Below are 61,545 nucleotides of genomic sequence, written 5' to 3'. Positions count from 1 at the left end.
TATGACAAATCAAACCAAGTGAAATTTTGACATCGAGACCAAAAAGGGTGGTTGAATCTTTGCATGCCAGTCCAACCCCAAGAGTTCATTAATTGACCTAAATATTCTTGACCTGCAGACCTGTAGGTCCATCAAAAGTGGGTTAGTTATTGCGAAGGGTATAAACCATATACATACAACGTACTGGTTGCTGAAAACATCTACCATTTTTTTTTAAAGCGTAAATTGTATGGTATGTATTTTTTTTTTTCTCTAAAGATAATGAATTTGACCCTTTCAACTTTGTGAATGGGGTGTGGGAGATGTTATTGTTTTCGTGTACTCCCAGGAAGGGTGCATAGGTACAGACCATTACTTTAAAGAAAATAACACACGTGATATTTAGAAGATGGTGCAAGACCTTCTTTTGTTTTCCCTCCAAGTCACCTTTCAGTCCATATAATGTCCTCTTTTGATGGGTATCCAGATGTCTCTCTTTTTGGGTCTTCCCTCCCTCTTTTTAATTTTTTTATTATACTTTAAATTCTGGGATAAATGTGCAGAACATGCAGGTTTGTTACATAGGTATACACGTGCCATTGTGGTTTGCTGTACCCATCAAACCGTCATCTACATTAAGTATTTCTCCTAATGCTATCCCTCCCCTAAGCCCCCACCCCCCCCAAAAGGCCCCAGTGTGTGACGTTCCCCTCCCTGTGTCCATGTGTTCTCACTGTTCAACTCCTACTTACCAGTGAGAAAATGTGGTGTTTGGTTTTCTGTTCCTGTGTTAGTTTGCTGAGAATGATGGTTTCCAGCTTCATCTGTGTCTCTGCAAAGGACATGAGCTCATTCTTTTTCATGTATTCCATAGTGTATATGTGCCACATTTTCTTTATTCAGTTGTCATTTATGGAATTAGGGTTGGTTCCAAGTCTTTGCTATTGTGAATAGCACTACAATAAACATACACATTCATATGTCTTTATAGTAGAATGATTTATAATCCTTTGGGTATATACCCAGTAATGGAATTGCTGGGTCAAATGGTATTTCTGGTTCTGGATCCTTGAGGAATTGCCACACTGTCTTTCACAATGGTTGAACTAATTTACACCCCCACCAACAGTGTAAAAACTTTCCTATTTCTCCACATTCTTTCCAGCATCTGTTGTTTCCTGACTTTTTAATGATCACCATTCTAACTGGCATGAGATGGTATCTCATTGTGGTTTTGATTCGCGTTTCTCTAACGACCAGTGATGATTAGCTTTTTTCCATTTGTTTGTTGGCTGCATAAATGTCTTCTTTTGAGAAGTGTCTGTTCATATCCTTTGCCCAATTTCTGATGGGGTTGTCTGTTTTTTTCTTGTAAATTTGTTTATGTTCTTTGTAGATTCTGGATATTAGCCTTTGTCAGATGGATAGATCGCAAGTTTTTTCTCCCATTCTGTAGGTTGCCTGTTCACTCTGATGATAGTTTCTTTTACTGTGCAGAAGCCCTTTACTTTAATTGGATTCCATTTGTCAATTTCGGCTTATGTTACCATTGCTTTTTGTGTTTTAGTCATGAAGTCTTTGCCCATGCCTATGCCCTGAATGGAATTGCCTAGGTTTTCTTCCAGGGTTTTTATGGTTTTAGATCTAACATTTAAGTCTTTAATCCATCTTGAGTTACTTTTTGTATAAGGTGTAAGGAAGGGGTCCAGTTTCTGATTTCTGCATTTGGCTAGCCAGTTTTCCCAACACCATTTATTAAATAGGGAATCCTTTCCTCATTTCTTATTTATGTCAGTTTTCTCAAAGATCAGATAGTTCTAGATGTGTGGCATTATTTCTGAGGCCTCTGTTTTGTTCCATTGGTCTATATGTCTGTTTTGGCACCAGTATTGTGCTGTTTTGGTTACTGTAGCCTTGTAGTGTAGTTTGAAGTCAGGTAACGTAATGCCTCCAGCTTTGTTCTTTTTGCTTAGAATTGTCTTGGCAATATGGACTCTTTTCTGGTTCCATATGAAATTTAAAGTAGTTTTTTTCTAATTCTGTGAAGAAAGTCAGTGGTAGCTTGATGGGGATAGCACTGAATCTGTGAATTACTATGGGCAGTATGGCAGTTTTCATCATATTGATTATTCCTGTAAATGAGCATGGAATATTTTTGCATTTGTTTGTGTCCTCTCTTATTTCCTTGAGCAGTGGTTTATAGTTCTCCTTGAAGAGTTTCTTCACATCCCTTGTAAGTTGTATTCCTACGTATTTGATTCTCTTTGTAGCAATTGTGAATGAGAGTTCACTCATGATTTGGATCTCTGTTTGTCTGTTCTTGGTGTATAGGAATGCTTGTGATTTTTGCACATTGATGTTGTATCCTGAGAATTTGTTGAAGCTGCTTATCAGCTCAAGGAGATTTTGGGCTGAGATGATGGGGTTTTCTAAATGCACAATCATGTCATCTGCAAACAGAGACAATTTGACTTCCTCTCTTCCTGTTTGAATACCCTTTATTTCTTTCTCATGTCTGATTGCCCTGGCCAAGAACTTCCAATACTATGTTGAACAGGAGTAGAGAGAGAGGGCATCCTTGTCTTCTGCCAGTTTTCAAATGGAATGCTTCATTCCATTTGCATTTTCAGTATAACTGAAATGCATTTTTGCCCATTCAGTATAACATTGACTGTGGGTTTGTCATAAATAGTTCTTATTATTTTGAGATATGTTCCATCATTACCTAGTTTATTGAGAATTTTTAGCATGAAGGGGTGGAGAATTTTATCAAAGGCCTTCTCTGCATTTATTGAGATAATCTTGTGGTTTTTGTCATTGGTTCTGTTTATGTGATGGATTACATTTATTGATCTGTGTATGTTGAACCAGCCTTGCATCTCAGGGATAAAGCCTACTTTATCATGGTGGATAAGCTTTTGGATGTGCTGCTGGATTTGGTTTGCCAGTATTTTATTGAGGATTTTCACATCTATATTCGTCAGAGATATTGGCATGAAATATTCTTTTTTTGTCACGTCTCTGCCAGGTTTTGGTATCAAAACAATACTGGCCTCATTGAGTTAGGGAGGAGTCCCTCTTTACCTATTGTTTGGAATAGTTTCAGAAGGAATGGTACCAGCTCCTCTTTGTTCATCTGGTAGAATTTGGCTGTGAATCTGTCTGGTCCTGGGCTTCTTTTTGTTGGTAGGCTATTAATTATTGCTTCAATTTCAAAATTTGTTATTGGTCTGCTCAGGGATTCGACTTCTTCCTGGTTTAGTCTTGGGAGGTTGTATGTGTCCAGGAATTTATCCATTTCTTCTAGATTTTCTAGTTTATTTGTGTAGAGGTGTTTACAGTATTCTCTGATGGTAGTTTGTATTTCTGTGGTATCAGTGGTGATACCCCTTTAACATTTTTTATTGCATCTATTTGATTCTTCTCCTTTTCTTCTTTATTAGTCTGGCTAGCGGTCTATCTATTTTGTTAATTTTTTCAAAAAACCAGTTTCCGGATTCATTGATTTTTTGAGGGGTTTTTCTTGTCTCTATCACCTTCAGTTCTGCTCTGGTGTTTGTTATTTCTTGTCTTCTGCTAGCTTTTGAATTTGTTTGCTCTTGCTTCTCTAGTTCTTTTAATTGTGATGTTAGGGTGTCGATTTTAGATGTTTCTTGCTTTCTCCCGTGGGCATTTAGTGCTATAAATTTTCTAGTAAACACTGCTTTAGCTGTGTCCCTGAGATTCTGCTATGTTGTGTCTTTGTTCTCATTGGTTTAGAATAACTTCTTTATTTCTGCCTTAATTTTGTTATTTATCCAGTAGTCATTCAGAAGCAGGTTGTTCAGTTTCCATGTAGTCATGCAGTTTTGAGTGAGTTTCTTAATCCTGAGTTCTAATTTGTTTGCACTGTGGTCTGAGAGACTGTTTGTTATGATTTCCATTCTTCTGCGTTTGCTGAGGAATGTTTTACTTCCAATTGTGTGATTTATTTTAGAATAAGTGTGATGTGGTGCTGAGAATAATGTATATTCTGTTGATTTCCGTTGGAGAGTTCTGTAGATGAATATTAGGTTCACTAGGTCTGGAGCTGAGTTCAAGTCCTGAATATCCTTGTTAATTTTCTGTCTTGTTGATCTGTCTAATATTGACAGTGGGGTGTTAAAGTCTCCCACTATTATTGTGTGGCAGTCTAAGTGTCTTTGTAGGTCTCTAAGAACTTGCTTTATGAATATAGGTACTTCTGTATTGGGTGAATAGATATTTAGAATAGATAGGTCTTCTTGTTGCATTGATCCCTTTACCATTATGTAATACCCTTCTTTTTCTTCTTTGATTTTTGTTGGTTTTTAAAGTCTGTTTTATCAGAGATTAGGATTGTAACTCCTGCTTCTCTTTGCTTGCCATTTGCTTGGTAAATATTCCTCCACCCCTTTATTTTGAGCCTATGTGTGTGTTTGAATGTGAGATGGGTCTCCTGAATACAGCCCGCTGCCAGGTCTTGACTCTTTATTCAATTTGCTAGTCTGTGTCTTTTAGTTGGGGCATTTAGCCTATTTACATTTAAGGTTAATATTGTTATGTATGAATTTTATACTGTCATCATGATGCTGGCTGGTTATTTTGGCCATTAGTTGATACAGTTTCTTCATAGTGTTGATGGCCTTTGCAATCTGGTATGTTTTTGCAGTGGCTGGTACTGGTTTTTTCTTTCCATGTTTAGTACTTCCTTCAGGAGCTCTTGTAAGGCAGGCCTGATGGTGACAAAATCTCTCAGCATTTGCTTGTCTGTAAAGGATTTTATTTCTCCTTCTCCTATAAAGCTTAGTTTGGCTGGATATGAAATTCTGGGTTGAATATTCTTTTCTTTAAGAATGTTAAATATTGGCCCCCACTCTCTTCTGGCTTGTAGGATTTCTGCATTGAGATCCACTGTTAGTCTGATGGGCTTCCCTTTGTGGGTAACCTGACCTTTCTCTCTGGCTGCTCTTAATTTTTTTCCTTCATTTCAACCTTGGTGAATCTGAATATTATATGTCTTGGGGTTGCTCTTCTTGAGGAGTGTCTTTGTGGTGTTCTCTGTATTTCCTGAATTTGAATGTCAGCCTGTCTTACTACGTTGGGGTAGTTCTCCTGGATAATATCCTGAAGGTTATTTTCCAATTTGGTTCCATTCTTCCTGTCACTTTCAGGTACACCAATCAAATATAGTTTGGTCTTTTCACATACTCTTGTATTTCTTGGAGGCTGTGTTCATTCACTTTTATTCTTTTTCTCTAACCTTGTCTTCATGCTTTATTAAATTAAGTTGATCTTCAATCTCTGATTGATTCTTCCACTTGATCGATTCTGCTGTTCATACTTGTGTATGCTTCACGAAGTTCTTGTGCTGTGTTTTTCAGCTCCCTCAGGTCATTTTTGTTCTTCTCTAAACTGGTTACTTTAGATAGCAATTCCGCTGACCTTTTTTCAAGGTTCTTAGCTTCCTTGCATTGGGTTAGAACATGCTCCTTTAGCTCAGAGCAGTTTGTTATCACCTACGTTCTGAAGCCTACTTCTGTCAATTTTTCAAAGTCATTATCTGTCCAGTTTTATTCCCTTGCTGGCGGGGAGTTGTGGTCCTTTCGAGGAGAAGAGGCTTTCTTGATTTTGGAATTTTCAGCCTTTTTGTGCTGGTTTTCCCTCATCTTCATGGATTTATCTACCTTTGTCTTTGATGTTAGTAACCTATGGTTAGAGTTTTTGTGTGGATGTCCTTTTTTGTTGATGTTGATGTTATTCCTTTCTCAGTTTTCCTTTTAACAGTCAGGCCCCTCTGCTGCAGGTCTGCTGGAGTTTGCCGGAGGTCCACTCCAGACCCTATTTACCTGGGTATCACCAGCAGAGACTGCAGAACAGCAAAGATTGCTTCCTGTTCCTTCCTCTGGAAGCTTCTTCCCAGAGGGGCACCCACCAGATGCCAGTGAGAGCTCTCCCGTATGAGGTGTCTGTCAACCCTTGCTGGGAGGTGTCTCCCAGTCAGGAGGTATGGGAGTCACAGACCCACTTGAGGAGGCAGTCTGTCCTTCAGCAGAGCTTGAGCACTGTGCTGGGAGATCCACTGCTCTCTTCTGAGCCAGCAGGCAGGAACATTTAAGTCTGTTGAAGCTGGACCCACAGTTGCCCCTTCTCCCAGGTGCTCTGTCTCAGGGAGATGAAAGTTTTATCTATAAGCCCCTGACTGGGGCTGACTGCCTTTCTTTCAGAGATGCCCTGCCCAGAGAGGAGGAATATAGAGAGGCTGTCTGGCTACAGCTTCTTTGCCAGGCTGTGGTGGGCTCTTCCCAGTTCGAACTTCTTGGTGGCTCTGTTTACACTGTGAGGGGAAAACCCCTACTCAAGCCTCAGTAATGATGATGCATGCCCATCCCCCCACCAAGCTCTAGCATCCCAGGTCGACTTCAGACTGCTGTTCTGGCAGCGAGAATTTCAAGCCAGTGGATCTTAGATTGCTGGGTTCCAAGGTGTTGTTATCTGCTGAGCTAGGCTCGCTGGGTTCAGCCCCCTTTCTAGGGGAGTGAATTGTTCTGTCTCGCTGGGGTTCCAGGTGCCACTGAGATATGAAAAAAAAACCTCCTCCTGCTAGCTCAGTGTCTGCCCAAACGGCCACCGAGTTTTGTGCTTGAAACCGAGGGTCCTGGTGGTGTAGGCACCCAAGGGAATCTCCTGGTCTGTGGGTTGCGAAGACCGTGGGAAAAGCATAGTATCTGGACCAGAATGCACCATTCCTCATGGCACAGTCCCTCATGGCTTCTCTTGGCTAAGGGAGGGAGTTCCCTGAACCCTTGTGCTTCTCCGATGAGGCGACACCCTACTCTGCTTTGGTTTACGACTTCTGTGGGCTGGACCCACTGTCTAACCAGTCCCAATGAGATGAACTGGGTACCTCATTTGGAAATCCAGAAATTACCTGCCTTTGGTTTGATCTTCCTCAGAGTCACAGACCCGAGCTGTTCCTATTCAACCATCTTGCCAACTACCCACATCTACCATATTTAATGCATATATGCTCTGCTGGGTGGAGAAATGGGCATCCTTGAGGAGCTTAGAATCAAGTACCTCTTCAAGCCTACATTTTTGAATTGGTAAGTATCTGTTTAGTGCACGTGGGGCCTAGGGCTGTTGTAAAGGGTTATAAAATTTCCACTTGAGGGCACTATTTACTGCAAGCAGAAGTCAAATTTACAATTTGATGAGAATTTAGCAAGTCAGGCCTAATACTTGATTGACAAACTATTTTTGCTTGTTTCAGTGGATATTGATGTCCTTTTTAGATTGTCATTCCATTCTGACCAGCTGTTTGGATGTCTACGTTTTAACCTGCTTTTTTGTGTATGTACGATTCTCTTTTGTTTCCTTATATTGCTGTGATAATATTTTGTTTTGTTAATATTTTAAAGTGTCAGTTAATTTACAATAGCTTGTAGTCATTTTATTAAACACTGACAGTACATTATCTACAGTGTGGAGCTCTGAAAAATTCTTTGGCATTCAAAAGGAGTTCTCAACTATGAAAATATAAGAACTACTGTGCTGAACTGTAAAGCTACCAGGTGCAAAAAGAAGATCTGTTTTTATTTTACCATGGCTTGTATTTTTCTTATGTAGAAGCTCAATCTCATTTATAAATGCAACCAAGTATCTTTTTCATTAGAGATTGCTTTCTATTTAATTTGATTCATTTACCCAAATACCCACTTTCTCTATTACAGAAATCATTTCTTATTTGATGTTGCTTTTCCCCTGACCCCCATCTGTCTCCCACTGAATCAACTAAGGCAATGTCTTCTGTGGAAATTTTAGAATTTACATGAACATCTGTCTGTATTTCTCTCTCAAAATAATTTTGAATCTGTGACATTGTAAGAGTCTTTTAACTAAACAATTCTAAAATTTTCATAGAGTTTTCCAGATGTTTTTTTTCTGAATGGAAACTTTGTTAAACCACAATCTGTAGAGGACTCAAAAAAGATTTGGTTGCTTGTTTTTCCTCTTCCTCTCTTTGCTCCAAATTGAAATTGAGTTCTATGTCATCTCTAGTTGGAAAGATTTTTCTCCCTTTTTTCCCTTTCTCGGTGGACCACAGTTCACTTTTAGAGTCGTAATAAAACATCATTTAAATGAAATGTACAAGGCAATAACCACTGAGCTCAATATCATTAAATATTTATCAATACAATAGTACAAGTTTGACTGTGAAATAAACATTAGACCCTGTAAATTTAATAGTTTCCTGTAAAAGGAAAAAAAAAAATTCTCCTTAAGCTTTTGCAGCCCAGAGTACTGAACTTAACAAATAAATAGTTCATAGTGTGCCAAAACTGAATTGCCAAATGATTGACCACATCCTATACTACACAAGGAAAAGGCCACTATTGTTTGTACAAGTGTGTTTCATTCGGTGTTTGACTTTGGTAGATAAATAATATGAAGTTGACATTTCTAAATTAACCTTTGTTTTCAACTAACTACAGATGAGGGAGTATGGTACACAGAAAGTAAGCTGAAGGATTTAGGGAAAGAGGAACACTAGGAAGTCCGGACCTGTTGATTGGAATTTGTGAGGATTAGACCCAATTTAGAGAATCTTTATATTAGCATTGCTATATCTGTATACAAAAAGTCTACTCTTTTTTATCATTGTTGTGGGTTTTTTTTTTTAAGGAAACAGTAACAAAATAACTACTATAAGGAAGTAGATAGTGGTTTTACAGTAATACAAGGCAGATAAAACATTATTTTTTAATGATTGCACACTGGTACCAATGACAAAAATTATGTTTTATTAAATGATGTCTCTTGGAAAACTGTAATGTGTAACTAACAAAATATACCTTAAATTGAATAATTTTTTTTTCTTATTTTTGTTTGAATCGGGAATACTAGAATCAGTATCTTCTATTGTGGGTGTATTAATCAATATAATCACAAAATACCAAAATCAGAATGTATTTTTAAATTTCAAAATACTCTAGAATACATATGTTTACACACTCTCTCACACACACAATCTCAATTGGTTTATTGGCCTTCTAAAGCAATATATGTGTATAGCAGATAATGTATATTAGTGTAATTGTGATTAAAAGACCATTAAATATTGACCTTAGAAGCAGTTATGTTTTTAAGAAAAAAAAATCTTGTAACAAGAATGACTATGATAAAAAGAATAATGTTTATACTACAAATTATAGTTCACAGAAACTTAGTATGTTTCACCTCCATTGAAACATAGTCTTGTGAAGAAGGGAGGAGCGGTATTAACATTCTACTTTTGTAAATGAAAAACTTATGACTCATACAACTTAAGGTACTTGTTGAAGGTCACTACAATTTACATTTGGTTTTCTGGTTCTGCATGGATAATGACCTCCAGCTCCATCCATGTTGCTGCAAAAGACATGATCACATTATTTTTTATGACTGCATAGTATTCCATTATATATATGTACCACATTAAACTAAAGAGCCTCTGCACAGCAAGAAAGCTATCAACAGAGTAAACAGACAACCAATAGAATGGGAGAAAATATTTACAAATCATGTATTCAACAAAGGTCTACTATCCATAATTTTAAGGAACTTAAATAAATTAAGCAAAAAACAAACAACCCATTAAAAAGTGGGCAAAGGAATAGACACTTTTCAAATGAAGACATACATATGACTAGCAAGCTTATGAAAAAATTCTTAACGTCACTAATCGTTAGAGAAATATAAATCAAAACCATAATGAAATACTATCTCACACTAGTCAAAACCACAATGAAATACCATCTAACACTATCTCACCAACCTCAACAGTGTCTGTTAAAAATAACAGATGCTGGCAAGGTTGCAGAGAAAGGGGAATGCTTACACACTGCTGAGGGAAAGGTAAATTAGTAAAGCCATTGTGGAAAGTAGTTTGGCGATTTCTCAAAGAACTTAAAACAGAATTATCATTCAACCCAGAAATCCCATTATTGGGTATTATTGGATATTCACAAAGGAATAAATCATTCTGTAAATACACATGCACATGTGTGTTCATCATAGCACTATTTCACAATAGCAAAAACATGGAATCAACCTAAATGTCCTGTTTCTTCTTATAAGGAAACTATTCCAATAATAAGAGCTCCATTTTCATAACCTAATAACCTCCCTAAGACGCTATCTAAAAATGCTATCACATTGGAGATTAGGATTTCAACATACGGATTTTGAGGAGAATCCAAACATTTAGTCAATAGTAATAGTATCAGAAGACATCCATCCCTGATTTTAAGTTTGGGAACATACCAATTGAAAGCATTTTAACTCTGGAAGCCCATACCCTAATGCAGAATCCACATTTTAGTACAGCACACCTGACATCAGAAAGATGATACTATTGCCACAGGACTATACAGTCTTCTTTTATCTATATGCATGCTGTATGTCAGCAAAGAGTTTTCATTTGTGGATTTAATTGCTTGTGAATCAACCTGATGAATGTTAGAAATAGGCTTTTGTTGTAAAAAGTATTCAAGATATGGAGACTGAATAAATATGTATTCAAGAGTTTTCTCACACTTCTGTGAAAACCTCATTATAAACATCTATGAAGTCTCGATCTTTTATCCACAAGGATAAGGCTTAAGGATAAATCCCTGGAGCTTCTAGCTGTGAACTGCAGGATTCTGGTTGCTGACGCCAGTCATATGGAGTAGTCTTACATTTGGAATCCTGGCTTGAATAAACTCTCTATGAAAGACTTGGAAGGCCTTGAGTCTGCAAGGTAGGCCATGTGATCTATTTTTTTGTGTGTGTGCTTCTTTGTTTAATGCATGTTTAATAAACAAATAGCTGCATGTATGCCAAAATTTGGTCTGGAACATTATTGCTTTGAAATGAGGCCATGGAGTGAGTAGACTATCTCATTTATTGAAAAACTTCTTTGTCAGCTAACACTAACCACTGAAAAACACCCAAAAGTTGTGCTTGAGGAATTCAGCAGGCCACCTTGCCTCATGCATGCCAGTGAAATAACTGGGTATTTATAGTGAGTGTTTATATTACAATTTTTTTCCAGATACTCTAGTGAGATTCAGAATTTTTTTTTTTTTAAGACGGAGTCTCACTCTGTCGCCTAGTGCAGTGGTGAGATCTTGGCTCATTGCAAGCTCCGCCTCCTGGGTTCACGCCATTCTCCTGCCTCAGTCTCCCAAGTAGCTGGGACTACAGGTGCCTGCCACCACACTTGGCTGATTTTTTGTATTTTTAGTAGAGACGGGGTTTCATCGTGTTAGCCAGGATGATCTCGATCTCCTGACCTCGTGATCCGCCCACCTCGGCCTCCCAAAGTGCTGGGATTACAGGTGTAAGCCACCACGCCGGGCCAGATTCAGAATTATTATGGTCACTGGTCACTTTTTTTTCTTGAAAATATAAAAAGAAAACATACACTTTGGTTAAAATCACCATTAATTTGGTTTCTTTACTATTAATGACTCTTTTCTTGAGAAAAATACTTTATATTTTCATTGACAATACTTTGTTGGCCTACATTTCCTTTTGAATATATTTTTAAGATAGGGCCTTTATTCTTACATTTGATTATAACATTTCCATGGTAACACTACATCTTTTCATAGCCTCTCCCTCCCTTTTTAGGGTAACAGCAGCTCAAATGAGGATTTTTAAAAGAAAACTTTTTAAGTAAGAGTCCCAAATGAATTTTTCTATTGTAATTCTATTTTGTGAGTATATTTTATAATGTCCAGTAGGTTTTTCGTTTAAAATTATTTTATTTCACAGGATGATTTTGTATAAAATAGAAAATGTTCTCTGTTTTTATTGTACCAAAAAATATATAAAAACATGAGCTGTATCATAAATAAGGATGGATGAATGTATTTGTTTAAATACATATGTTAATATATAGAGAGAGACAGAAATGTATTCATGCACAAATATACACACAAATCTGTCTATGTGCATAAATTTTGTGTATGTATTTGTGTACCTATATGTGTCTTTATATGTATGTGTACACATACAAATACACATACCTATACACACACATATACACATATATGTACACAAATACATACATATATTTAAGGTATTTTAAAATTAAACTACTTAGTGACTAGATATCACATTTAATAAGAAGCATATGAAAACACAGGGAGGTTGATAAATAAAGGATTTCCAGTGGCTATGGCATATTCAGCAAAGAACAATATAATTTTATTCTATATGGATTTTCCTTTCAATGAAAGAGAATAATGGGAGACTGATAGCACCAGGACATTTTTAGAAATGCCTAGAGAGTCAAGAGGAAAATAGTTTGCTCACCTTGACAGAAGACATGACCAAATTCAATTTCATTTCATCTTGAACATCTGAATGATCTGTGTTCAGGTAGAAATAAATTTGAATTGTGATCAACCAGTTATAGATGATCTATAGACCATGTGCACAAAGAATAATGTCTTTAGAGGGTTGGTGTTGGAAACTTAATTTGTAAACTTGCCTTTTAATTGTTTTTGAGGATCCTGAGAACAGATAGCAGATATAATGGTATCTATTTTCAGGCTATCACTTGGGTAATTTCCGTGTAGTTTAGCATCATATTAACACACAATGCAGGAACAATTCACTCAAGGATTGCCTAGGTACTGGTTGCACCATCAGCTGATTTCTTTATCTTATTCACACAGTTTTGACCTCTAGGCTGCTATGACCAAAACTTTCAAACGTTTCTGAATCCCTGAGCTCAGTATTCAGACATAAAATATGATCTGTCTCAGATCTTGTTGTCTTCACTGCCCCAAAACTCTCAGAAGATACTTTTTAGGGTAGTGTGTTTTGTTTTTTTGTTTGTTTGTTTGTTTTGTTTTGTTTTGTTTTTTTACTTTCTGTTTTTAAAGACTGTGTTTCCTTAGAGCACTTTTAGGTTGAGAGCAAAATTAAGAAGGTACAGAGATTTCCCATAAAACCCCTGCACTCACACACGCATAGCCTCAACAATTATCAACGTCCCCCATCAGAGTGGTACACTTGCATATTTGTACAACTGACACATGATTTTTACCCAGACTCCAAAGTTTACATTAGGGTTGACTCTTGGTAGCATACATTCTATGGGTTTGAACAAATGCACAGTGACTATCTGCCATCATTGTATCATACAGAGTATTTTCACTTCTCTAAAGGTCCTCTGTGTTCCACCTATTCATCCTTCTTTCCTTCCTAAGCCCTGGCAACCATTCATTTTTCCCATCTCCATAGTTTTTTCTTTTCCAGAATGTGATACAGTTAGAATCACACAGTGTGTAACCTTTTCAGATTGGCTTTCTTCATTAGTAATATGCCTCTAACTTTCCTCCATGTCTTTTCATGGCTTGATAGCTCATTTCTTTTTAGTGCTGAATAATATTCCATTGTCTGGATATACTACAGTTTGTTCATTCACCTGCTGAAGAATCTTTTGGTTAATTCCAACTTTCAGCACTTGTGAATAAAGCTTCTATAAATATACTTGTACAGGTTTTTATTTGTACATATGTTTTCAACTCCTTTGTGGATATACCAAGAAGCACAAATGCTGGATAGATAACACTGTAAGAGTAGGTTTAGCTTTGTAAGAAACTACCAAACTATCTTCCAAAGTGGCTGTGCCATTTTATATTTCTACCAGCAATAAATGAGAGTTCCTATTGCTCCACATCCTTGCCAGCATTTGTTGTTGTGAGTGTCCTGGATTTTTGTTATTCTTATAGGTGTGTAGTGGTATCTCAATGTTGTTTTCATTTGTAATTCCCTGTTGACCTGTGATGTGGAGTATCCTTTTGTACACTTCTTTGCCATCGAAATATCTGTTTTGGTGAGGCTTCTGTTAAGTTCTTTGGCCTATTTTGGGTGGGTGGGGGTTGTTCGTTTTCTTATTTTGTTGAATTTAGGCTAGCGTTTCTTAAAGTCTCATCCTCTGACAATCTGTATATAAATCATCTGAGGAGTTTATTGAGCATACAAATTCTTGGGCCTCATTCCAGATCACTGGAATCAGAACAGTGGGGGTCATGAATTTGAGTTTTAAATAAGTTTTTCTGTGATTCTTAATACATGCTAAAATATTAGAAGGACTCTGAGACAATTGTCTTTAAAGAAATCCAGATGATTTTTTTTTTTTTTTTGTATTTTGTATTTTAAAGACTCCAAAGATTCTCACTACAGACCATGAGTTTCCAGAAGATCATGGCCAGGGCACACTTTCATACAGTAAGGACTGAAAAAGTTTGCATCTTTTTGGCATGAGCCATTCACTTCTCTTTTCTCCCTCATAGATTTCAGCCACTCTAGTTCTCCTTTCCTTACCTCTCTTCTCTGTTTTCACATTCTCCATTTCTGATTTCTGATCTATTACCAGAGCCATGCTTTTTTTTTTTTTTTTTTTTTTTTTTTTAAAACAGAGTCTCACTCTATCACCCAGGCTGGAGTGCAGTGTGCAATCTCGGCTTACTGCAACCTTCGACTCCCTGGTTCAAGTGATTCTCCTGCCTCAGCCTCCTGAGTAGCTGGGACTACAGGCACGCACCACCACGCCTGACTAATTTTTGTATTTTTAGTATAGATGGGGTTTCACCATGTTGGCCAGGATGATCTCAATCTCCTGACTTCGTGATCCACCCACCTAGGCCTCCCAAAGTGCTGGGATTACAAGTGCAAGCCAGCACGCCCAGCTCCATGCTTCTTTTATGTCTCCTAAGAGAATTTGTAATACCTGCTGAATGTATTACATACATTTTGATGTGGTAGGCTTCTGAGAGATTAGTGATGAAATCTGGTGCATGAAGAAGAAAGTTCAATGTCTGGTGTAATATGATTCAGTAAAATAAGTAAAGACAGACTTATCCTCTAGAAGTTCCAGAGCTGGAGGGGTAGCTCTGGGTCTTGAAGAAGTCTGCTGGTGAATTTCGTGGCCCAGGATCTGGACACAGGGGACAAAAGTGGTGTCAAAATTCTATTAAGTTGGTGCAAAAGTAATTGCAGTTTTTGCCATTACTTTTAATGCCTAAGCAATTGGTAAGTACAAATAATACATTCTGGAATTTTAGGACCTAGGACATTAGTTTGGGAGTTGAATGTCTTTCTCTAACCTCATTGTTAAGTTCTCCAGTTTAACAAAGTTGACTTTACGAAGTTAGAATGTTGGAATGTGTCTAGCACATCTCGTTTCTGTATTCTCACATGGGCAGTCATACATTTATCCTGTGCTAACCTTCTGAAGTTTTAACAGAATCTGGTACTTCAGTTAGCCATTAAAACAAAATGCTGCAACAAGCTCTCACTGAGAAGTGTGTATTTTACTGGAGATTTCTTTAAAAAGAACAAGAGAGTTAATATTAAATGTTACACAGCAAAAATCAACACAAATCCACATTTTCCATTTCTGGATTGTTTAAAGGCATTCTCTGCCTTTCAGCCACCAGATATGTGTACTTCTTTGTGTACACTTTTGCTATGGACTCTGTTTTCCTTCTCCTATATTCTGAGTCTCAGAACCAAGGGCCTTCCTCCTGAGTCTTTCTATGTTTTTCTTTTATATTATTCATTGTATGAATAACTACATTGTATATATAATAGATAATATAAGTTATTATACTATATTATATGTATATGTCACTTTTTAGCTATTTGATGCTGTTCAATATCTTTAACCTCTCTGAACCTCAGGAATAATAACTGTACTTATCTCAATAGAGAATCAAAGGAGTTAATGTATATGCAAGGTTCAAAAGAGTGCTTAGCCCATTTAGGACTATAGAAGCGTAAGCGGGATCACAAATATGATATCAATGGAACTTATTAAAGAAGATTTTTAGCCAAGAGTTCTCAAAGTTCTTAATAATAGTGAATAATAAGGAAAAATAAAATGTGACAGCTTGAAATGCAACCTCAAACCATAATTCCAACACAAATCTTTAAGGAGTACTATAGTATTTTTCCTCTTTAGTAGATTTGGCAAGAGTTAAATATAGCTCTCTGACCTTGTCTTGCACCCTAACAAAAAGTCTTATCTCCATCAGAATCTCTGCTTTCTCTACAGTTGCTCTTGGAGGAAATGATCAGATGATCTACTCTTTCAGTTAGTAAGTGTCAAAATTTACATAGAAACGTGAATAGCGAGCTGTCACTGCCTTGCTCCAGGCATCTTGCCAGGTTGTGAAGTTGAATATTCAGTTGGGTTTGTATCTCATCATTACAGCTATGGCCTTCCAGCGGGGACCAAAAGGGCCAGACAGCCATGAATTAATGAAGCTCAGTGGGAAGTCTAAATAGAGACAAAAGTTTTCATCTATATTTGTTTAAGAATGTTGAAGTAGAACTTGCTTTCCAAATGCCGTGTCTAATTTAAGAGCAGGCCTGCAGTGGTAATAGCCCAATATCACCATGTCTCCACTGCCTGCTAAAGCTGATACCGGGAGACATCATGCTGTGGAAACAATTATATCAACATAATTGGAAAATATTTTTTCGGTGCCATTCTGCCTTAATTAAAGCTCATTTTACATGTTGGGGAAGGAAATGTTTTCTCAGAACTTTGGGATATATTCTGATTTCTTTCGAAAAAACAAAGCCTGGATGAAATACATAAAGGAAGGTCCATTTATATTAGGGATAAAGAGAATCATATGGAGATTTTTGCATCAGGTGACACAGGTTTGAATTCCAGCCCTGCCACTTACTGACTCCACGACCTTAGGCAGGGACTTTGAATCTGTGGGTCTGGATTTTTTTTTTCCTCTGAAAATTTCCACGAAGAATGTATGCTTCTGAGTATTGATGTGAGCAATGAGCTTGGTTATTGAAATATCTTGAGAAGAACAGTTGTCAAAGGTCACATCCTAGGTTAGGAGAATAGTTCCTAAGGTCCTCTGAATGAAAAAAAATGAGAAGAAATTGCTTTATGCTCCTGAGAGTAGCTTAAAGAATAGGATGGACTTGAGAAGAGAAAAGGGAAGGAGGGAGGAGTTAACATGGCAGAAGGCAAGAGCTGTGTGAGTTCATAGATCTTCAGTGGTGGGACTGGACTTGTAAGACTTTCAATACATTAAAGGAGAAGTACATTTAATGGAAATTTTTTAGATAGTTGCTGTCTGGTATAAATGTGACCTCTCTCATTACCCTGGATCCTCAGTTGTATCTACCAATGACATAGGTGGTTATGTGAGTGTTTTATTGTTGTTGGTATTAGTGGTAGAACCTGAGGAGAAGGGAGAGTTAGCTGAGTTTTATGTCCATTTCAATACGGTATAGAAAAAGATCACTGCTGGAAATAGAAGCTGGTCACAGAAGTGACAGTGAGAATATAAGCCTATCAGAAAAATCACAAATATCTTGGACAGATTGGGCTTTCCATTGGGTATGGAAGAAGGATTTGAGATGAAGATCATTTTGGTTGGGAGCTTGGTCTGACATCCTGGTTACAGACATACAGCAATCAATACCCAGACAGAACATATATGTACACAATAGATTTTTATTATAGTTGTTAAACCAATGAGGATAGCTCAAAACAATAGTATTACATATAGATTAAATAATATTTTATACTTTACAATGTTATTTAATTTTTGTAATCTCTGTCCTGTGGATTAGGTTGCTCCCTTCATCCCCCAATGGGTTTCTCCAAGATATTTTTCATCACAATGTATTCAAGTTTGGTTACATATTTATTCTAGGCGAGATCTCTAAGAATGAGATTATGTCCAATTCTATAACTCTGTGATCCCAAAGCCTAGCAAAACGTCTGATACATAGTTGGAAATTAACAAACATTTATTCAACAAATTAGTGGATTTCATTCTTACAATGGTAGAGGGGAATATTGTTTCCTTTTACCAATGGGCAAACTGAAGATCAAAGAGTTATACCCAAAGTAACATAATTAAGTGATACGATCTTGACTTAGATTTTTGTCTTCTTCAAGTTTAGAATCCTCATTATGCTTTATCTCACCACAAGCTTTTCCAATCAGAAAAGGCAAATAGTAACATTATTTTAAAAATTCTGAGATAATTACGTTAATTCTGAGGAAAATTTGCCAATTACCTCTTCCTAAACTTTATTACTCTAAAAGAAGATAAAAATTTTAATGACAGAGCTCATAATTTTCTCTTGGTGCTGGATTCATCCTTTATTCCTCAAAATGGAGTAACAGAACTTTAATTTTCATGCCTTTTCCAATCTAAAGACATGAGTGCTTTTTGTGTTCGATGTAATGAATTCATGACCTTGAGATGGAATATAAGATCTTGAAATTCTGTCTCTAGATCCTTAGTCTACTTTGTTAGAAGATGGTTACCCTGACTTTGCCTTTAAGTCTTAAAGAAGCATTTTGGCCATAGAAAACGGAGAGGTGTGGCTTGAGGCTCCCCAAAAGCAGAACACTAACCACGTTCTTGGGGACCTATCAGTTACTTTCCTTGTTTCTCTTGTCGCTTCTCAGTTCTTGGCCAGGCGCGGTGGCTCACGCCTGTAATCCCAGCACTTTGAGAGGTCGAGGCGGGTGGATCACGAGGTCAGGAGATCGAAATCATCCTGGCTAACACGGTGAACCCCGTCTCTTCTAAAAAAGAATATACAAAAAATTAGCCTGGCGTGGTGGCAAGTGCCTGTAGTCCCAGCTACTAAGGAGGTTGAGGCAGGAGAATGGTGTGAATCTGGGAGGCGCAGCTTGCATTGAGCCGAGATCCTGCCACTGTACTCCAGCTTGGGCAACAGAGCAAGACTCCTTCTCAAAAAAAAAAAAAAAAAAGGTAGTTCTTAATTTCACCTTTTGCAGATTTGCCATCTCCTTGCTGTTCCTGAAGCGCGTTATTTTGACTAGGGACTTTTATCCACATATTGTACCTTAATGAATGTATTAGTTTCAGAGCTTTTGGGTAAAAATGGTAGAAAACACAATGATAGTGGTTTAAAATCACACAGGCTTGTTTATTTCATAGACCAAGATATCCAGAGGGAGCCACTCAATAGGCAGAATGGCTGCTTCAAGATGTTCTCATGGACTCTGCTTCTTTCTATTTTTCTGTCTCAATCTGGTAGCTTTTCCCCACATGGTTTCAAGATGGTGGTTGTGGTTCAGGTAGGAAAAAAGGGAAATAATTCTCTCACAGGGAAGCATTACCTTTTTACTAAGAGAGATATATGGTCCCCAAAGGCAACATCAATTTGGTTGGATATGTGTGAAATGTCCAACACTAATTGGCTAGTGAAAAAAAGTTGGTGGTATCAGTCAAATTAGAAAACCAAAAGTGTCTGCCTTAATGACTTTCTTTCACTTCACCTCAAAACTCTGGATTGACTCTTCTCTTCTCATTGCTACTATCACAAATTCCTAATGAGTAGGAGACACAATATGAAACTATACTCATTTTCTATAGTAAAATTTTAAGTGGGTCCCAGAACCCCAGAATTTCAGGCTTAACAAGCACTTCGAAGGTCACCTGGATCAATCCTGTATTCAAGGCCGATTTTCATGAAAATGAATTTGCTCAGCCTGCTTTGGAAAATCTTCAGCAATTTTCATGAGCCGGAGGCTGGTTGAAGCTACCATCAGTAGAGGGTAATTTTGATTTGCTTTAGATGTCCCTAACGAAGCCACCCACCAAGCAAAGTGGCTCTCGGGTCAGCGTTCCCCCGATGGACTCCGATGAGAAGAGAAAGCGCACAGCAGAATACACAATAGCTTGCTTATCTGGAGTTCTTTTTCCCATGCAGCTGCTGCTGGCCTGGAATACTAACAGATAACTAGCATATTCTGAGGGTGAAATTAATGAATTGAAAAAGAAATTCTGTCAGGGAGATTGTCAAGTCCCTTTCCTAGAACATTAGCCATTCTCTGAAGGTAATGGAGGTGGTTAGGCTAAATTGTCAGTTCATTTTGTTGGATTAAAAATGAAAAAGAAAACGTTGGAAATAAAAACTGGGGGTTCTGACTGTGGCTTCCCCATACTATGACTGGACAAAGGAAGCTGTGTATATATTGGCAGGCTCAAATTAGCTCAGCTAGGTGGAGACATTTTAACATTTCATTTGCAGCCTAATTTTCTATATATAGGTAAAAGCTGCTAATCCGGTCTTTAGTAGTTAGAGAAATTAGAAAAAAACAGGGTCTTTTATTTTTGAGTGTTCTATTCACAAATTTTTGAGAAAGTACATAAAGTGAATATTACCAAAAATTACAGGTTTTTGAAAACCAAAACAAAACAATACAACACCAAGTGATCTCTAAACTTATCCAGCATGTTGGTGAAGACAGATTACATCAAAATATGTGCAATGCCCTTTTCAAACTGCTGTGGAAATTGATATGGCTGAAAACAACTGTTTCTGTGCCCTTTTTGAGCCATCGTTCTGACATATTTTAGATAATGTGGAAAGCACAAACATTTTAAAAAATTCTTTTACACTAAGAAAGAATACATTTGTTCTATAGAAAGTCTACTTTAACGTGATTTATTTGATATGATTGCTGTTGTTTGGTTTCATTTTGTTTTTAAAAATATATTTTTCTATTTTCCCTGAGATATATCAAAAGACTTAGCAGGACTTTCTCAACAATTCACAAAAATTTGATTCATTACACAGAGATTTAATAAATCAACTAACTCATATATATATACACACATATATATATACACACACACACATATATACACACACATATTTTGCTTAATTCTGAATAAGAAATAATTTCATTTTGGGAGCTCATTATACTGTCAATGTAATATATATGTGTGCATATATATATATATATATATTCCACTGACAGCTTAACTTTTTATAAGAAGCTACTGATAAAGTCTGTAATAGTCATGGAAGTGAGAATAAAATGAGTTAATTTAATTCTATTAATATAATATAGCCTCCTTTATAGAGTTACATCACTGGGGAGCCACCTTCAAAATTTTCTACTCTTACTTCCAACTTTATTCCGTTTTTAATTGATCAAAATGCATTGACTCTTCAGCCTAACCATAAATAGATTTGGTAGGTAGTTAGACAGACAGATAGACAGCTTGACAGATAAAGGTGGATATAGTGGCTCTAAACATAGGCTCAAGGTATTCTGTATCTGAAGCATAGGTTTTAGAAAATATTTCTTGCTTTCCAAACAGAACTCCATTAGAGATCTTTCTAGAACTTTCCTCCCTAGAAACATCACTGGCTTTCTGAATTAAAATGACTACTTGAGCAAAAGACGTACTATTCCTTTTTTTGAGTTTTTAATCATTTAAGATTTTTGAGGAAGTATTATTTTAGTGATACCTACTTTAACCAGGCTTACAGTACCTTAGTTACATCTTTTGATTTGATTTCTTTTTTATTTAGTGAAGTGAAATATTTACCTGGAGTAAGATTGCAAGAACCTTTATCAAATACAGACTAAGGACTAATAAACGATGTCTCATCGTTTAGGCTGGATATACCCCAGCCTAAAATCTGCCCATAATCCTTTTTGTTTCTATTATAGGTCTGATCCGATGCACTATTTCTATAATATTCTACAAATACTCTGTTTTCAAAGCACCCCCTTTGACATTAGCCAATGATCTTTTCATCTTTAAATGAGAAAGCAGATTAATGAGAATTCAATTGATGGCCCAACTGGTGTTTTGTTGGGTGCCAGACCTGTTATCAAGGAAGACATCAACGCTATCCTATCTCAAGGTTTGCATAGATTTTCTTATTGCCTAAGGCTTCCAGGGTTTTGTTTATTTGTTTTGTTTTGCTTTTTTTTTTTTAACCTTTCCTTTCATTTTATCTGTCCTTCTGTCTTTCTTTTTGTTTGCAGAATAACTTCATAAAGCTTCTGGTTTATATTTTGATTTTTAGGCTACTGTTTATTATCATTACAATTACAAATAATCCATAAAATCTAAATGCAATGATAATGTTTATGATTTTGCCTATCACTACTTACCAGGATACAGCTGTGTATATGTAGAAGTACAAAGATAGAACCAAACTGAGTTATGTACTTGAGCCACCAAACTTAGTTGTCTGTTAACAGAGGTACTTTGTTTCATTATGGAAAAACAGGGCTGAAGAGAGGGAGAAAAATTTCATTCATTCATTGATTCATTCATTCGTTCAAACAAGTATGTATTAAAAATGTGCTATGTGATATACTACATTCTGCAATGTGGCTACAGAATTGAGTGCATACTGTCTTTCCTCAAAAAAGAATTAACAATATGTGAAAGAGGAGAGGGATAAGTGAGAGGGTGCTGAAGAGAAATTCTTCTACTTTACAATGTTAATTCATGGAATATTTTTACAAGTTCGGAATTGATATAATGGTGGTATCAGGAAGGAACATGGCCAGAAAAAGATGGTCTATTCAAATTGAGTATTGTGAGAAAAATGTAATGTGTGCATTACCTTTTGCGATGATACACATAAAGAGTAAGGAAACCACAAAGGATATCACAATACTTGGACCCTACTTAGCCAGAGGGCTAGCGAGAGAAACACTGGAACCTGAAGAAACTGCATAGAAAAGCCACCAGACAGGAGCTGGGACCTTTGGTTGATAGAGCAGGGATGCAGGTAGCTAAGATGACCCTGTAGGGAGAGATGACAGGAGGGAATAACTGCATTCCTCTCTTTACACACTCCCATCACCTGCTGGTGCTCCACATTCCTCAAATGAATCTTGAAACAGCGCAAGTCAGCCTTCAGAGACATAAAAAGGATTGAAGAGGGTGTGGAATGGATCAGCAAACCACTGCACAATGATCAAAAGCACAAACTAAAGCCAGACTGCCTGGGTTCAAATAACAGCTTGGCCACTTACTGGCTATGATCTTAAGTAAGTCATTTGAGCTTCCATTCCCTTATCTTTATGATGGAGAATATTACTGGGGCTTCTTAACTGATTTTCCTTTAATAAAATTTTTATTTTAGAACAGTTTTAGACTTAGAGAAAAATTGGGATGGTGAAAACCGCCATTACTTTTGCACTAACCTAAATAGTACAGAGAATCCCACCTACCTCATATTGTTTCCCCTATAACTAACATCTTACACGACTGTGGTACATTTGTGTATTGGTAATGAACTAATGTTGCTACATTATTATTAACTTAAGTACATAATCAGATTTCTTTAGTTTTTAATTGCAGGTTTGCTTTTTGTCCTGTTCCATTATCTCATTAGAACACACATTACATTTACGTACCATGTTTCCTTACCTATCACCTCTCCACTGTGAAGATTTCTCAGTCTCATTTCTCATTACCATCATAGCTTTACACAACATTGTCAGGTACTGCTGAGAAATATAGGCCAGAATAGTCCTCAATTTTTTTCTTTTTAAAATCAAGACATAGCTATCGCAAGGACAGAAAACCAAACACCGCATGTTCTCACTCATAGGTGGGAATTGAACAATGAGAACACTTGGACACAGGGTGGGGGACACCATATACTGGGGCCTGTTGGGGCCTGTCATGGGGTGGGGGGAGGGGGATGGATAGCATTAGGAGATATACCTAACGTAAATGATGAGTTAGTGGGTGCAGCACACCAACATGGCACATGTATACATATGTAACAAGCCTGCACGTTGTGCACATGTACCCTAGAACTTAAAGTATAATTAAAAAAATAAAAATAAATAAAATCAAGACATAATTAACATACTATAAAATTCACAATTTTAAAGAGTGAAATTCAAAAGATTTTAATGTGTTCACCAGGTTGTGCATCTATTACCTGTATCCAATTCCAGAATGTTTTTATCATGCCAAAATGAAATTCCATACACATTCCTTCATTCATTAATTCCCTGGAAACCACTGATAGACTTTTCTCTCCCTACAGATTTGTCTATTATGAGCAATTCATGAAAGTAGAGTTATACAATATGTGATTTTTTTTTTCCGACTTCTAGTATGCATCTGCACTTCATTCTTCTTTTATGGCCAAATTATATTCAATTGTATAAATATATCAGATTTTATTTTTCCACTCATCAGTTGATGGATATTTGGATTTTGTTGATTTGGGGGCTATTACAAATAATGCTAAGAACATTTCAGTACAAATTTTTAAGTGAACGTGTTTTCAGTCCCTTAGCTATGTGCCTTGGAGTAGAATTGCTGGAGTATATGTATCTCTACTTTTAACTTTTTGAGGAACTGCCTATTGTCTTCTATAGAGCTGCTCCACTTAACATTTCCACCAGCAAGTTATAAGGTTCTCGATTTTTCACATGCTTATCAACACTTGGCAACATTGTCTACCTTTTTAAACTTGGTCATTCTAGTAAGTATGAAATAGTATTGTATTGTGGTTTTCCAAATAGCTGATGATGTTGAGCAACTTTTATTATTCACTGGCCATTTGTATACCTCTTTGGGACAAATATCTATGCAAAATCTTTGGCCATTTTTATATTGGATTGATTTGTCCTTTTATTTTTGGTAAAAGTTCTTAATATATTCTGGACACTAGACCTTTATCAGATATATGATTTAAAAATATTTTCTTACATTCTGTGGGTTGTCTTTTTACTCCTTGATAGTGTCTTTTTAAGTACACAAAGTATTAATTTTGCTGCAGTCCAATTTATCTGTTTTTTGGTTGCTTGTGCTAGGTGTCATATCTAAAAAATTGCCTAACGCAAGATCACAAAGATTTACAACTATGTTGTTTTCTAAGAGTTTTCGAATTTTAGTGCCCACAGTTAGATCACTGATCCATTTTGAGTTAATTTTTGTATATGGTGTGAGGTTGGGGTTCAACTTTGTTCTTTTCCATGTGGATGTTCAGTTGGGCTGAACAGTGGATGTTCATTGTTCACTGAAAAAAATTAATTGGAATTTTCCTCTTGATTAGACTAGAATTATTGATTTAGCCACAGAGGAAAAGCTCCATTCTCAACACAACATACCATCACCAAGTTACCATAAATGAAGTCACCTTGATCATCTGAATATGGTATTATTTGTCAAGTTTCTCCACTGTTCATTTACTGATCCCACTACTCCACTTTCACCCCACTTTCCATGTTGTACTCTTAGATGGAGATGCATCATTGTACATAAGGATTGGGGAGTTATGCTCTATATATTTGAGAGCAAAGAAGCTATATAAGTTTTCTGGAATTTTTATGCACATTAAATTTATCTATTCTCTTCATTTTTAAAATTCATTTTTTCAATTAAAATGGATTCATCGATATTTATTTAATACTTTTGATAATAACATTATACTTCACTTAGGTAGTAACATCACGCTTTGCTTAGCTTCTTAAATTGTTGTACTTTTGGTGACTGTCTTGTCCCAGTGATTTCCTTTGATATATTCATATGAATGCCTTTTTGTTTGAGCACTTCTATACTTCTTGGCACTACAAGATGTTCCAGGATTATGTCATATATTTCATGTCCCAGTTATAGAATCAGTCATTTCTTCAAGGAGCAGACTTTTTGTTGAAAAAATTTATTAGAAAACAAGATTTCGTTCCTAAGTTGTTCAGTACTACAAAGGAGTCATTGTTTCTAGGCTCTTTCGACTAACAAAATAAGGAAATACATGTGTGTGTACTAACTCCTGTAGGTATGTATATCTACCAATATTGTTATATATAAACTGCTGTATACATATTAATCATGAGTGCATACTATCTTCACCTCTAATCTATTGCCACATGGTTCATTTTTGCCCTCTTTCTTTGCTTATCTGTAAGTTACTACTCCAACAGTGAGAAAACTGGCTTACCGTCTGCTATTCTTAATACACATATATAGTCATAATTATTAACTCCTACCCTTATGACAAAGAACTTCATTAACTAAAGAATAGTCTTATGCACAATTCCTTTTGCCTTTAATGTTACAGAATCCATTCATTTCCAGTCTTACTTAGATTAATACCTTAATCTCTCAATTTTTTCAGTGATATTATTTCATGCATTGTAGTACACTTAGATTTCTTTGTCACAATTTACATTCATTTCTTTTAAATTTTTCATTTTATTTTAAAAAAATCTCAACTTTTATTTTACATTTGGGGTACAAGTGCAAATTTGTTATATGGGTATACTGAATTCAGGTAGTGAGCATAGTACCCAATATATAGTTTTTAATCCATGCTCCCTCCCTGTCTTTCTCCTCTAGTAGCCCATGGTGTCTATGGTTCCCATGTTTTACTCCATGTGTACTCAATGTTTAGCTCCAACTTATAAGTGAAAACATGCCATATTTGGTTTTCTGTTCCTTTGTTAGTTTGCTTAGGATTATGGCCTCCAGCTCCATCCATGTTGCTGCAAAGGACATGATTTCATTCTTTTCTATGGCTGCATAGTATTTTATGGTATATAATTACCACATTATCTTTTTTCAATCCACCATTGATGAATAGTTAGGTTTATTCTATGTTGTGTTAGTCAGGGTTTTCTAGAGGGACAGAATTAATGGAATATATATATATTCCTATATATGTATATTCCCATATATATGTATTCCTATATATACATATGTATATATTGGGGAGTTTATTAAGTATTAACTCACACGATCACAAGGACCACAATAGACCATCTGTAGGCTGAGGAGAAAGGAGAGCCAGTCCAAGTTCCAAACTGAAGAACATGGAGTCCGACGTTTGAGGGCAGGAAGCATCCAGCATAAGAGAAAGACGTGGACTGGGAGGCTAGGCTGGTCTCTCTTTTCAAATTTTTCTACCTGCTTATATTCTAGTCACCCTGGCAGTTGATTAGATTGTGCCTACTCAGATTGAGGGTGGGTGTGTTTTTCCCAGCCCACTGACTCAAATGTTAATCTCCTTTGGCAACACCCTCCCAGACACACCCAGGATTGATTACTTTGTATTCTTCAATCCAGTCATGTTGACAGTATTAACCATCACAAGTCCACCCCTTGTCAACTTGAACCCATACACATCTCCTGAGATCATACATAATTTCAAATAAAGACAATAATAAAGTCATAACATAATACAACTATCCTTTGTACAACCGGAAATGCACCATTCTCCAACTCTATTACATAAAGTTTTGTAAATACTATTACAAAAAGTTACATAAATGCTATTACATAAAGTTAACAATATGTAAATGCTGATGAGAAGTCAATAAACCTTATGTCACATGAGAAACGAGAATGGAAATAAAATGGAGATATTTTCTTAAGTGTATACATGCACGAACATATTTTTACAAAAAATGCAGCTGGTCACATGGTCGTAGCTGGTATTGATGACTACCTTCTTCTACTACCCATTCTGTATTCCCTTTGCCTTCAGCAAGCATCTCAGCAAGTCATAGTATTTTTCTTGGTGGAGTAACCCAAACCTTCATTCCTGAAGGGTCTGGGTCTTCTGTAGTCCTGTCTGTATTGACTGCTGTAGTTTCCTATTAACATTAATCACAAGGCACAGTAATACCAAGAGACGTCCTAATGGATCTCCTGTATCCATGCATACTCTTCCTTACCTCTACTGTGGAGTAGTAGACTGATTTCATTTTGATAGTTTGGGTCAATCACCCCAGCCAACACTGTAACTCCCTTCTTAGATCATTGACTTAAAGGTAGGAGGAGATCAAAGTTTCCAGGTGGTAATCTGAACTTCCAGTTTAATGGCATCACTGTTTTGTCTCCTGGTGTCATTGTTCCTCCTTCTGGAACTAAGACCTCTAGGACAGCAGAATGTAATGTCGTGGGAACGGGAAGCAAAAGTTTTGCTAGTGTATCAATAGGGGTGATGGTGAGTGGTACCACTTCTACTTTCAACTCCTTGATTCCTGGCCCCTTCAATCCTGGTTATGGGAGAAATAGTACCATATGTTGGATGCTGATTCAGAGCATTCATGTCCTTCTGTAGAACTTTACCCTGGTCCTGCAAATATTGTCACCTCGTTGGCATTATTATCATGACTTCAAAAGACCATTCCACTGTTCCATCAATCCAGTTGCTTCAAGATGGTGGGGAACATGTAAGACCGGTGAATTCCATAAACATGGGCCCACTGCTGCACTTCTTAGCTGTAAAGTGAGTGCCTTGGTCAGAGGCAATGCTGTGTGGAATATCATGACAGTGGATAAGGCATTCTGTGAGTCCATGGATGGCACTTAGCAGTGGCCATAGTCAGGTCAGCCTTACTGAGCAGAAGTCCATGTTGGTGAGCCCCTATGTAACCTCCATCCCTCCAACCATGTCCACTTTGTTCATGGGCCCACTGGGTGATGACAGGGGTGGCTGGGGAAAGAGACTGAGTGGTATCCACAGAACGGGTCATCATATCCATTTGAATATTAAAATCCTGCTCTGCTGAGGTCACCCATTGGTGAGCACTCATATAGGATACGAATATCTTCACAGCTTTTGATCGCTTAGAGAGGCCCATCCACCTACTTCTTCCCCAAATTTCTTTGTCACCAATTTTCCAATCATATTTCTTCTAAGTCCCTGACCATCCAGTCAAACCATTGTCTACAGGCCATGAATCTGTGCATAATTGCACATATGGCCATTTCTTATTCCATGTGAAAGTGAACAACCAGGGGCACTGCCTAAAGTTCTGCCCACTGGGAAGATTTCCCTTAACTGCTGTCCTGCAGGGATGTCCTAGAAAATGGCTGTAGTGCTGCAGCTGTCCATTTTCAGGTGGTACCTACATATAGTGCAAAACCAACTGTGAACCAGGCCCTTGTCTTCTCTTCTTCTGTCAACTGACGATAGGGAACTCCCTATGAGGCTGTTGGTTCAGGTTGGAGTAGAGAAGGCAAGGTGGCAGAAGTGGAGACCATGGGCATCTCATGTCATTTACTTGTGCCTTCAGGACCTTCTCAAGCCTGACCACGTATACACCACTTCCATTTGATGATGGAATGTTGCTGTGCATGACCCACTTTATGGCTAGATGGGTCAGGAAGCACCCAGTTTATGATAGGCAGTTCTGGTCACATGGTGACTTGATGACCCATAGTCAAACATTCAGTTTCCACCAAAGCCCAGTAACAGGCCAAGAGCTGCTGTCTCTCAAAAGGAGGGTAGTTATCTGCATAAGATGGCAGGGCCTTGCTCCAAAATCCCAGAGACCTCCACTGTGATTTACCTATGGGGGTCTGCCAAAGGCTTCAAACAGCATCATTATCTGCCCCTAAACCTCAAGTATCATTGGATCTGCTGTGTCATATGGCCCAAGTGGCAGAGTATCTTGTATAGCAGCCTGGACCTGCTGCAGAACATTCTCCTGTTCTGGACCTCACTCAAAACTGCCAGCCTTTTGGGTCAGTCAATAAATAGGCTGGAGTAATACATCCAAATGAGGAATGTGTTACTTCCAAAATTCAAATAGGCCCACTAGGTATTGTGCCTCCTTCTTGGTTGTAGGAGGGGCCAAAATGCAGCAACTTATCATTCACCTTAGAAGGAATATCTCTACAGGTCCCACACGACTGGACCCCTAGAAATTTTACTGAGGTAGAAGGTCCCTGAAATTTGGTTGAATTTATTTCCCGTCCTCTGGCACACAAATGTCTCACCAATAAGTCCAGTGTGTTTGCTACTTCTTGCTCACTAGATACAATCAGCATAATGTTATCAATGTAATGGACCAGTTTGATATCTTGTGGAAGCAAAATGTGATCAAATTCTCTCTGAATAACATCATGACACAAAGCCAGAGAGTAGATATACCCCTGAGGTAGGGCAGTAAAGGTATATTACTGGCCTTGCCGGCTGAAAGCAAATTGCTTCTGGTGGGCCTTATGGACAAGAATGGAGAAAAAATCATTTTCCAAGTCAATGGCTGCATACAAGGTACCAGATGTGTCAATTTGCTCAAGCAATGAAACCACATCTGGTACAGAAGGTGCAATTAAAGTCACCACTTGGTTAAGCTTACAAAAATCCACAAATTGACTGTCATTCTCCAAGATCTATCTGTGTTCTGCACAGGCCAAAAAAGAGTTGAACGGGGATGTGGTGGAAATCACCACCCCTGTGTCTTTTTTTTTTTTTTTTTCTTTGAGACAGAGTCTCACTCTGTTGCCCAGGCTGGAGTGCAGTGGCTGGATCTCAGCTCACTGCAAGCTCCGCCTCCTGGGTTCACACTGTTCTCCTACCTTAGCCTCCCGAGTAGCTGGGACTACAGGCGCCCGCCACCTCGCCCGGCTAGTTTTTTGTATTTTTTTTTTAGTAGAGACAGCGTTTCACCGTGTTAGCCAGGATGGTCTTGATCTCCTGACCTCGTGATCTGCCCGTCTCAGCCTCCCAAAGTGCTGGGATTACAGGCTTGAGCCACCGTGCCCGGCCATCATTTTCATCTTTTACGTCTTTGATGGTGGCACTAATCTCTGCAATCCCTCCAGAGATGCGATATTGTTTTTGATTTACTATTTTTCTAGGTAGAGGCAGCTGTAATGGCTTCCATTTGGCCTTTTCCTATCCTAATAGCCTTCATCCTACCAGTCAGGGAGCCAATGTGAGGGTTCCTCCAGCTGCTAAGTGTATCTATGCCAATTATGCACTGTGGCATTGGGGAAATGACCACAGAATGAGTCCAGGGACCCGCTGGACCCACTGTAAATTGGACCTGAGCTAAAATTCTATTAATTACCTGATCTCCATAAGCTCCTACTTTAACTGGAGGATCACAATGACATTTCGGGTTCCCTGGAATCAACATCAGCTCAGGCCAGTGTCCAGCAGTCCCCAAAATGTCTGATCATTTCCCTTTTCCCAGTGCAGTTACGCTGGTAAAAGACCAGATGTCTCTTTGGGGAAGGATGGGAGGAAGATTCACTGCATAAATTCTAAGTAATGTAGTGGGGTTCTTTCTCAAGGGGACCCAGCCTCATCTTCATTTAAGGATTTAAGGGGTTCTGGGTCGTAAACTGGCTCAAGACAAAATTGATTGAGGGGACATGGTTCTCTGTTTTTATAATCCAAATTAGTCTTTTTCCATTTGACCTAGAAGTTTTCTGCTTGTATAAATTAAGCAAAAATGCAGTAGGCTTCCTATTAATTTCACTTCTAGGAGCACCATTATTAATTAGCCAGTGCCAGAGCTCTACACAAATCAGACTATTCTGATTGCCACTTGGCTCTGCTGTCCATTACAGTAGCTATGCCCACCTTGCCTTTGATGATTGAGTGCCAACATTGGTCCCTGCCACCTTGGGATCCAATTATTCCCATTGTATTTAAATTTCATAGTTGAGTGACTGTGGTTCCCATTGTTGGATCTGACATACAGAGAAGGGCAATTATAGGTCACTTCAAAGATGCAGGTGCTGCCCTCACAAATCTTATTTCCCAAGGCAATCGTCAAGGGTATGTCTTCTGGACCCCGCCAACTGGGATGAGTAGGTCTAAAGTGAATAATCCACAGCACAATCCCAATCTTCCTAAGCCTTTGGATCCGTCCTCTACATTAAACCAAAGGAGATCAGGCATTTCCAGCTCACTCACAGTAGGCCATCTTTTAATCCATATTTTAGCTAAACAAGCAAATAAACTATTAGAACCCTTTTTAACTCCCCTAGCTAAAACATTAAAGGAAGAATCCCTACTTAGTGGGCACAGATCAATAAATTCAGCCTGATCTAATTCTATGTTCCTTCAACCATTATCTCACACCCTTAATGTCCATTCCCATGCCTGTTCTCAAGATTTCTGTTTATATAAATTAGAAAACTCAAGCAATTCCTTTTGGGTGTAGAACACCTCCTCATGGGTCACTCTCAACCTCACCTCTGAAGGCTTGCCTGGACTTTAGTTTAGTTATAGGTCTAGAAGGAAACAGGGGTGTTGGCGGTGACTCCTGAGGAGAATCAACATTATCTTGGCTGGAAACTGCCTCAAGGGAGGCTATCACTTGCCTCAGGCAGCACAGGGTTTATCTCCTCAGGCAAAGGTGGAAAGGCTGAAGGCAGTATGGGTCAGTGAGGGGATATTGTCTCTACTGGGGGTGGGGAAGCTGTTTCCTCTGGCCGAAAAGGTTCATCAGAGTTTACAAACTCAGTGTTGTCGACTTCATTAGGGTCCTCCCACACACTCCTATTCCAAGTTACAGAGCCCCATTCTTTTTTAATCAAAGCATTCTCTTTAACATTGGACACCTGGTGAGGCTGTGCATGCATCTTTCAGCCTATATGATAAGGGTTTGTGTTTGTTTTTCCACAATTTCAGCTTTCTCTGTACAGGAGATAAGATTCTTACTCAAGGCAGTCTTAGCAGATTTGAGGCTCAGTATCTGCTTCTGAGGCTGGGAGACAGAATCCCTGAGTTCATCATTTTCTTTCATCACTTTGTCCACTGAACTTAGGAGCAACCAACCAGCTTCATTATGTTCTTTGGTTCTCCACATATGGTCAAATGTATTATGTGTAGTGTCACTAAACTCCTTCCCTCTCACAAGGAGTTAATATTTAACAAATATATATATATATAAAGGGGAGTTTGTTAAATATTAACTCACACAATCACAAAGTTTCACAATAGGCTGTCTGCAGGCTGAAGAGTAAGAAGTGCCAGTCTGAGTTCCAGAACTGAAGAACTTGGAGTCAGATGTTCCAGGGCAGGAAGTATCCAGCACAAGAGAAAGATGTAGGTTGGGAGGCTGGGCCAGTCTCTCTTTTCCATTTTTCTGCCTGCTTGTATTCTAGCCACACTTGCAGCTGATTAAGTTGTGCCCACCCAGATTAAGGGTGGGTCTGTCTTTCCCAGCGCACTAACTCAAATGTTAATCTCCTTAGGGATCACCCTCACAGACACACCCAGGATCAATATTTTGTATCCTTCAATCCAAACAAATTGACACTCAGTATTAACCATCACATATGTATTTGCTATTGTGAGTAGTGCAGTAATGTGCATACAATTGTATGTGTTTTTTCTAGTATAATGACCTACATTCCTTTCATTATATACCCCATAATTGTGAGGGATTAAGTGGCTAATTTGGCTGGACTTCCTGGGTCAATATGGACTTCCCTAAGGGTGCTATCCCCTAAGCCAAAATAAGTCATAGCTGAAAGCTAAGGGATTGAACCTTCAACCAATCAAAGGGGACTTTCCCCTAAACCAAAATGAGTCATAGCTGAAAGCTAACGGATTGAAACTTCAACCAATCATATAGGGAGTTTAAGCTCTAGCTGCAGCCTGATGTTTTTAACCAGTCAGGACTGCCAACCCAAAAGCGGGTTGAAAATAATCTAATTCTATAGGACAGAAAAAGGAAAAGGTGAGGGGTCATAAGGCGATGCAAGCGTCAGACACCCAAGCCAGAAATGGAAACCCTTGGGGGTCCTTTTCCACCACGTGGAAGCTTTACTTTCACTTTCGCTTTACTTTTGCTTTCACTTTAAGGAATCCTGCCCCGGCACACTCTTTAGGTTCGCCCATTTCTCTAATGGAGCTGTAACACTGGCTGCTGAGGTCCACAACTTCCTTCCTTGAAGCCCCTGAGACAGGAGCCCTTCAATTGAGAAAAACCTTGGATGGGAAGAAGACTTCTTGTCTCAATGGGATTGCTGAGTTGAATGGCACCTCTGTTTTAAGTTCTCTGAAGTCTCCAAATTTCTTTCCATAGTGGCTCAACTAATTTTCATTCTCACCAACAGTGTGTAAGTGCTCTCTTTTCTCTAGCCTCGCCAGCATCTGTTGTTTTTTGAGTGTATAGCAACAGCCATTGCAACTGGTGTAAAATGGTATAGCATTGTGGTTTTGATTTGCATTTCCCTGATGATTAATGATGGCAAGCATTCTTTCATGATTGTTGGCCACTTGTATGGCTTCTTTTAAAAAGTGTCTGTGCATGTCCTTTGCCCATTTTTTAATTTATTCTGTTTTTTGCTTGTTGGTTTAAGTTCCTTACAGTTTCTGGATATTAGACATTTGTGGTATGCACAGTTTGCAAACATTTTCTCACATTCTGTAGGTTGTCTGTTTACTCTATTGGTAGTTTCTTTTGCTGTGCAGCAGCTCTTTAATTAGGTCCCACTGCCAATTTTTGTTTTTGTTGCAGTTGCTTTTGGGGACTTAGCCAAATTTTCTTTGCCAAGGCCAGTGTTGAGAAGGGTATTTCCATGGATTTTTATAGTTTGAGAGCCTACATTTGAATCTGTAATTCATCCTCAGTTAATTTTTGTATCTGGTGAAAGGTATGGATCCAGTTTCAAACTTCTGCATATGGCTAACCGGTTATCCCAGCACCATTTATTGAATAGAGTGTCCTTTCCTTGTTGCTTGTTTTTGTTGGCCTTGTTGAAGATTAGATGGTTGTGTAGTCACCGTTTACCTTGTATCTGAGATCTCTTAACCTCCTAAATAATTTTTTAAAAATTTGCATACAATATGGTTAAGTTTTTGTCCTCTCGACTTTTATGGGTTTTGATAAATGCATAGTATCATCTATCCACCATTGCAGTATCATACAGAATAGTTTCACCACTCTAGGAAACCCCTTATGCTTCACCTACTCAAATCTGTGTCTATGAACCTCTAGAAACCACTGATATCTTTACTTTTTTTTTTTTTTTTCATTTTTAGAGACATGGTCTTGCTTTGTTTCCCAGTCTGGAGTGCAGTGGCACCATATATATGGCTCACTGCCACCTTTACTTCCTGGGCTCAAAGGATCCTCCTGCCTCAGCCTCCCAAGTAGCTGGGACTACAGGTGTGAATCATCATGCCCAGCTAATTTTTAATTTTTTTTTTTTTTTTTTTTTTTGTAGAGCCAGGGTCTTTCCATCTTGCCCAGGATGCTTTCATATGGTATCTTTACCTTCTCTATAAGTTTACTTTATCCAGAATATAATATAATCATGGAGTATGCAGCAGTCCTTTCATGCTGGCTTCTTTCATTTAGCAATACACAATTAAGAATCACCTATGTCCTTGTACAGCTTCATAGCTCATTCTTACCTCTGAATAATCTGTCATTGTATGGATACACCAGAGTTTATTCATTTCTCTATTGAAGGACATCTTGATAACTTTCAGTATCTGGTGACAATTTTATAAAATTCTATAAACATTCATGTGAAAGTTTTCTGTGGTTAAAAGTTCTCAAATCATCTGGGTAAATATCTAAGAACCCAGTTGCTGGATTACAAGGTAAAAATATGTGTAGCTTTGTTAGAAGCTGCTAAGTTATCCATTAGAGTGGTTGTACCATTCTGCATTTTCTCCAGTAATGAATGAGAGTTCCTATTGCTCCTGATCCTAACCAGTATTTAGTTTTAGCATATTTTGGTTTTAGCCCTCTTAATACAGGTACAGTGTTATCTCATTATTATTTTAATTTTTATATACCTAATGACAACTAATGTTGAGCATCTTTGCATGTATTTACTTGCCATGTATATGGTAGTATCTGTTCAGAACTTTTGCTTACTTTTTAATTTAGTTGTATTTTATTCTTGAGTTTTAAGCATCCCTTTGTATATTTTGGATGTAATATTTTTATTTTTTATTTTTTTAGCAGATATGTGTTTCAAAAATATTTTTTTCCCGTTCTATGGCTTGTCCTTTAACTCTCTTAATATTTCTCAAAGAACAGACATTTGTAATTCTAATAAAGTGTTACTTTTTTTTTTCCCATATATTGTGCTTTTGGTGATGTATTTAAAAACTCATCAACAAATCTAAGATTCCATAGATTTTCTCTTATGTTTCTTTATCTTTTAGATGTTTTATAGATTTTCATTAAAATTAGGTACTTAATCAATTTCAACTTAATTTTTGTGAAAGCTGTAGCATATGTGCTGGGCTCTTTTTGTTTTAATTTGAGTATCCAGTTGTTTCAGCACTATTTGTTTAAAATGTCAACATTTACTTCATTGACTTGACTTTGAATATTTTGGAAGGAAACTGCCATTGCAAAATTGTGACTGACACAGTGAAAGGTATTTGACCTAACCAACTCCATTTTCTTCTAACCTCCAAGCTGTCCTTGTTCATTCCTGGATGTAGGCTGAATTAACTTTGGGAAGAACTTAATTTATAATTTAGAACAAAGACAATAACAGCCCTTTCCCCATACAAACCTCCTTCTTGCCTGGAAACTAGACTGCCTTTGTAGGACTAACAAATTAGCCACAAGATTAAAAATTATGGGCCGGGCATGGTGGCTCATATCTGTAATCCCAGCACTTTGGGAGGCCGAGGCGGGCGGATCACGAGGTCAGGAGATCGATATCATCCTGGTTAACACAGTGAAACCGTGTCTCTACTAAAAATACCAAAAGAAAAAAAAAAAAAATTAGCCAGGCCTGGTGGCAGGCACCTGTAATCCCAGCTACTTGGGAGGCTGAGGCAGGAGAATAGCGTGAACCCAGGAGGCGGAGCTTGCAGTGAGCCAAGATCGCGCCACTGCACTCCAGCCTCTGCACTCCAGAGTGAGACTCCGTCTCAAAAAAAAAAAAAAAAAAAAAGATTAGAAATTATGGTTTAGGAGGCTACAAGAGATGGATCAACTGGCACCACCCAGATCGATTAACTGGTTCATCTGATCTTGTGGCCCCAGCCAGGAACTGACTTGGCCCAATGGGACAGCTTCAGTTCCCTATGATTTTATCTCCTTCCTAAACAATCAACACTCATGGTTCACTGGCTTTCCTGCACCCACCAAGTTGGCCTTAAAACCTCTGATCCCTGAATGCTCAGGGAGACTGACTTGAGTAGTAACAAAGCTCTGGTCTCCTGCACAGCTGGCTCTGCGTGAATTACTTTTTCTCTATTGTAATTCCCCTGTCTTGATAAATTGGCCCTGTCTAGGCAGTGGGCAAGATTAACCCATCGGGAAGTTATAAATTCATTTGAATACATGTTTGAGCCTATTTATAGCCTCTCTGTTTTGTTCCATTGATCTATGTGTTTTTTTGGTGGGGTGGGGTCAATGTTATGTTGTCTTAATCTTTGTAGCTTTATATTAAGTCTCAAAATAAAATAAGATAGTGTGAATCCTCAACATTATTCCTCTGTTCCTGCAGGATTGTGTTGGTTATTCTGGAACTTCTGCTTTTTAATTTTTCCTGTAGAGGCAAAGGGAAAGCTTCTCTTCTGCCCTCTGAGGATTTGCTGCTGAAAAAACCTGACAACAGATAGATTAACAAAAGAAAGGCATATAAATGTATTAATATGCAGAAGCATGGGAGCCATGGAAAATATGAGTCTCAAAGAAAGGCCAGATGGCTGCAGCTTAAATAACACTCTCTTCATAGGGGAGAAGGAGATGGGAGTGCAGGCAATTTAGAGTATAGGCAATGATGTTTAGAGAAAGGAATGGGCCTAAAAAAACAGACATAGTTCTTTTGAGATCTGGGTGAGATGGTGGCAAGTTATGAGAAGGTGATGGGCAGATGTTCACCAGGAACCAAATTTGTCTTATTATGCAGATAAAGTATCCCTGGTAATCTCTTGGAGCTTCCCTCAGAATACTAGATGAAAAGTCTCTCTGAGCATGGTGATGACTTCAGATCTAGTTTCTTCCCCAGTGGTTAATCTTTCCTGGCTTACTGTTGAAATTTCTAGGAAGTGTGTTTTAAGACAATTTCATGACTTCTGGAGGAACTTTTTTTAATCAGATAAGGGAACTTGAGAGGAAGGTTTTCCTGAGGCTTCAGTAAAGGAAGGGGTAAGAGGGGCTAGAGATTAAAGAGAGGTCACAGTCCTAAGGCTTATTTCGGAGGCCTTTCAACTTTTTTTTTTTAAATTCAAAGCACATAGCATGCCAAACTGCCATATTTTGGGTTGTCATTTTCTGATCCCCAACAAAATTTTAGAATCAGCTTGTCAATGTCTCCAAAACAGTGTGCTAAGATTTTTTTTGAGATTGAATTAAATCACTTGAGAGAGTTTGGAAGAACTGTCATCTTAAGAATATTTAATCTTGGCTAGCCGTGGTGGCTCACGCCTGTAATCACAGCACTTTGGGAGGCAGAGGTGGGCAGATCATGAGGTCAGGAGTTCAAGACCAGCCTGACCAACATGGTGAAACCCCGTCTTTACTAAAAATACAAAAATTAGCTGGGCGTGGTGGAAGGTGCCTGTAATCCCAGCTACTCGGGAGGCTGAGGCAGGAGAATCACTTGAACCTGGGAAGTGGAGGTTACAGTGAGCCGAGATCATGCCACTGTACTACAGCCTGGGCAACAAAGTGAGCCTCTGTCTCAAAAAAAACAACCAAAAAAGAATATTGAATATTTCAATTTGTAAATATGGGGCATATCTCCAGATATTTACACAAATCTTTGATTTCTTTCATCATTGTTTTGTGTTTTTTGGTCTATAGATCCTAAATATATATGTATGGTTATATTTGTATGTAAATAGTTCATGGTTTCAATTTGGGGGATGCTATTGTAAATGTCTTTTTTTAAAAAAATATAAATCCCAATTGTTCTTTGCTTCTATGTAAACATGGAATTGACTTTTGTATAATCTTGCATCTTGTGAACTTCTATAGTTGCCTATTAATTCTCACTGCAAGCTCTGCCTCTGGGTTCAAACGATTCTCACTCCTCAGCTTCAGGAGTAGCTGGGAGTAAAGGCACGTGCCACCATGGCTGGATAACTTTTGTATTTTTAATTTTGTTTTTTTTGAGACGGAGTCTTGCTCTGTCACCCAGGCTGGAGTGCAGTGGTGTGATCTCTGCTCACTGCAAGCTCCACCTCCTGGGTTCACGCCATTCTCCTGCCTCAGCCTCCCGAGTTGCTGGGACTACAGGCTCGGCCACACGCTCGGTTTTTTGTGTGTGTATGTGTTTTTAGTAGAGACGGATTTCACCTCAAGTGTTAATCCAGGGAAGGCCCTGCATTCCTGACCTCGGGATCCGCTTCCATGTAGGCCTCCCAAAATGCTGGATTACAGGCGGAGCTACTGCCTGGCTGGGTCTGTTGTGTCTGGCCAACTTTTTTTTTTTTTGAGACGGAGTCTTGCTCAGTTGCCCAGGCTGGAGTGCAGTGGTGCAATCTCGGCTCACTGTAAGCTCCGCCTCCTGGGTTCACGCCATTCTCCTGCCTCAGCCTCCCGAGTAGCTGGGTCTACAGGCACCCACTGCCAATGCCTGGCTAATTTTTGCATTTTAGTAGAGATGGGTTTCACCGCAGCTAGCCAGATGGTCTTGATCTCCTGACCTCGTGATCCCGCCTCGGCCTCCCAAAGTGCTGGGATTACAGGCGAGAGCCACTACACCCGGCCTAACTTTTGTATTTTTAATAGAGATGGGATTTCACCATGTTGGCCAGTTTGGTCTCGAACTCCTGACCTCAGGTGATCCACCTGCCTTGGCCTCCCAAATTGCTGGGATGACAAGTGTGAGCCACCACACCCAACCACTTGCCTATTTATTCTAAGTTGCTGCTGTTTATAGATTCTTTGATTTTCCACATAGAAAATCATGTCATCTGTGTATTGACAGTTTTATTTCTGTTTTTCCAATTGTATACCTTTTATTTATTTTTCTTACCCTTTTGTATCAATTAGTATTTCCAATACAAAACTGAAAAGTAATGATGACAGAATATATTCTCGTCTGTTCCTGATCTTAAGGAAAAGTTTTCCAGACACCCACCACAAAGTATGATGCTAATGGTAGGAGGAGGTTTGTAATTTTAAAAAATCAGTTTAAGGAAGTTCCTCTCTATTCCTACTTTGATGTGTGCTTTCATGATGAATGGGCATGAATTCTGTCACATAATTTTTTAGTTTCAGTTGATAAAAGCACATAATTTTTCTGAGTCAATTATATTAGTTGATTTTATTTTTTGAATGTGAATTAACCTTGCAAACTTGAAATAAACTTTCTTGGTTGTAGTGTGTTATTGTTTTTGTATATTCTCTTCAATTTATTATTATTTAGTTGAGAAATTTTGCATCTGTTCTTAAAGGATATTGGTCAGTACTTTTCTCTTCTCTTAATGTCTTTATCTGCTTCTGGTAGTAGGGAAATACTGATATTATGTAATAAATTAGGAAGTGGCTCTTTTGCTTCTGTTGTGGAGAAATGGCATTGTTTATTTCCTAAATGATTGGTAGAATTCATTAACTGAAACCATCTGTTTCTCATGCTTTGTTTTTAAAAAGTTATGAATTATTATTCAATTTCTTTAATAAATATAGGATAATTCTTATTTTCCTTTGTGTAAATTTTGATAGTTTGTCTTTCAGGAGGTTTAGCTGTTTAAACTTTGTTATCAAATATGTTAGCATAACATTGTTCATTATAATAATTTTTTGTTCTTTTGATGTTCATGGCTTCAGTAGTAATGACTCTTTTATTTCTGATATTGATAATATGTGTCTTCTCTTTTTTATCTTGGTTAGCCTGGCTATAGTTTTATCAACTTTACTGAACTTTGCAAAGAGCAATCTTTTGTTTGTTTGATTTTGTCTATTATTTTTCTGCTTTTTAATAATTTAACTTCTGCTCTAATCTTCATTATTTGTTTTATTTTGCTTGCTTTAGGCTTAAGTTTCCCTTATTTCTATGGTTTCTTAAAGTAGAAAGCTTATTGATTGTAGATATTTCCTTTATTCCAAGATATGAATTTAATACAATGAATTTTGAAGCACGATTTCACTGCATTCTTCAAAAGTTTAATAATTGCTTTTTAATTTTCTTATATTTTAAACTATGTAGAGGTTCTCTTGAGACTTTTTCTTTGACCCATATGGTATTTAGAAGTATATTATATAATTTTCAAATACTTGGAAATTTCTCACCTAAATTTTTGTTATTGACTTGTAGTTTTAACTGCACCTGTTATCTAAGATCAAACTTCATATTAATCTTATTTTTAATAAGTATTTTTCATTCTTTTTTCCATTCCTTATGATATTGCTATCATTCATTTCTTTTATTCATATGCTTGAATCACCAAATAAATTGTTACTATTATTACTTTAAACAGATAGTTATCTTTTTTGTCATTTAAGATTGAGTAAAACAAAAGATTTTATTTTATCTTTACTTATTTATTCCTATGTTTTTGTAGATACACATTTCTGATGTATCATTTCCTTCAGTTTGAAGAACATTTTTTAACATTTCATGAAGGAAGATCTGCTGCCAATAAAATTCTTTCTTTCTTCTTCACTCTTCAAGGATAATTTTGCTGATTATAGAATTTTAGTTTGGTGTTAGTTTCTTTAAATATTTTAAAATTTCACTTTACCCTCTTCTTGCTTGTGTGATTGTTAATAGCCTGCTTTTATCCTTAAAATTGTTCCTCTATGAGTAAGTTTTTTATTTTTGTTTTTAGATCTGGCTACTTTCAAGTTGTTCTTCCTATCTTTAGTTTTCTGCAGTTTGAATTTTATATGCTTTGGAGTTGTGTGTGTGTGTGTGTGTGTGTGTGCATTTATTTATTTATTTTTCCTGCTTTTTGTTTTTTGAATTTCCTGGATTTGTGGCTTAGTGTCTGTCATTAATTTTGGAGAGTTCTTGGTAATTATTACTTCAAATCTAATTCCTTCATTCTCTGTCTTTTCCTTCAAATAATATGCATACAATGCCTGTTAAAATTATACTGCAATTATTTATTTTTAGTTTGTTTTTGGTTTTTGTTTTATTACAACTTTTGAATGTTCTGTGTTTTTCTGTACTACTTTTCTCTTTGCATATATTTTAGGAATTCTCTAACAGCCTATTTTTAATCTAACTGATTCTTTTCTCAGTTATGTGGAGTCTACTAATGAGCAATAAAAGGCACCTCTTCTTTTTCCTGTTGAGTATTTTCCTACTTCCAGTATTTCCTTTTGATTCTATGCAATTTTGATATTCTCAGCTTTGGCTCACAGAAACATCAGTTGTCTTTCTATGGGACCAGAAACTTGAATGAGAGTCCCATTAAGTCAATCAAGTAGACAATTTCAAATTTCTAGATTTCTGAAATTACGACATTTGACATTCAATCAGTCAAATTATTTTTCTAAATCTATTATTTGGTGCATCTAAATATGTTTTCATACCTGAGTTAGTGGAAAGTAGAATTTACCTTTGATTGCATATTTAGTGCTAAGACACGTATAGAACAACAACATATGCTAAAGCTTAAATTTTAGAGTCAGGAGATGGCCATTTGTATCAGGATCAAGTATATAATGAGAATTACACACATTTAAGTGTGGGAAATCAGAGCACCCATATCTTTGATTCATTCTCAAGACCAAGTCAACTGGATCTAACATGAATATCAGGTGATAAAATAAAAGTGTGGCCACATGTGAGCTAAAGACATTCTTATGAGTAGACATTGCTGTTATTCTGCTGTTAAAGCTAAGAATCCCTGCCTTGATGGTTCATCTTTTTATAGGTTAAAATATAGTGTAAAGTACATCTTCGTATAGACTAAAGTACGTTGTAAACACTAGTATCTGGTGATTGCTAAAGAATTGGCAAAGCCTACTTCAAGCCTTTCTTGAAGATTGCCAATCATAAAGAAAAACAATATAGATACATAAACCACGTGAGCAATTCTAAATACTAATATCCCATGTTACAATATGTAACATTTTAAACAAGTGCTGTACTTCAATATAATTCATTATACTCACCAAATGCTTTTGAGAAATATATGTAAACAATTTCGCCCATCATCCCTCCACAATTCTCCTCTCAGCTCAGAGTGCATGTTTAACAATCAAAGTTTCTCAAAGCATTTCCTTGTGAAAAGGTTAGCATCGGCATGACACATTGGGGAAACTGCAATAGCAACTTTCAACTGCAGCATTTCACTTCAACACACACTACTAACTATCGCTCTTTGCTAGGATTTTGAACTAAGAAAAAAGAAAGGTGTTCAAATACCAAACCTCTAAAATATTTTTGTTTTCTTTGAAATAACAGGAAGAAAACACTTCCTTGCAACCACATGAAGCAATAATAAGGCAGGTGTGATCATTACAGGGTAAAATTCTTGGTAAAAACTGTCACTAGACACTCAGACTAGGTGTCCTCATGCAGTGGCTTGAGAGATCAGAGATGCCATTGTTTTTAAAGCAACAGTGAAACTTTGGGTCTGTCAAACCCCATTCCCTTCTCAAAAATTCAACTGCATAATAAGATAGCACTGCCTCTATACATCCATTTAATTTCTGCCAAAAGTATCACAAGCAATTTGCTATCTAATGAAAATCATGAAAGGGCCATGTCTCATTTCGCAGGCAATTTTTAGTAAAAACCACAAGGGACTGGGATACTGGCAACTTATTTTCAGCTGGTAGGATTAGTTTGTTGAAAAAAAAATGTAGAATGCTGAGATTGGAGAGTGGACAGAACTAACAGAGCCCTGGAGAGGAAGGCATTGTGCTCAATTATTGTTTGTGGAATGAATGAGTGAATGAATGACCAAACTATGAAAATCCCCAAAAGGATGTTTGCTACAATGTTTAAATTAAATCCTCAGGTTGATTTTTTTTTAAAAAATATAACCATATAACCATGAGGGAGATATCAACGAGGTCACAGCTTGTAAGATATAATTCTCATTTTATAGTGTCAAATGAGATGGCACCAATGGGAAAATCATTCTGTCATTCAATGAATATATATTAAGTCCACACTGGGTTCCAGGAAATGTACTAGGTTTGTGAGGCACATTTAATAACACTACATATATTGCCCTTCCTTCAGAGAGTGGCAGTATACTGGAAGAGGTAGGCATAATCAAATAATCTCTTAAAAATACCATTAGAACTAGTGATTAGTACTTTGGAAGAACAGTATAGGAAACTGTGGGACTATGAGAGTAGATGTGGGGTCTCTCATCTGATTGGGGAAGTGGGGGAAAATGCCATCCTTGAATATATGTGCTGGAGCTAATATATGAAGTTTGAAAAAGCGTTAATTATAATAGGGAGCAGGAAGGTATATTAGTCCGCTTTCATGCTGCTGATAAAGACATACCCTAAACTGCGAAGAAAAAGAGGTCTAATGGACTTACAGTTCCACGTGGCTGGGGAGGACTCACGGTCATGGTGGAAGGCAAAGTGGAACGAGTCATGTCTTACATGGATGGCAGGAGGCAAAAAGAGAGCTTGTGCATGGAAACTCCCATTTTTAAAACCATCAGATCTCATGAGATTCATTCACTATCATGAGAACAGTGCAGGAAAGACCTGCCACCATAATTCAATCACCTCCCACTGAGTTCCTCTCATGACAAGTGGGAGTTGCAATTGAAGATGAGATTTGCGTGGGGATACAGCCAAACCATATTGGAAGGAAAAAGAAGTTTCCCAAGTCCTGAAGTAAGAGTCATTATGACTTAGAACAAGTACTTTGTTAAGCTGTGTATAGACTGAACATGCCAAATGGAACCAAGTACAGATGCCCAAGAATGAGGCAGGCCCAGCATGCCCAGGCTCTGCCTCATTGTCTGAAACAGTGAGACAACCTCAGGCAGACCAGAGGCCAAATCATAGTCCTGCCCCACACAAGGGAGCCAATGCTGAGAACTAAGCCAGGTACAACTGTGGCCTCCTACACAGAGGATTTTCAAAGTTTCACTTTTAATCCTTACCCATCTTCAGAGCTTATGTGTGAGCACATTGATAACTCTTCCATTTTATTTTATTTTATTTTATTTTTTGATGTGAAGTCCCTCTTTTCTCATAGATTTGTTCCATTTTCTCTATTAAATATCCTGAGAATGGCTCAGTGAGATGTCCTCCCACCTGGTCTGATGGAACACACGTCAAATATGCAGATCCAGTCATGTCATTTCTCTGACTGAGCTTTTATAATTTTCTATGACTTGAGGCAACTCCAGCTTCCTGGTTGGGCATTTGAGCTCCCAAAAATTTGACCTCAGCCTGTCTCTTCAGCCTTATGTCTGCAACTTTCTCTATGCAATGTGTAATCACGTAACAAAAAATTGCTTTGGTTTTCATAAAAACATAATTTCCTTCCCTCATTTGGTGTGCAAATTACGTTCTTCTTGATTAAGTTAGCTTCCTTACTCACCTTCCTTGTCTGCTTCATTTCATTTACTTTTCAGATTCAGCTATCTTGTATCTCCTCCAGAATACTTTCCCGGTGGCTAAGTAAGCAGATGTAGATTAGGGATTAGAAACATGGGCTTTGGATTGAGGCAAATATGATAGTGAATCCTGCATCTTCCACTTACTATGAAAAAACATTTACCTCAGAGATCATTATAATTTGTTTCTACTAGAATAAGGACAATTACACCTGTATTCTTCAGTGAGAACTCAAGGAGTAACACATTACAAAGCACTTAGCAAGGAACCTGGATATAAAGAGTATTTCGTAGTTGGTACTAACAATTATCGCTATTGTTGTTCATCATTGTTGCTGTATAGATGACTATTCTATGGCTCTGATGGAACATCTATCATGACATTAAGCACAGTAGGTTGACAATATATTTTTGCACACCCGTGTTTTACTTCAATCATGTGTCAGGGTCACACACCCTGACACATAACAGACTGAAATGCAGACATAGATGACGTCTGTTCAGTCTTTGCTGTTCTCTAAACAGCAAATAAACTTTTTCTCCCCCAACTTGATATCCATACTCAGAAAAAGCTCATAACTTCCCAACTCATTAGTTGTGTAGATGTTAGAATTTCTCCATTAGTGTCAAGGAAATAAAGCCAAATTGAAAGCAATTAGCCAATTGTATTTAGGTGTTTTTTTTTTCCTTTTGGCTCATTTTAAATACAGACAGACTAAATTACCTCTACAGCTTGTCTTTGAAGTGTTGTTTTGTTTTTCTTTTTTTCTTTTTTAAGTGCACAGGTTGTAGTTAGGTTATAAATAGAAAAATTATGTCTTTTCAATTTTTAAAATAGGCTGAATTCAATAAAATTATAATGTGTGTTTATGAATCCTGGAACAGATAATAAATGCTTTTAGGACAAATTCTTTGGCTAGTATAACACGTTAAAAAATAGCTTTAGGTACTAAAAACCTTAAGCCTTTTCAACCTTTCCACAAGTCATCATTAAGCATTGATTCTGTGACATAAGAAACTTAAGAAAACTAAAAGTCATACGTTGACAAAGTATTAAGCCATAGAAGTAAAAAATGTAGACTCAGAGACTGAAATGAAAGCCTTTGATATTTTCTTAGCAAAATTTTCAATATACACTAATGTATAGACTGTAAGAATGTAAGTGCCAAATTATAATTGATACAAAAATATAAGCTTTCTATTTTCTTTGTTAGTTTTATCAGAAATATTTAATTCAACCCATTTTGGGGTAGCATGTGGGAGGGGTTGTTTGGGTAGCTCTCTTCCTGGAGTAGAATACATATCTCTCTTCCTCACCAGTAAATATCAACTGCACAGTTATTTAGTCATCATTGCCCTTTATGAGAGAGAAAACCTTTTTAAATATTTTTCTGTCACTCATCATCTGAACTGTGGTTTTAATGGATTTTTATTCAGGTTGCTGATTGGTTTTCTAGTGCTATTATGACAGAAACAAGAAGAATGCATTTTTGTGTGTGTGTGTGTGTGTGTGTGTGTCAAGAAGTAAATGACTTTTAGCTGGAAGAAGTGGAGTCCGAGGAAGATATCTAAAGGAAGAGCACATGAATATCAGGATTCTTCTAGCAGAAAGATGGTCTCAGACAAAGGACACTTTATAAAAGAACTTGGCAATAGAGACAAAAATGTGCTACAAAAACCATTGTTTTACTGATGAACAGCTTTGTGAAATAAATCTTCTAAGGCATTCATTGTCAATCTCTCATTTGTCAAAACACTGTGCCAACCTCCTCCACAGTCCCCTTTAGCCTATCTCCTAGCCAATAGGCCAATGCCATGAGAATTTGCTCTGTGACCCAGTTTCTCTGAGTGAGGCTCATCTATAGTTTATTCTTGAGAAACTGTAAGATCAAAATGACCTCTGAGCACTCAGTGGGGTAGAAGAAAGGAGATTCTGTGTCATATCTGACTGTGTATGACCCAGCACCTACAACTGAGACAGTGGGGATTGGACACTCCTGATGCATACTTGGTTAGTTACAGATGATTGTATTAGTCTGCTCTCACGTTGCTATAAAGAAATACCTGAGACTAGTCATTTATTTAAAAAAAGGGGTTTAACTGGCTTATGGTTTTGCAGGCTGTCCAGGAAGCATAGCAGCTTCTGATTTTGGGGAGGCCTCGGGAAATTTATAATCATGGCGGATGGAAAAGGGGGAGCCAGCACTTCACATGGCTGGAGCAACAGGAAGAGAGAGAGGAATAAGGTGCTATACACTTTTAAACAACCAGATCTTATGAGAACTCACTATGACAAAACACCACTAGGAGGTTGGTGCTAAACCACTAGAAACTGCCTCCTCCCTGATCCAATTACCTTCCACTGGGGCCCCACCTCCAGCATTGGGGATTAATTTCAACATGAGATTTAGGTGGGGACACAGATCCAAACGATATGAAACATCATCATGAAAATTAATGTATTTTGTACCTTTATTTACAAATAATTTAGCAATAGTCCATGTAAAGCACAAGAAATATGTGTTATATGAGAGATATTCTACAGTTTTCCTTACATGATATGAGCATCAGGTGGATTATAAATGAAAAAAATTAATTTTTCAGTAATTTTAAGAAACTGAAGTGCTCACACGTAAGATGTGAGAGAATGATCTACATACTTAAAGTTGAGCAGATTAATGTATTTCACATGCCAGCTGATCGTCTCAGGTAAAAGTAGACCCCGTTATATTAGAGACAAATATTTCAAAGAAAATCTTTTGACAATAAAGTACAACTTTCTACTTTCTGACCTAAATCTTCACCTTTCAGTCCTGGAGAGTATTTATTGTAATCTTTTTTTTCAGGGTGATGCACTAAACTACCCATTTCTCTCCCTTAGGAATTTTCCTCTTTTTTCAAACTTGAGAAGCAAAAGTGCCATAACAATGGTGAAACGATTCAGAGGAAGAATGTCAGCTTTTGACAAGTCAACTTTTATCTCACTTGAAGTGACTGGAAGAAATCAGCAGATGAAAGGAAAATTGATGATTGATGAGGCCTTCGGCACAAAAAGTCGTATCTAGGTATGCTGCCCTTTATGGTCACTCACTTTTTCTCTACTCTGCACACTACTCCAACTCAAAGCTCATAAAACATCCCTCTGATAATTAGTCTTGCATAGCCTGTTAATTCGCAAATGATTGTAACTATGGCTCTCTCTTTTTTACTCTCTTTTTAAAATTGGCTCTCTTGGACTGGCTGTGTGGTACTGAAACTCTTCAGGGTAGTGATAAGTAACTGGAAAATTCATTTTTAAAGAAAAATTAATTCCTTCTCCCATTCATTGGGCTACAGTTTGACTGAATTGAACTAATCAATGATTGATTTTAATAGAATATAGGGAACAATCTTACCTTAATAGTTTTTTTTTTTTTCAATTTTAAAACTTTTCTTTTTTACCAAGAGTCCCCAGTTTTAATGCTCTAGTTAACACTGGTTTATGTAACCCGTTTGCAAGTCATGTTAAATGTTAAATGTAAACGTTGCTAAAAATTATCCTTGAGTGTGTTCAAGATAGCAGACTGAGCACAGAGTTTTACTGCCTCTTATTCCCAAACTCCCTTTGAGATTGTAGAAAGTTATGAAAGAAATAAGAACTACAAAAAAATAAGAAATCAGTGGACCAGAATGTCTGACAAAATCTGGAAAATTCCAAGCAGGTGGGCTGATATTAATAGAGAAATTTACAATCCAAAACACCAGCAGTAAGTGCAGTATTTACCGAGGGAGCCCTCAAGGCACTGAAATCTGAGCTAATTTCACAAAGGACAGACTTGGGACACAGGACAATTATGAGTGTAATTAATTAAAGAATTCTATCAGGAATAAGTGGGACAGCTAGAATTTCACCCTTCTATTACCGTCTCTCCTATCTTCTATTATGTAAAATGGCAGTGTTTTAGTCCCCAAATAAAAATACATTAACTCTTCTCTATAGAAAGGAGATGGATCCATAAAGATAGACTCAACAAATTTCCAAAGAATTACATTATTCAGAGTATGATCTCTAAGCACAAAGGGATTAAGTTGGAATTTATTTATTTATTTTTTTAAAAAGATAACCTCCAAATCCAAAACTCCATTGAAATTAGGCAGGATACTTCTAATTATTCCAGGGTCAAAGAAGAACTCACAGTTCAAATTGAAAATATTTTAAAATGAAAGATAAAGATAAAAATAATTTTAAAATGTGGAATATAGCTAAAGCAAATTTTTGAAAGAAATTTATAGGCTTAATCATATATATTGAAAAACTATCAAGGCTAAACATCAGTGGTTGAAATATTCATTCCAAAATTCTGGAAGAAGTAAGTCAAATGAAACCAAAGAATGTACAACAAGACAAGCACCAAAAAGAAAAAAAAATCAATGCAATTTAAGATAACTATGCTATATATAAAAACAAAGCTAAAAGTTAGATCATTGAACATGCCAATAAAATAAATAAACCACTAGGAAAAATAATCAAGAAAATAATAAAATCATGAATTAGAAATATTAGGCATGAAAAAGGCTAATGAATAATTATGATGTCAAACGATGAAAGGAATATGTGTGTGTGTGTGTGTGTGTGTGTATGTGTATATATATATATATATATAGCATGACCAACTTCATAACAGCAAATTTTATAATTTGGATGTAATAGAAAACTTTACTGAATCATACAAGACTGAGGGAGATTCAACAGAAAATTTGATTACTTCAGTATTTGCTTAAAAATTGAATGCCTAATTTGAAGTCTTCCACAATAAAACCTCAGGACGAGATGGCATTTCCAAAGAACAACACAAATTTTTTTTTTTTTTATACATTAAGTTCTAGGGTACATGTGCACAGCATGCAGGTTTGTTACATATGTATACATGTGCCATGTTGGTGTGTTGCACCCATTAACTCGTCATTTACATTAAGTATAACTCCTAATGCTATCCTTTCCCCTCCCCTCTTCCCACAATAGGCCCCGGTGTGTGATGTTCCCCTTCCTGTGTCCAGGTGATCTCATTAGAACAACACGAATCTCACCTAAACTCATTCTTGAGTAGAAAAAAGGGAGTAATTTCTGGCTCTATTTTATATAGCTAACATAATTTTGATTCCAAATATTGACATGTTCTTTTCAAGGAAAAAAAGATATATTATTGACAGATAGTTTGTAAGATCTAAAATGCTTAAATGTAGCTATCTGTTAAAAATATAAATAATAATGATTAATATTATTTACCACATTAGCATTATTATTATTATTATTAAAACTTACCACATTAACAGAAAAAAGAAACGTAAGTTGATAATTTTAATAAATATTCAAAAGGTGAAGTCATTTGACAATATCTAACACATATTCATGATTTTTTTGAAAACATTAGAAAATTATGAATATAAATTTTCATCCATCTGAAAAAGAATAGCTTCCAAAACTTGCAGCATATGTTATGCGCAAAAGTGAACTATTGACAATTTTCCCCAGAAATTGGAGAAAACAAATGAGTGTCCATTATTGGCACTTCTAGTCCATGTTTCTGTAAGCCAAGAAAAAGGAAGAAACAGAAATATTTTAGAAGAAAAATGATAGCTGCCAATTTTTATAGATGATATTATGCAGATTGATAACTCAAAGGAGTCTGTAAACTATTAAAAATAGATTTGGCAAATTTGTTGAATACAAATAGGTATTTTAAAAGTCAAATATAGCTCTATATACTAACACCAAATACTTAGATAATAAAATTAATGAGTAAACATAAAAAACATTTAATATCTAGTAATAAATTTAACCCTAGTTTTGAAAGAACCCCACCTCACTATCACACATGTATATAAAAATTTATTGTTTAGAGAAATTAAAGAATCTCAGTAAAGAGAGGGATGTACAATTTTCATTGATTCAAGTCTCAATATTGTAAGAATGTTAATTGTTTCTAAAGTAAACCACAATTAAATAAATTCTCAATAAAGAATTCCATCAGTGTGTTTTACAGAAATTGACAAGATTAATTTTAAATTTAAGAAATGCAATTAACCAAAAATGGCCAGGGCAATCTTAAAGAAGAATGAAATTGAAAGACCTATACTAACAGATCTCAAAAACTCTTACAAAACTATGGTTATTGAAACAGTGTGTTATTGGCAACAAATGGATAAACTGACCTATAAAAGCAACTGGAGAGTACCAAACAAATTCACACATATTTCCTGAATACAACAAAGTCTACATTAGTACAATATGTTGTACTGAATTATTATAAATTGTACAATATATGGTGCTGTGTCAATTGGATAGTCATTTTAAAAAAAAAGATTCTGAACATTTACTTCAACCATAGCAAAACCAGTTTCAAATGACTTGTTTGTCTAAACGTGAAAGATAATATAATAAAACCTTTAGAGGAAAATTTAGAAAACATCTTTGTGGCCTTGGAATAGGCAAAACATTTCTTGACCAGAAACAGAAAACAATAATCATAAATGGTAAAATTAATAAATTGGGTTACACTAAAATTAAGAACTATTGTTCATCAAAAGATACTATTGAAAGTAAAAATCAAGACTCAGAGTGAGAGGAGATATTTGTAATATATATAGCTAATATTGAACTCCAATTGAAAAATCTCTATCTATCTATCTATCTATCTATCTATCTATCTATCTATCTATCTATGTATCTATCTGAAAAGAATCCTTCCATATCAGAAAAGAAAAAAGACTTCACACAGGAGGATAGCCAAATGGCGAATCAACATATAAAAGGTGTTCAACTTCATTAGCTGTCAGAGAAAAGTGATTCCATATTCAACTACCAGATCTCTACAATGTGAAAGACAATAAAATAACCAGTGTTGGCGAGAATATGAAGCAAATTGCAGCTCTCATAATTGTCAATGAGAGTAAAATCACTTTGGAAAGCTATTTAGTAGTATCTACTGAAGTGGAATAATTTCACATTCTATGATCTCACAATTCCATTTCTTAGTATATACCAAGAAATGTTACATACGTTCATGAAAAAGAAAAAACTAGAATGCTCTTAACAAAACTATTGTTAATAGTCCCAGCTGGAGTCTATTCACATGCCCACTGAGAGAAGACTAGATACTTAAAATCACAACAGAATACTATTCAGTAATGAGAATGAAAGATCGAGAATGACCCAGAAGGATAATAAGGATATCCACAAGACGGATAAATCTTACAAAGCTAACATAGAACAAAAAAAAGTGAGACATAAAAGAAGACATACTACAAGCTAAATAAAATAAGGTTTTATTTAGGGTGTTAGGATAGTCAATACCCTTTATGGGACAGGAAGCCTGTAACATTGATGTGTTTGTTAGACTTTTTCTTTACCCCCATAGGTGACACAGAAGACTGAAGAGGTATACAGAAGGAGAAATGTTTCTCCCCCAGGTGGGTTAATTCTCTGGTAAAATCTTCTCCACAGTGGGGCAGACTCAGCAACAAACCATTAACACAAATTAGCCAGGAAATGCAGGACTATGTGGCTGAGGTTTTATTCTGGTTATGCCTTTATGATAAATGTGGCTATAAAAATCTGTACTTTCTAATATGGTTGTTTCTTTAGGACAGTATCTGAATATATACTTACTATATATTGCTAGGATGAAAGTTTCTGGGTTAAATTATACAATATTTAAGACTCTTAGTGACTATTGTTTTAAAGACTGGGACTAAGACATACAATACTATCTGTCCCCATCACCTCCTGATCAAGTCAACTTTCCCATTAAGGGAGGAGACTTGTGTAATTCACCACCCAAGCACCTTTTAATAGCTACTTCTCTTTAATATCCATCTTTGCCTCCTCTCTAACTGCTAAATTTGCTTTTTCTTTACTATTGGGCTCTTGTAGTCCCATCTTTAACCAACTTAGACATACTTTCTGTAATGAGACTTTCAATAAATGGAATTACCCTTTAGAAATCTAGATAAATACTCATCGTAGTTCAGTGTCTGTAACTTTCACATGTGTTTTAAACCAAACTCCTTTATTAAGATTGTCCAAATGAGTTATTTCCCCTTAAAATGAAAATTTAAAAAATCACATCCAACTGATTCTACCTTTCCCAACTGACATGAAATGAAGCACACAAATAAAAGACTAAAAGAGAGTCAGGTCCACGTCTTAGTTCTGCTAAAACTCTTCCAGAAAGCCAGCAGCATCCCTGTTCGCGGGTCTGTGATGCTTGACTTTACTTACCATCAATTAGCCGGCTCTTGTTGGTTCCTGTATTTACCATGAAAAGAGTACTGACAGATATTAAGAGCTGATTAAGAAAGTGAAGTGAGTGAGGGAGCAGAAGGTTGGAAGCTTGAAATAGTTACCAAGACAAGGATGAGGGCAGCAGGAAGGACTGGGAAAAGAGGGCCGGGTGGTAAAGATATGGTGAAAGATGGATCCAGGTGAATCATAGGAAGAGATACAAAAGCTCATGGCTTATTCCTGAGGGTGCGCAAATCCAAGGGAGTTTAAACACCCAAAATTCTTAAGTTACAAAAGTCTGACTGAGCATCCGAACCTCTCTATTGATCCAGACCCTACTCAAGGAGAGCACAAAACTTCATTTTGTCATTTGGGATTTTAAGTTTTCAGTCTCTAAAAATGGCTGGACCAGAGGATAGCTAAAGTCTATGTATGGTCTTCATATTGGTAGATAATTTGTTTTAAAACTCCAGTGAGCACACGGGCTACTTTTCATGCTTTTTTGGGGGGGTCTTCATCTTGATACTTCTACGGTGTCTGGCATTTTTTAGGTAATTGTGGCTGATTTGCTTTAATTCTTTTCCGCATGCAAGTGGAAAGAAAAAACAATTGGAGGAAAGACCTTAGACAAATACTTGGTTTTTGTTTCCTCCATTTTGTGAAGTCTTCCACATTCTGCATAGAACATGACAGCAGTCCATGCAGGGACAATATGCCTTTCATACAGACAGGACTGAAAGAATTCCCAGCAGAGGTTCAGAACTCGACTCCAAGCTGTTGTTGTTAAGCACTGAACCAATGGAGGCCCTTACTCCTGGCAACAATTGGGCCTTTTTCCCAAGATACTGCCCCCATTTTTCTTTTCAACCACAAACTAGGACTGTGGTTCAAAATAGAAAAACACTTTTTAAAAATAAACTGAAGCCATTGAGAGGGTTTCATTATACTGTAGAATCTCGAGACCCTTTGATACAAAGACAGGTTTCAATACAGCATAATTGGAAATATTTTCTAGGGGTAGAAACCACATCAATTCTTATGTTATTTTACTCAGGGGGTCTCTGAACATTTTTGATGACAATATTTGTTCTATTTTATTTTGTAACACTTTCATTTGCTAATATTACAGAGAAACTAATCAGAAATAGGGAGAATATTTAATTGCTCATTTTATTAGTTACCTTGGGCTGTCATCACAAAATGTCACAGACTGGATGGCTTAGACCACAGAAATTTTTTTTCTCACAGTTCTGGAGGTTGGAAATACATGATCAATATGCTGCCAGTGTTGGTTTCTGATGAGGCCCCTTTCTGTGACTTGCAAAGGGCTGCCTTTACATGTGGCCGTCCCCGTGTGCTGCATACTAGGAAAAAGCTCAGGGGTCTCTTCCCTTTCTTATAAGGACATTAGTTCTATAGGATTAAGGCCCCATCCTTATGACCTCAGGTAACCTTAATTGCCTCCTTAAAAGCCCTGTCTCCAAAGCCAGTCTCACTGGGGAGGAGAACTTCAAATATGAATTCGAGAAGGATATAATTAAGTCCATAACATGGATATTTAATTAAATATTTTTAAAAGCAGCAATGGAGCAAAAAGTGGATTATTTACATACGGGTTTTTTACATGTTTGGCTTTAACATAGAAAATTTTAGATTCAAATTTACTATCTTTTGATAAAATTCTAACTTTGTAAGGCTATGTTCAATAAAGTATACTGCCTTTAACATTAACTAAGCAACACATAATTATTAAAGAAACTTGTCTCCAACAGTTCTCTTATAATATTGAAGTTGAATAGAAGTAATTCTTATGTTATCCTGAGTTGACAAATTGTATTAGTCTGTTCTCACACTCTTATAAAGATACTACCAGAGACTGGGCAATTTATAAAGACAAGAGGTTTAATTGACTCACAGTTCTGCATGGCTGGGGAGGCCTCAGGAAACTTACAGTCATTGTGGAAGGTGAAGGAGAAGCAAATACCTTCTTCACAAGGTGGCAGGAAAGAGAAAGAGCAGGGGAAACTGCCACTTACAAAACCATCAGATCTCATGAGAACTCACTCACTATCAGGAGAACAACATTAGGGTAACTGCTCCCATAATCTAATCACCTCCTACCAGGTCGCTTCTGTGATGCATGAGGATTACAATTGGAGATGAGATTTGGGAGGGGACACAGAGTCAAACCATATCACAAGTATTAAGCAGTAAGAAAATATTTTGCTATTCATTTCCTTAAGGCTAGTGAGAGGTGATGATGGATAACTTGACACTGAGAAATAAAATTTAAAAATTAAACCTTGTGTGTACATGTACACACGTGTGTGTGTGTGTGTGTGTGTGGCCATTTAGTGTAGGGGCCAAAAATACCTGTAAAATCCTAAAAAAATTATTTAATATTAATTATCCTTTTGGGAAATTAGGTAAAAATTAAATTTTGATTTAGAACAGGGGTCTCCAACTCCTGGGCCAGAGACCAATACCAGTGTGCAGCCTGTTAGGAACCAGGCTGCATAGCAGGTGGAGTGTGGTGGGCAAGCCAGCAAAGCTTCATCTGTATTTACAGCCACTCCACATCGCTCGCATTACTGCCTGAGCTCTTCCTCCTGTCAGATCAGTGGCAGCATTAGATTTTCATAGGAACACAACCCCTATTGTGAACTGCGCATGCAAGGGAAATAGGTTGCACCCTCCTTATGAGAAGCTAATGCCTGATCCTCTGTCCCTGTCTTCCATCACCTCCAGATAAGACTGTCTAGTTTCAGGAAAACAAACTCAGGGCTCCCGCTGATTCTATATTATGGTGAGTTGTGTAATTACTTCATTATATATTACAACGTAATAGTAATATAAATAAAGTTCACAATAAATGTATTGCACTTGAATCATCCTAAAACCATCCCCCACCCGCAACCAGTCCCTGGGAAAATTGTACTCCACAAAACCAGTCCCTGGTGCTGAAAAGGTTGGAGGCCACTGATTTACAGCCTTCAGTTCAGGCAGCTGGAAATATGTGAAATATATTTAAATAAAGAAATAATCCCAACAGAAATTGAAATAAGTAAAGATATCATTCAACTATCTGAAAAGCATGAACTGCAAAAAAAAAAAAAAAATTCATTCTCCAATAATGCTAGAGAAACAAGTATTTTACATCAAACTAAATTGATGAAACCACTACTACTTTCGAAGTAGTGTTTCTTTCAAACTATGGATTGATACCGTTGACTACTAAAAATATTCCCTAAGTCTTAATTTTGTTATTATCATAAACAGAAAACCGCATAGCCAATGTTTCAATATTTGATGTTTTTATATTTTTGATGCAGATATTGTAGCATCTGTTAGATATTTCTTGAGTAACTTCTGTTTATATCTGGTGTAATTTCCTCTAGATAAATTAGCTATGTAATTTATAGTACTTTAGAGGTGATCTAAATTAAAATCATTTTATTTCTGTCTGTCAATGCTCAGCGGAAACTACACTTAATGGTTCAAACTTCATTGGTCTTCTAACCAAAGTGTGCTTGTCTTTTTGCTCTGAAAACTTCAAGATGATTTAAATTCTTGAATAACATGTAGGAAATGTTTTAGGTGGTAACACTGATTATATGGTTAGGAAGTATGAGTTGGAAGTACTAGTAAATGGGGAAAATGGTTTCATAGCTGCAATATTGTTGCTGTACTTTCTCCAGTGAAATGATTTCTGTTGTGCTTAACTATTCAATTATTTTGAGTGATTTGCAATATTCAAGATAAAATGAAGTCGTTACCACCATGAAATTCCAGCCTGGAAATTGAAAGAAAAATCTCTTGCATTTATAGAACTGGAATGCGGGTGGCATTTAAGGCCCTTCAGTTGAGAAAATTGTTTTGGTCGGCAAAGCTGGGCTCAGTTTAGAGTAAATACAATTTGGAATAAATAAATCTCTTTCATAAGCAGGCTCAGATGGTTGGTTCTAGCACCAAAGTCACTACGGAGATTTTCATGCCTGCAGAAATTATGCTCTGTTAAATTTATATCATGTTTGCATTTTGTAAGCCATTAACTTGGCTCTAGGAGGCACTGTTGCAGATAGATGTCAATTTAATGAGGCAATTAACTCAGGACCTTGTTCCTGTGATGCTTTTGGCACAGACGCCTATACAACTGCAGGAAAAGTTACAATTTTGGTTGTTCCACAAAAACATTATGTAGAATAAAAGAATGTTGCTGCTGGTGTCTTTTTATTATTTGGACACTTTTATTTCATGTATACTTTTATCTTTTCTCTCCCCCATCATTCTAATGTAGAGTTTAATTGTATCACATTAACTTTCAAATAGCTTGTAATTTTACAGGTTGAGAAGGTAACATATGATGCCACAGTTCTCATGGTTTTGTCCACATTCAATTCACCATCTAGAATCACAGATCTTTTTTTTTTTTCTTTTTTTGAGATGGAGTATCACTCTTGTTGCCCAAGCTGGAGTGCAATGGCACGATCTTAGCTAACTGCAAACTCCGCCTCCCAGGTTCAAGCGATTCTCCTGCTTCAGCCTCCCAGAGTAGCTAAGCCCAGCTAATTTTTGTATTTTTAGTTTCGCCATGTTGGCAAGGCTGGTCTTGAACTCCTGACCTCAGGTGATCCGCCCGCATCAGCCTCCCAAAGTGCTGGGATTACAAGTGTGAGCCACCATGCCTGGCCTAGAATCACAGATCTTTTGGCAAATGTATGACCAAGGATCCTCTGCCTCCGAATATTTTAATCTTCAAAACGGGGAAGGGCTCAGGTGGAAGAATGGTGTGCAGCAGTACTTTTTCAAACATAACCCCACGGGCATTGTCTGAATTCCATACTTTTCCTGCCCTATGCGCAGTGTCTCTAATAACTTTCCTGTCTTTTATTTTTCCCCCCATCACATCAGCTTGGTTATAAACACCAGTTCAGCATGGATGACTCCCTAAATTTGATCTTTATTTACTTGCTAACTGTCCACTTCAATAGGATCTCATCTGCATCAGGCCAGGGATTTTTGTCTATTTTGTTTATTGCTATAGTTATCAAATATAGAATAGTGCCTGGCAAATAGTAAGCACTCAGTAAATAGTATGTGAATTGAAAAGACAAGGAAAAACATCTAAGAGGACTGCCTTTCACCAAGAGATCATTTTCATCAAAAATCATCTCACAGTTCCTTACAGATTCCTCTCTTTTCTGTTCTAAAGTAAGCCCCTCTTCACATATTTCATGAAAATGTACACCCACCTCACCCACAGAAAGCGTCTGTGGAAGTCAAACAGTCCAGGGTTTAAATCTTAACTCAGTTGTCTACTTAGCTACGTGGATTCGTAAGTCACATAACATCTATGAACCTGAACCTCAGTTTTGTAATCAGTCATAAATATTATTGACTTGCAGATATGGTATAAGATTTAGAGATAGCCAAGATTGCATCTGTGAGAGGCTCAAAAGGAAAAGGTAGTTATTGCTATTCCTTTTATTATTACTGGACTGGAAAGTATTTTGATGTTCTTAATAAGAACAAGATTTAACTGATTTTTATTAATTACCTACTTATTTGAAGGTGTTTTTTGTTAGGCTCTGTCATAGTGATGTTTACTTTTTTCTCTTGAAAGAAACTAGGGTAGAGGCAAATCATCGTAATCCAGTTTGATTTGTGGGGGCGCTGGTTTCCCTCCCCTCTTTGGATATAACACTTCAGGGTCTCCACGGAAACTGGTAGTGTTTACTAGGATTCCTCCTCCATGTTGAGTCCTGATTTCCAGGTTTTGTCTCCTTGAACCCTTAACAATTTTGGGAACTGCTTCCTTAGCTTCTCAGTATCGAGATCCCACACTTGTGGGTTAGCAAATGCCCCAAAGAGAAAAGCTACACTGGTTGTTGAGGAAACACTTGAGCTTTGCTTTTCTTCAAAACTTGTATCTCTTAAGTTCAGGCTGACTTGATTTTTCTGCAATGCCTTCGGTCAAAAAAAATATTTTCCCTTACTCTTCTTGTTTGTCTCATTGTGGGAGTTAGTCTGTAATAGTTTATCTGCCAATATCATAAGAAAAATCTGTAATATTAATATTTAGAAATGATATATTATTATTATTCACAAGTGTTTTCCTCAAAATCATCACTATTTTGAAGCAATAATTCCATATCACCTTTAATGTTTGTAATTTGGTAAATTTCACAAAACATGCTCTGAGACCACACATTATGCAGCTGAATTTCTAAGTAATGATGCTTACTCATTGTAATCAGTGTGTTTGAAGCCCCTCTATTGTCTTACTATCATTGAACTTCAATTCACATTTGCATTTAAATATCTCATATTTCACACAAGCCGATTTAAAAAATGGGGCAGTATATTACATACAAGTGAATCAAGGACAATTTGGGATAATATTGACCAGATTGCCTGTGATGCTGGCTGCAAAGAAAAAGAAGAACCAGCTCTCCTTTGAGATTTGGGGTGAAATGCATCTGTGTGCAGACAACTTTCAGTGCAGATTTGCCTGTAGTACTTTATTTACTTAACATGGCTGGCTGGCTGTGAGGGCCTCAATGTCAGGCTGCATTAGCATGCGCGTACATGTAAAATTAATCAAGAGACCCAGCAACTGGCAGCATAGTCCCTCTAGAGCCTGGGGTTAAACATCTGTCTGGAGTGATGTTTCCTGAAAAGCTTTATATAATGGCCAGAGGAGCTCCGAGTAGGCACTTAGTGTGGAAGGAAGGGCAAGACAGATACTTGAGGGGAAGTGCTAGGTTTCAGTGGACTGACAGCCTCGCCATTTTACCCAAAGGTTACAACCTTAGACTCCAAAAGCTTTTAAGGCGTCTTGCTTCTGTATTGCTTGACTGCCTTTAGCATTAAGCACTTATGACCAGGAGACTCTCAGCATATGTCTTTTTCAGCGTTTCTCTAATGGAGATGAAAGTGTCTGAATCTTTAAGAAATATTTACCCCGTAGATCACAACATTAACTTTGTGATAGTGGGCTGAACTATTTTTTTTTTCATGTTTTTTTCACTGTAAAATAGAACCAGTAGGGTTTAGATCTATTTTGAGGTGGCTTAAAACATCAGAAAGTTTTATTCCTAGTATTTGACAAAGTTTGTGATGTGTTAGCAGGAAGCACGGTACAATTGAAAGAACATGAGTTTTGGTTGAATTCTGGGCTCTGCTACGAATTAGCTGTGTGACCGAATCTGTCTCCTTGTTCATTGAATCACACCGTGCCATCTCCTTAGGGACATTATCTGTAAATCTAGATGGGCTCATATGGATTGTGTTCTATTTGGAAGGTGTTCTGTAAGCATTGTCACCCTGGAATTAGACTCAAGAGATCACTCTTATTTGGTTGGTTGTTACCATAAGGAATATGTTTAAAGAAATTGAGTTCTGTACAGATGGTCTATAAATATACAAATTATTAATAGTGGGGTAAAACAAAACTTGAACAGTGGCAAAAATAACTCCTTCCACTTGAAGGCTGCTGAAGAAATGTAGCAAAATTACAATAAATCCACCGTAAGGCAATTTATTTAGAATGGAGATATGCACGGGAGAGGTTCCCCGGGGTGGAAGTGAACAGATGCATCACCAAGTATCAGTCATTAGAAAGTGAGTTGGCTGTCATGGAGTTGAATCTCGGGGTTTCTTGTTCAATGTCTTTGCATTGAATGTCTGAAGGTGCTCTATTAGTGAAGTAAGAAAAAAAGTGATTAGGATTTATACGTGTTTCCTTGAATTAGTCTGATTTTAAATAACAGGCATTTTTTTGTTGGTTTTTAAACTTAAAATGAACTCAATTTATACAGTATGTGAGATCGACTGTCTTTCTCTGGGAAATGAATGGACTTGTAGTCATAAGCTTTGAATTTTAACAATATTCTGCTCCTATCACCTGCGACCTTGGGCATGTTAATTAAACTTCCGGAATATCATCTGACTCATCTAAAATGAGAGTTAAAAAAGAGATTAACTTCTCAAACTAGCTTCTTGCTCAGAGAGTAGATGAAACACAGTGCAATATTTAGATTATTTGCTGTCTTGATGCTGAAACAGCGAATTGGAATTTGGGGAGACAGTCACAGTTGGGTATAATTGTTGATCTCAAGAATAAAAGTGGACAGTATAGTTGTTTGTAGAGTAATGACCCCACTGCAAATGTCCAATTCCTAATCCCCAGAATCTGTCAATATGTTACCTTACTTTTGGTTTTGTTGAGGTAATCGCATCAGGGTTCTGAGATGGGGAGATTATCTTGAATTATCCAAGTA

General features: G+C 37.0%; 1 long non-coding RNA gene across 1 annotated transcript; it reads left to right on the top strand.

The window, feature by feature from the left end:
- The first annotated feature begins 30,366 nt into the window (after positions 1–30,366).
- LOC110743814 lies at positions 30,367–55,180 on the top strand. Its single transcript, XR_004184828.1, has 3 exons — positions 30,367–33,638; positions 47,882–48,065; positions 52,398–55,180. It is a non-coding gene; the product is annotated as an uncharacterized LOC110743814 (long non-coding RNA).
- The last annotated feature ends 6,365 nt before the right edge of the window (positions 55,181–61,545 follow it).

The sequence above is a fragment of the Papio anubis genome, chromosome 7 (assembly GCF_008728515.1).
Source record: "Papio anubis isolate 15944 chromosome 7, Panubis1.0, whole genome shotgun sequence".
Lineage (NCBI taxonomy): Eukaryota > Metazoa > Chordata > Mammalia > Primates > Cercopithecidae > Papio > Papio anubis.
Note: the sequence above shows the minus strand (reverse complement) of the source record. Positions and strands in the feature narration are given on the sequence as shown.